Raw genomic sequence first — 71,612 nt, forward strand, 5'->3', positions numbered from 1 at the left:
ATGATCTATTCGACCAGCTAGCAGGAGCGGGTTGTTTCTCCAAGATAGATCTGAGATCAGGGTACCATCAGCTGAGGATAAGGGAAGAAGACATACCAAAGACAGCTTTCAGGACCAGATATGGGCACTATGAGTTCCTTGTAATGCCGTTTGGGTTAACTAACGCCCCTGCAGCATTCATGGACCTCATGAACAGAGTATTCAGACCATACCTGGATCACTTCGTTATTGTCTTTATAGATGATATCCTAGTGTATTCCAGGAATGCAGAGGAGCATGCCCAGCATCTGAGGATTGTATTACAGACCTTGAGGGAACATGGCTTATATGCCAAGTTCTCCAAGTGTGAGTTCTGGTTAAGGAGCATATCATTCTTGGGGCATATAGTGTCAGAGAATGGGATAGAAGTGGACCCCAAGAAGGTTGAAGCTGTGACTAACTGGCCAAGACCCACCTCAGTGACAGAGATCAGAAGCTTCTTGGGTTTGGCTGGCTACTACAGGAGGTTCGTTCAGGACTTCTCTAAGATTGCAGCTCCTTTAACCAGATTAACCAGAAAGAATCAGAGATTCGAGTGGACCGATCAGTGTGAAGAAAGCTTTGAGGAGCTCAAGAAGAGGCTGACTTCAGCACCAGTGTTAGCTCTGCCAAACAGCAATGAGGATTTCACAGTGTTCTGTGATGCATCCAGAGTAGGCCTGGGTTGTGTGTTGATGCAGAATGGTAAGGTGATCGCTTATGCTTCTAGACAGCTGAAGAGGCATGAGTTGAATTACCCCACACACGACCTGGAAATGGCAGCAGTTATCTTTGCCCTCAAGATGTGGAGGCATTACCTCTATGGGGTAAAATGTGAGATCTTCACAGATCATAAGAGCCTGCAGCACATCTTGAACCAGAGAGAGCTGAACTTGAGGCAGAGGAGATGGGTAGAACTGTTGAGTGACTATGATTGCAAAATCCAGTACCATCCGGGTAAGGCTAATGTAGTAGCTGATGCCTTAAGCCGGAAATCACTTGGCAGTCTATCCCACATCACGGCAGAGAGGAGACCGGTGGTGAAGGAATTTTATAAACTCATCAATGAGGGTCTACTGATGGAGTTGTCTGGTACAGGTGCTTTGATTGCGCAGATGAAAGTAACACCCGTGTTTCTGGAGCAGGTGGCTCAGAAACAGCATGAGGACCCAGAGTTAGTGAAGATTGCCAGGACTGTTCAGTCAGGCAAGGACAGTGAGTTCAGATTTGACAATAAGGGGATCCTCCGCTATGGGAATAGACTATGTGTACCAGATGACATCGGGCTAAAAGGAGACATTATGAGAGAGGCTCATAATGCAAGGTACAGTGTTCACCCTGGAGCCACCAAGATGTACCAGGATCTGAAGAGAGTGTATTGGTGGCCAGCTATGAAGAGGGAAGTGGCACAGTTCGTGTCAGCCTGCGAAATATGTCAGAGGGTGAAGCTGGAACATCAGAAGCCGGCTGGAATGCTTAACCCACTGCCGATTCCAGAGTGGAAATGGGAGAATATCGCTATGGATTTTGTAGTGGGGTTACCGGCAACATCCAACAGACTAGACTCCATATGGGTGATTGTGGACAGACTCACCAAATCTGCTCACTTCATCCCTGTTAGGAGCAACTACTCTGTGGATAAGTTAGCGCAGGTTTATGTGATGAGATCGTCAGGCTGCACGGGGTTCCCAGTGTCTATAGTGTCTGATAGAGGGCCCCAGTTCACTTCCAGGTTTTGGCGGAGTCTGCAGAGTGCTATGGGTACCAGGTTGTTAATACTCCGGCTAGAATCCAGCATCGGGATTCCTGCCTTCCGGCGGAATCTAGGGTGTTGGATCTCTCTAGAAGGGGTAAAATGTGTTTTCTAAAATGTTTTTCACATGATTTCATGGTTTTAAAAGGAAATAAATTTAGTTTTGAAAGGAAAAAGACCAAGGAGGCAATTGCCAGGTTCGGCCGCCGAAAGTGAAGTTCGGCCGCCGAACATGGGAAGGCTTCGGGAGCGTCTTTGGCCTCCGAAAGTCTTGTTTAAACGAGCCAAGGTTCGGCCGCCGAAAGTCAAGTTCGGCCGCCGAACATGCATGAGTTTAGGGGGCACGTTAGGCTGCCGAAGGTCTTCGACCAGGCCACCTATAAAGGGCCCTCAAATCGGAAATGGGTGAGTTTCCTCCCCATTCTCGAGCTCAGGTGAGTTCTTGTGCTCTTTTGGTCGTTTTCGTGTTTTCTCTACCCATCTCTCAAGTTTTTCATGATTTCTACCCTTGTGTTTGAAGATTTAAAGCTTAAAAGGAGTTTTGGGAGCTTGGAGCTTTTGGAGTTTGGATTCTCCACACCTCCGAGTTAGGGGTCACACCACCCTCGATCTTCAAGAGGTAAGTGTAGATCCTTGTTTCCCTAGTGTTTTCATGAAGTTTTATAGAGTTTGATGTTTGAGTTTGGGTAGATATGCATGTTTAGGTTTATGTGGGTTTTATACCCAATGTATGTTATGTGATGTTTGTGTTGAGGAGTTTATGTTAGTTTATGCTCCTTTATGCTTGTGGGAGTGAGTATGCATGATTGGGAGAGAGTATGTGAGGATTTGGGTATATTTGAGTTTGGTTTTTGGCTTGGCAGAATCGGACCTGTCGTCCAGAGGGGACCAGGTTCGGCCGCCGAAAGGAGTTTCGGCCGCCGAACCTGCATGGGAGGCAGTCTTTAGGCTGCCGAATGTGCCCCCGAAGGAGGGACTTTCGTTTCTGTCCTAGGGTTTCGGCCGCCGAACCTGCCGCCGAACCTACCCGAGTTTCGTCTCTGGAAGGGACTTTCGGCCGCCGAAGGTGCCGCCGAAAGTGCCCTGTCCAGCCGTTTCTTGGGTGTTTTCCATGCATGTTTAAGTGATGTTTAGAGGGGTTTTTGGGGAGTTGTTTATGAGTTGTTAGAATGTGTTTAGCACCTCATTCGAGTCCACCTGTGTAGGATCGGACCCGAGAGACCGAGGAGGCCATCAGTGTTAGCAGTTGCAGAGTCAGTCAGCGTCTGCTAGGAGGTGAGTAGAACTAAACTTAATCTTTTATGCACAAAATCTAATGCCTAAAGCATGTTCATGCATCATGATTATATGTAGTAGGTTGATTGCACTAGTTTCACGAATATGACGCATTGCATTATTTGATGTTGATGGAGGAAGGGTGGACCGAGGTGACTTCAATAGCCCATATCTGTCACGAGTCTTGTCTTAGTCCTTTGAGAGCCGGACAAGTACATGTAGGAAAGTCCATGTGAAATCTCTGTGGACCAGACACCATGTCATGTATGTTACAGGCCTTTGTGAGCTCCTATGGGGGAGCCGGGCACCGACAGAGGGATTTTTGATGTCATGTCCATCCTCTGAGAGGAAAGATGCATGCAAAAAGACAGACTCTCAGAAACCAGGGTCCGTGGGGAATAAATATTGCATAAGCCCCGAGGCGGACGAGATTATGTGATTTCTCTGTGTTATGATGCATTTCATGAACGCATGTAATTAATGAACTGTTTTCTATGTTTCTACTCACTGGGCTTTTTAGCTCACCCCTTCCCCCTAACCCCAATGTTGCAGGTTTAAGTCAGAGCTCAGAAGTCAGCAGGGTAAAGATAAAGTGACGTGTGTTTGTAATAGTATTATATTAGTACTTTTAGTGTGGAAATGTATTGAAATTGATATATGGATTTGTAAGAGAAATGTAATGTAAAGTATAGTAGAGTTATGTTCATTGGATTAGTACTGTGCTTGGCCCTGAGACTTGGTTAGTCCCTGTTTAATACATGATGTATGTTATGCTAGATGTTGAGTTATGTTTGAACTAATCTTGTGGCATGTGTTGTTTACCACGTTATGTAATGGATGAGGACCCTAGAGGAGGTCTGATGTTTGTGGTTTGAGGCATGCACAGATTAGGTTCTAGTTCTTGGATGTAATACCAGTTTGATGTATGTTATGTTGACCCAGCTAGAGTTGTGATGAGGGCTCTAGTAGGGGGGTTCCTTTATGTTTTCAGTTATGTCGCATACAGGTCAGGCTCGGTATTTACATCATATGTTTTAGTTTTTATGTTAAAGTTTTGTTCATGTAAGGGATTTGACCAGGTGATAGGAGGTATGTTTGGCTTGCTACGGGTCCCGGCGGCCTTAAGCCGATCTGGATCCTAGTGCCGGTGGCGGTTCGGGCCGTTACAGAGGGGTATCGGTTTCCAGGTCGTTACAGAATGGTATCAGAGCTTTGGGCCTCGAGAGTACGGTGTGTTGCACATCGGAAAGAGGTTGGCTTAGAGGTCATAGAAGGGCAAGCACAATAGGAAGAATCATGTCCACTAGGATAGGATGTTGAGTCCTGTCTTGATGATGATGTGTAATGCCATGATTTTATGCATGTGCATTAATGTTATGTATGATATGCTATGTATGTATGTATGACATGTATGTAGGTTCATGTGTTTTCATATGAACCATATGATGCTAATGATTGATTGTATGCTTGTGTGTTGTTCTTCAGAGGAGCCAGAATGCGAGGTGCTCGTCGATCTGTGGAATCGACTGGAGTTCCATCTGAGAGGGAAGGTTTGGACACCTTTCCCCCTGCTCTGCCAAGAGCGCAGTCGTGGGGAGTCAGCAGATGGGGAACATCAAGGGACCCTGGAAGGTCTTTTGATGTAAGCAGAGAAGCAATGGCTCCAAGAAGGATGTCAGCTAGTATGAGAGAAGTAGAGTCGGATGTTCAGAGAAGGGATGTCAGTATGGGAGTCAGAGTACCTGAAGAAGGTATGGGAGATTCTCAGGAGGATGCTCAGACTCAGGATTCCAGGATCTCAGGTTCAGGAGGGATTGATCCCTCCACTCTGAGTACAGCCTCCACGAAAAGTAAGAAGTGGGGCAGAGGCCTCAGAAGGTCGAAGAAGAAGTTTTGGCAGAATCTGAAGGCTAGTTTGGGTTTTGGTGGTTCGAGCTCTAGCTCAGGCAGTTCAAGATGCTTGAGGTGCGGAAGGCCGCACAAGGGAGTCTGTCTCGCGGGGACGACAGCATGTTTCAGGTGCAGACAGGAGGGGCACATAGCACGTGAGTGTCCTACTGCGCCCTGGTTGGCTCAGCCCCAGCGGACCGATGCAGGTAGAGCAGCTCAGCCAGTAGCTCCAGCCGTGTGTCAGGTTAGTGGTCGAGGCAGAGGAAGAGGGTCAACCTTTTCTTCGGAAGGTTCCCGTGGAGAAGGTCCGTCAGCTTCAGCTCGGATCTTCACCCAAGCTCAGCAAGAGGCAGACACATCGAACATGGTGGTGCCAGGTATGCTCACTTTTGAATGTTTTGATGTGTATGTTTTGTGAACCCTAGTGTTTTTCTCTTTCTTTAATTGCTCTAGGAGCCGTCGAGAGGTTGAGTTGATAGCTTCTGGGCTAGAGTGTTCTCTTTGGTCAGTAGACTCTCGTGTGATTCATCTGTGGCTGAGTCAGTCTGCCGGTCCAGTTCTATGACAGTTGAGGGTAGATGCCTTCCACCCGACATTGAGGTCCTAGACTCGACTGTCTGGACGTCAGTTTAGGGTTGGACTGGTTTTTCTACTCGCGGTGCTATCTTGGTCTGCAGAGACAAGGTAGTCAGGTTCAGAGAACAGGATGGGTCAAAGATTTTCTTCTGAGGGGACACAGTAGGGATGCCTAGAGGTTTGATGTCAGCCTGTAAGGTTCGTAGGGTGCGTAGGAGGGGTTGTCAGAGGGTTCTAGCTCTTGTTTGAGAGTTCAGCAGTCAGGTCGGGGAACCAGCCTCAGTGCCAGTTGTTAGAGAGAATTCTTAGATGTCTTCCCAGGCGAGTTGTCAGGTTTACCATCTGTCAGGGAGTTAGAGTTTGGTATAGGAGTGGTGTCTGGACGCAGAACCATTTCTACCCTTCCCTATAGGATGGCGCCTGCATAGAGAGAGGTAGCAGTAGAGTAGAGGCGAGACTTGGTAGACAAGGGGTTTTGTCCGACCTAGTACCTCACTCTGGATTGCTCCAGTATGGTTGTGGGAAACGAAGGATGAATCCTTGAGACTTTGTAACGACTGTAAGCGGTTAAACAAGGTCACTACCAAGGGCAGGTATTCCCATGTAGGATGGATGATCTATTGGGACAGCTAGTAGGAGCTGTTTGTTTTTCCAAGATAGATCTGAAATTCGGGTACTACCTGTGAGAGTTAGAGTTAGTTTTGGGTTAGTAGTGAGAAGAAGCCAGTTAGTAAAGATGAGAAGAGAAGAGTAAGAGCAGAGAAGGAGGAAGATAGAGAAGGATCAGAGTAGCGCAGCAGAAGCTTGTGGAGTTTAGGAACCTGGGAGTTCTTACTCCAGCGTTTGGTGTCTCTCTTTGGAGAGAAGCTTTAGGATTCGCTTGCTTGCTTGCATGCTTGTGTTTGTTGTTTTAACATTCAGGGACGAATGTTTTTGTAAGGGGGGTAGAATGTAATACCCGGCTAGAATCCGGCATCGGGATTCCTGCCTTCCGGCGGAATCTAGGGTGTTGGATCTCTCTAGAAGGGGTAAAATGTGTTTTCTAAAATGTTTTTCACATGATTTCATGGTTTTAAAAGGAAATAAATTTAGTTTTTGAAAGGAAAAAGACCAAGGAGGCAATTGCCAGGTTCGGCCGCCGAAAGTGAAGTTCGGCCGCCGAACATGGGAAGGCTTCGGGAGCGCCTTTGGCCTCCGAAAGTCTTGTTTAAACGAGCCAAGGTTCGGCCGCCGAAAGTCAAGTTCGGCCGCCGAACATGCATGAGTTTAGGGGGCACGTTAGGCTGCCGAAGGTCTTCGACCAGGCCACCTATAAAGGGCCCTCAAATCGGAAATGGGTGAGTTTCCTCCCCATTCTCGAGCTCAGGTGAGTTCTTGTGCTCTTTTGGTCGTTTTCGTGTTTTCTCTACCCATCTCTCAAGTTTTTCATGATTTCTACCCTTGTGTTTGAAGATTTAAAGCTTAAAAGGAGTTTTGGGAGCTTTGAGCTTTTGGAGCTTGGATTCTCCACACCTCCGAGTTAGGGGTCACACCACCCTCGATCTTCAAGAGGTAAGTGTAGATCCTTGTTTCCCTAGTGTTTTCATGAAGTTTTATAGAGTTTGATGTTTGAGTTTGGGTAGATATGCATGTTTAGGTTTATGTGGGTTTTATACCCAATGTATGTTATGTGATGTTTGTGTTGAGGAGTTTATGTTAGTTTATGCTCCTTTATGCTTGTGGGAGTGAGTATGCATGATTGGGAGAGAGTATGTGAGGATTTGGGTATATTTGAGTTTGGTTTTTGGCTTGGCAGAATCGGACCTGTCGTCCAGAGGGGACCAGGTTCGGCCGCCGAAAGGAGTTTCGGCCGCCGAACCTGCATGGGAGGCAGTCTTTAGGCTGCCGAATGTGCCCCCGAAGGAGGGACTTTCGTTTCTGTCCTAGGGTTTCGGCCGCCAAACCTGCCGCCGAACCTACCCGAGTTTCGTCTCTGGAAGGGACTTTCGGCCGCCGAAGGTGCCGCCGAAAGTGCCCTGTCCAGCCGTTTCTTGGGTGTTTTCCATGCATGTTTAAGTGATGTTTAGAGGGGTTTTTGGGGAGTTGTTTATGAGTTGTTAGAATGTGTTTGGCACCTCATTCGAGTCCACCTGTGTAGGATTGGACCCGAGAGACCGAGGAGGCCATCAGTGTTAGCAGTTGCAGAGTCAATCAGCGTCTGCTAGGAGGTGAGTAGAACTAAACTTAATCTTTTATGCACAAAATCTAATGCCTAAAGCATGTTCATGCATCATGATTATATGTAGTAGGTTGATTGCACTAGTTTCACGAATATGACGCATTGCATTATTTGATGTTGATGGAGGAAGGGTGGACCGAGGTGACTTCAATAGCCCATATCTGTCACGAGTCTTGTCTTAGTCCTTTGAGAGCCGGACAAGTACATGTAGGAAAGTCCATGTGAACTCTCTGTGGACCAGACACCATGTCATGTATGTTACAGGCCTTTGTGAGCTCCTATGGGGGAGCCGGGCACCGACAGAGGGATTTTTGATGTCATGTCCATCCTCTGAGAGGAAAGATGCATGCAAAAAGACAGACTCTCAGAAACCAGGGTCCGTGGGGAATAAATATTGCATAAGCCCCGAGGCGGACGAGATTATGTGATTTCTCTGTGTTATGATGCATTTCATGAACGCATGTAATTAATGAACTGTTTTCTATGTTTCTACTCACTGGGCTTTTTAGCTCACCCCTTCCCCCTAACCCCAATGTTGCAGGTTTAAGTCAGAGCTCAGAAGTCAGCAGGGTAAAGATAAAGTGACGTGTGTTTGTAATAGTATTATATTAGTACTTTTAGTGTGGAAATGTATTGAAATTGATATATGGATTTGTAAGAGAAATGTAATGTAAAGTATAGTAGAGTTATGTTCATTGGATTAGTACTGTGCTTGGCCCTGAGACTTGGTTAGTCCCTGTTTAATACATGATGTATGTTATGCTAGATGTTGAGTTATGTTTGAACTAATCTTGTGGCATGTGTTGTTTACCACGTTATGTAATGGATGAGGACCCTAGAGGAGGTCTGATGTTTGTGGTTTGAGGCATGCACAGGTTAGGTTCTAGTTCTTGGATGTAATACCAGTTTGATGTATGTTATGTTGACCCAGCTAGAGTTGTGATGAGGGCTCTAGTAGGGGGGTTCCTTTATGTTTTCAGTTATGTCGCATACAAGTCAGGCTCGGTATTTACATCATATGTTTTAGTTTTTATGTTAAAGTTTTGTTCATGTAAGGGATTTGACCAGGTGATAGGGGGTATGTTTGGCTTGCTACGGGTCCCGGCGGCCTTAAGCCGATCTGGATCCTAGCGCCGGTGGCGGTTCGGGCCGTTACAGAGGGGTATCGGTTTCCGGGTCGTATCCACAGTACCCTATGTACCCACCTCCATCCTTCCATCCAGGCACAACAAACCCTATCCCAGGGGATGCCGCACCTCCACCACCAGCAGAAACCGCAGCTACAGAAACCCAAAGACCTCAACCTACCTCATCTGGAGGGAGCAAGGCCAAGATGACCGACTATATGAAGTTGGGTGCTCCCCAGTTTGATACCGGTGATGATCCGTTTGTGTACCTGGAGAAGGTCAAAACAATTACAGATGAGATAGGGGCTGATGACAGTAGAGCCATTCAGATGGCTGGTTTCACTCTGAAATGCAAGAAGGCACGAGAGTGGTTCAAGAACTATGTGAAACCAAGGGTGGACAGTCTGTCATGGGAGGAGTTTGCGAATGAGTTCGCAGGATGGGCTTTCCCTGATAGTTCAAGGGAATTGAAGATGATAGAATTCGAGCAGTTGAGGCAAACTGATGACATGAGTGTAGATGAATATACTGACAGGTTTATGGAGTTGCTGCCATTTACTGGGCAGAACCTTGATACAGATCAGAAGAAGTCAAGGAGGTATATCATGAAGCTCCATCCCAGGTATTCCTCCTTGGTACAGTCAGCAGATAGAGAGAGTTTTCATGCCATAGTGGATATGGCTAGGAGGATGGAGGCTAGTGCTATCATCGAGGGAAATGTCAGACAGACAACAGCACAGCCTTCCGGTTCCAAGACCCCAGGTGGGGGAAGGATAGACCCTTCATCCTTGAGTTCAGCTAGTAAGAAGTGGAGCAGTACCACTAAGAAACCAAAGAAGAATAAGTTCTGGAGCAAGATCAAGTCAGGTCTGGGATTAGGAAGTGGCTCAAGCTCTGGTGCTGATAATGCAGTGTGTGCAAGGTGTGGTAAGCCACACAGGGGGGTATGCCGGTTTGGAACGACAGCCTGCTACAGGTGTGGGCAAGAGGGACCCATGTCTTGGGAATGTCCGAGAGCAGTTCCTACGGCACAGCCCCAGCAGACAACTTCGGGCAGCGTAGCACAGCCAGCAGCTTCAGCCGCAACACAGGCTAGTGGCAGAGGCCGAGGGAGAGGGTCAGCCTCTTCTTCATCAGTTTACAGAGGGGAAGGTCCGTCAGCTCCAGCACGGATCTTCACCATGACGCAACAGGAGGCAAACACATCCAACACCGTGGTGTCAGGTAATCTCATCATTGGTTGTTCAGATGTTTATGCCTTAATGGACCCGGGTGCATCCCATTCTTTTGTTTCTCTGAAAGCGGTCGAGAGGTTGGGTTTGATGGTCTCTGGGTTAGAGTGTCCCCTATGGGTCAGCGGACCCAAATGTGACCCGTCAGTGGCAGAGTCAGTCTGCCAGTACAGTCCAGTTTTCATAGAGGGAAGATGCCTATCCGCCGACCTAGTGGTTCTAGACTTGACAGATTTTGACGTCATTCTAGGGATGGATTGGCTATCTACCCATGGTGCTACCTTGGATTGCAGAGACAAGGTAGTTAAGTTCAGATGTCAGGATGGGTCAGAGGTTGTCTTTAGAGGAGACAGGGGGAGTATACCTAGAGGTTTGATATCAGCCCTACAGGCTCGTAGGCTGCTCAGGAGGGGTTGTCAGGGTTATCTAGCTCATGTGAGAGAGTTAGACAGAGATGTCAGAGAGCCCGCCTCGGTGCCTGTGGTTAGAGAGTTCTTAGATGTTTTCCCAGACGAGCTGCCAGGTTTACCGCCTCCTAGGGAGATAGAGTTCGAAATAGAATTGATGCCAGGAACCAGACCAATCTCTATCCCTCCCTACAGGATGGCGCCAGCAGAGCTGAAAGAGCTTAAAGAACAGTTGCAAGAGCTGGTAGACAAGGGTTTCATCCGACCGAGTGCCTCACCTTGGGGTGCTCCAGTGTTGTTCGTGAAAAAGAAGGATGGATCCCTCAGACTTTGTATCGACTATAGACAGTTGAACAAGGTTACTACCAAGAACAAGTACCCGTTGCCTAGGATCGACGATCTATTCGACCAGCTAGCAGGAGCAGGTTGTTTCTCCAAAATAGATCTGAGATCTGGGTATCATCAGCTGAGGATCAGGGATGAAGATGTGCCAAAGACAGCATTTAGGACCAGATATGGGCATTTTGAGTTCCTAGTGATGCCGTTCGGGTTAACAAACGCCCCTGCAGCATTCATGGATCTCATGAACAGAGTATTTAGCCAATACCTGGATCACTTCGTTATTGTCTTCATAGATGATATCTTAGTGTATTTCAGGAATGCAGAAGAGCATGCCCATCATCTGCGGTTGGTCTTGCAGACTTTGAGGGAACATGGCTTGTATGCCAAGTTCACTAAATGTGAATTCTGGCTAAGGAGCATTTCGTTCTTGGGGCATGTAGTGTTAGAAAATGGTATTGAGGTGGACCCCAAGAAGACAGAAACTGTGGCTAACTGGCCTAGACCCACTTCAGTGACAGAGATTAGAAGTTTCTTGGGTTTGGCAGGTTACTACAGGAGGTTCGTTCAGGACTTCTCAAAGATAGCAGCTCCTCTGACCAGGTTAACCAGGAAGAATCAGAAGTTTCTGTGGACCGACCAGTGCGAAGGGAGTTTCGAAGAGCTTAAGAAGAGGTTGATTTCAGCACCAGTTTTAGCTCTGCCGTCTAGTGGAGAGGACTTTACAGTCTTTTGTGATGCGTCCCGTGTGGGACTGGGTTGTGTGCTTATGCAGAATGAGAGGGTGATTGCTTATGCTTCTAGGCAGCTAAAGAAGCATGAGTTAAATTACCCCACACATGACCTTGAGATGGCAGCAGTAATCTTTGCACTCAAGATGTGGAGGCATTACCTCTATGGGGTGAAATGTGAGATCTTTACAGATCATAAGAGCCTGCAGTACATCTTGAGTCAGAGGGATCTGAATTTGAGACAGAGGAGATGGGTAGAGCTGCTGAGTGACTATGATTGCAAGATTCAGTACCATCCGGGTAAGGCGAATGTCGTGGCAGACGCCCTAAGCCGGAAGTCACTAGGCAGTCTATCCCACATCACAGCAGGACGAAGACCAGTAGTAAAGGAGTTCTACAAGCTCATCGAAGAAGGGCTACAGTTAGAGTTGTCGGGTACAGGTGCCTTGTTGGCTCAGATGAAAGTGACACCCGTGTTCCTTGAGCAAGTCGCTCAGAAACAGCATGAGGACCCCGAGTTAGTGAAGATTGCCAGGACTATTCAGTCAGGCAAGAATGATGAGTTCAGATTTGACAACAAGGGGACCCTCCGCTATGGGAGTCGATTATGTGTACCAGATGACATAGGGCTAAAAGGAGACATTATGAGAGAGGCTCATAATGCAAGATACAGCATTCACCCTGGAGCCACCAAGATGTATCAAGATTTGAAGAAAGTTTATTGGTGGCCAGCGATGAAGAAAGAAGTGGCACAGTTCGTGTCAGCCTGCGAAGTGTGTCAGAGGGTGAAGCTGGAACATCAGAAGCCAGCTGGAATGCTTAACCCGCTACCGATTCCAGAATGGAAATGGGAAAACATAGCTATGGACTTCGTAGTAGGGTTACCGGCGACGTCCAATAGAGTGGACTCCATATGGGTGATTGTGGACAGACTCACCAAATCTGCTCACTTCATCCCTGTCAGGAGTGGCTACTCTGTGGACAAGTTGGCGCAGGTGTATGTGGACGAGATTGTCAGGCTGCATGGGGTTCCTGTTTCGATAGTGTCAGATAGAGGGCCCCAGTTCACCTCCAGGTTTTGGCGGAGTCTGCAAAATGCCATGGGTACTAGGTTGGACTTCAGTACTGCCTTCCACCCCCAGACTGATGGACAGTCAGAAAGGACCATCCAGACTATCGAGGATATGCTTAGGATGTGTGTACTGGACTTTGGCGGTTCTTGGAGGCAGCATCTACCTTTGGTGGAGTTTGCCTACAACAACAGCCATCATGCTAGCATCGGGATGGCTCCATATGAAGCTTTGTACGGAAGGAAGTGCAGATCACCTGTTTGCTGGGAGGAAGTTGGAGAAAAGGCCTTGGCAGGGCCTGAGTTAGTAGAGATCACCAGCAGGGTGGTACCCATAATCAGAGAAAGAATCAAGACTGCTCAGAGCAGACAGAAGAGCTATGCAGACGTCCGCAGGAGACAGTTAGAGTTTCAGGAGGGGGATCTGGTATTGCTCAAGGTGTCTCCAATGAAGGGAGTGGTTCGCTTCGGGAAGAAAGGTAAACTAGCCCCACGATACATCGGACCCTTTGAAATCTTGCAAAAGATTGGGAATGTGTCGTACAAGCTGGATTTACCTGCTTCGATGGAAAGAATCCATCCGGTTTTCCATGTTTCAATGTTGAGGAAGTTTGTGTCAGATCCGAGCAAGGTTCTTAGTGAGCCTGATGTGGAGGTCCAAGAGGATCTCACCTATGTTGAACAGCCAGTGCGGATCATAGACACCCGGATCAGAAAGTTAAGAAACAAGGAAATCCCGATGGTGAAAGTCCTGTGGAACCACCACAACTTGGAAGAATGCACTTGGGAGGCACGGGAGTCTATGCTCCAGCAGTACCCTCATCTCTTTTAAGGTTAGATCCCTATGTGTTTATGTGCCTTGTATGTGTGTTATGTTATATGTTTGCCATGTTATGTGTTGTTTGGTGAACATTCGGGGACGAATGTTCTTAAGGGGGGGAGAATGTAATACCCGGCTAGACTCTGGTATCGGAATTCCTACCGTCTGGTGGAATCTCGGATGTCGGAGACCTCTAGAAGGGTAGAATCATGTTTTTGTAAAATGTTTTAATGTGTTTTAATGGTTTTAAAGTATGAAACTAAATGAGTTTTTGCATGAGAAGTCTTTGGAGGAAAACCCAGGTTCGGCCGCCGAAAGTCAAGTTCGGCCGCCGAACATGCATGCGTTTTGGAGGCACGTTAGGCCCCCGAAAGCATGAGGGAGGGACGTCCAGGTTCGGCCGCCGAAAGTCAAGTTCGGCCGCCGAACATTGCATGGATGCGGAGGCACATTCGGCCCCCGAACGTGGTCTGGCCAGCCACTATAAAAGGGTCCCTTAGCCGAAAATGGGCGAGTTTTTTCTCCCCATTTCGGCCAAGGTGAGCATTCCGCCATCCTCCCCCAATCTTGAGTTTTTCCTTCCTTTTTCCATGATTTTTTACAAAGTTTATAACTTTGGTTTTGAAGATCTTCGAACTTAGAACAAGTTTTAGAGCTTTGGAAACTCAGGAGCTCATTTTCGTGGATCTCCAAGTTTAAGTCGTCTCCCTCTCGATCTTCAAGAGGTAAGAGCCGATCTTAAGCCCCTTATATGTTTTAAGTAAGTTTTAAGTTGTTTTATGGGTAGAGATGCATGTTTAGGCTTGTTGATGTTTTGATGAACAATGTATGTTGTTTGTGTGTGTTGAAGTGTTGTAGTTGGGGTATTTTATAGTTTGAGACCCCTAGGTGTGATGTATGGTGTTTATGCATGTTTTAGAACAAGTTTATGCATGATTGATGAGTTTGAAGGCAAAAATGCTTAAGGGAGCCAAGTTTCTGCCCTTTTGGCAGAAACCAGGTTCGGCAGCCGAAGGGAGTTTCGGCCGCCGAACATGGCTTGAGAGGCAGCTTTAGGCTGCCGAAGCTTGCCCCCGAAAGTTGGAGTTTCGGCTCTGTCCGAGACTTTCGGCCGCCGAAGGTGCCGCTGAACATGCATGAGTTTCGCCTCTGTCTGGGAGTTTCGGCCGCCGAAGGTGCCGCCGAACCTACCTGACTTTCGGCTCTGGAGGGACTTCCGGCCGCCGAAGGTGCCGCCGAAAGTGCCCTGTCCAGCCTTTTCTTGCATGATTCCTAGGAGTGTTTTGAGGTGTTTTTAGGAGTTTTTTTGGGGGTATGTTTAGGGTTATGTTCTTGTTGTTTTGGTGCCTCATTTGAGTCCACCTGTGTAGGTTCGGACCCGAGGAACCGAGACCCCCGGTTGTGAGATAGTCGTTCAGAGTTCGTTGTTAAAGCTTCAGTCACCAGGTGAGTGGAACAACCCCTTAAGTTTTAAGGTAAAGTAAATGAATAAATGAATGAATCATAAAGCATTGCCCATGCATCATTATGCCATGCAATATTTCAGGATGTTTGCATTAGAATTCACGAATATGCTGCATTGCATAAATTGATGTTGATGTGGATGGTTGTTGGGTGATCCATAGTCCTCTGATGTTATGTTATGATGATATGTTATGGAAGACCAGCGAGGCCCATTCTACGCCCCTGGCACTATGTAAGAGAAAGACCAGTGAGGCCCATTCTACGCCCCTGGCATTTGGAGATGTTGAGGACTAATGGTGACAATACCATCCTTTTATGTGATTAGCTGTGATGTGTTGCATTTCATGAAAGCATGAATAAGAAAAAGAAAGAAAAAGTTAAATAATAATAATAATAATAATAATAAAATGAATAATAATATGCCTAAAAATGGAGGAATTAAAGCAAATATTTTTAGTTTCTGCTCATTGGGCTTTATAGCTCACCCCCTCTCCCCTAACCCCAGTCTTGCAGGTGCAAAGTAGATAGAGAAGTCAGCAGAGTAAGAGAAGTTTATGTAATAGCTTAGCTGTGGACATGGTTTGTTGGTAATGTAAAAGTATGAGATGTAATGTAATGTAAGTTGATAATGTGCTTGACTAGAGTCTGTTGAATTCCCTGTACACATGGTCTTGTATGAGATATTATGTTTTTATGATGCCTATGTAATCCAAGCCTATGTTATGTTATGTTACCTCATAAGAGTAGTTGATGAGACTCCATTGAGGGGTTTATGTTATGGTTGTGCATGCACAGGCTAGGCTTGGCAAAGAAATGTTTGAATGAAAGAAAAGTTTTTAATTTTTCTGTATGTTGTTGACCATGCATGGGATTAAACAGGTTCACAGGATGTATGTTTGGCTTGCTACGGGTTCTGGCGGCCTTAAGCCGACCTGAATCCTAGCGCCGGTAGCGGTCCGGTTTCCGGGTCGTTACAATATGTTTCCAAGTTCAACTCAAAATCCCTACAGATACCAGAGTTGGATGAAGGAAGGGCAGTGGAGGCCATGCAGAAAGTCCCGACGTCCCTAGAATTCTTTAGGTCGCTATGCCGGAAGTCCTCTACCACCTTGTCAGAGTTGATGAAAAGGGAAGAGAAGTATATAAGTCAGGATGACGCCTTAACCACTAGCCAGTTTGCCTGAGATGACAGGGAGAGGGGGAGAGCTGTGGATGACAGAAGGCAGGATAGGGGTCTGGAGGCACTGAACAAACACCGGTGGGAGAGAAAAGAACAACAACCTTACCAATCTCGAGTTCCAGCAGAAGTCACACCCCTAAATGTATCCAAAGCCGAGGTGCTCGTGGCAATCTAGGACAAAGACTATGTGCAATGGCCTAAGTCCTTGAAAACTGATGGAAATAGAAGGAACCTAGACAAATACTGCCAGTATCATAGAATGCATGGCCATGACACGAATGACTACCATCAGCTAATAAATTGGATAGAGAGGCTAATCAAGAGGAGCCACCTTAAAAATTTTGTGAAGAAACAGGAGGGGCAAAGGATACAGCAGGGAGCAACTGGTGAAAAGCCCAGAAGGAAAATTGGAGCGCCAGTCAATGACGGCTCCAGTTGTAATACTCGGCTAGACCCCGGCATCAAAATTCCTACCTTTCGGCGGAATCTCCATTCGAATTCGGAATTTCTCGGATGTCGGAGCCTTCTAGAAGGATAAAATGAAGGTTTTCTAAAATGTTTTAATGTTTTCATGGTTTTGATCTAGAAAGAAAGCTGAGTTTTGAAAGAAAGTATTTTGGAGGAGAAACCCAGGTTCGGCCGCCGAACATGGTGGAGTTGCGGAGGCACTTTTGGCCCTCGAAAATGGTCTGGCCAGCCACCTATAAAGGGCCCCCTGTCCGAAAATGGGCGAGTTTTCTCTCCCCATTTCCGGGCAAGGTGAGTCTTCGCCACCCCATTGTTGATCTTGTGTTTCCTCCTCAAATCCTTCAAGATTTTTATGAGTTTTTACCATGTTTTGAAGATTTTTGAGCTAAGATCAAGGTTTTGAAGCTTGGAGACCCCGGAGCTAGATTTCTCCCCATCTCCAAGTTTGGATCACATCTCCTCTCGATCTTCAAGAGGTAAGCGTAGATCCTCACCTTCTTTATGTTTTAAGTAAGTTTTGAGGGGTTTTAAGGTTGTTTGATGTATGTTTGGGCTAGATGTAAAATGTTAGGGTTTATGTTAGTTAAATGATAAATGTAGGTTATGTAATACCCGGCTAGACTCCGGTATCGGAATTCCTACCATCCGGTGGAATCTCGGATGTCGGAGACCTCTAGAAGGGTAAAACCATGTTTTCATGAAATGTTTTAATGTTTTTGATGATTTTAAGTAAAGAGGAAATGAGTTTTTGAATAAAAACAACATTGGAGGAAAACTCAGGTTCGACCGCCGAACCTCAAGTTCGGCCGCCGAACATGTAGGCATTTCGGGTGTGCCTTAGGCCCCCGAAGGCATAGGTTGAGGAAAGTCCAGGCATGCATGCGGAGGCACGTTCGGCCCCCGAACGTGGCCTGGCCAGCCACTATAAAAGGGTCCCTTAGCCGAAAACGGGCGAGTTTTTCTCCCCATTGTCGGCCAAGGTGAGCTCTCCGCCGTTCCTCACCAATCCTTGAGTTTTTCCTTCAAATCTTTCAAGATTTTCACAAGTTTTTGCTTTGTTTTGAAGATTTTCGAGTTTAAAGCAAGTTTTGGAGCTTTGAGGTTCAAGAACTCAAAATCTCCCACCTCCGAGTTTAGGACGTCTCTCTCTCGATCTTCAAGAGGTAAGAGCCGATCTTAAGCTCATTTCATGTTTAAAGTAAGTTTTATGCAAGATCTATGGGGTAGAATGCATGTTTAGCTCATAGTTAGGTTTTTGAGTTAATGTTATGTTTTGAGCAATGTATGTTGGATTTGTGTTGTTGTTGTGTGTTGTAGTTGGGGTTTAAGTTAGTTTGAAGCCCCTAGGAGCCAATATATGTATATTTGCATGATTTGGATGAGTTATATGCATGTTGGAATGGAAAGGAGAGGTTTTTGTGCAAAGGGAGCCAAGTTTCTGCCCTTTGGCAGAAACCAGGTTCGGCAGCCGAAGGAACTTTCGGCCGCCGAACATGGCTGGGGAGGCAGGCCTTTCGGCTGCCGAAGTTTCCCCCGAAAAGAGACTTTCGTCTCTGTCTGGGACTTTCGGCCGCCGAAGGTGCCGCCGAACCTGCTTGGGTTTCGGCTCTGGAGGGACTTTCGGCCGCCGAAGGTGCCGCCGAACCTGCCCTGTTCTGCCTTCCTTTGCATGTTTTTGCATGATTGTTTTGAGGTGTTTTAGGGGGGTTTTTGGGGGATGTTTTTAGAGTTATGTTCTAGTTGTTTGGTCCCTCATTTGAGTCCACCTGTGTAGGTTCGGACCCGAGGAACCGAGGACCCCAGCAGTGAGTTAGCTGCATCAGTCTTTGTCAGAGCTAGCCAGAGGTGAGTAGAATAAACCTTATGTTTTAAAGAAAATGAATTATACAGTTGAGCATGTTCATGCATCATGAATGCCATGTGATGAAATAGGTTGTTTGCATTAGAATCCACGAATATGTTGCATTGCATTTATGATGTTGATGTGGATCGGTTATTGAATGATCCTTTAGTCCTCATATGGTATGATGATGCTACGGCATGATATGGTATGGAAGTCCAGGTTGTACCCATTCTACGTCCCTGGCACTATGTAAGAGAAGTCCAGGTTGTATCCATTCTACGTCCCTGGCACATTGGTATGTTATGATATGTTATGTTAAGAGAAAGACCGGTTGTACCCATTCTACGTCCCGGTACTTTGGAATGTAGAGGACTATTGGTGACAATACCATCCGAGATGTGATTTGTTGTGATGTGTTGCATTATATGATGGCATGAGATTTTAAATGTTGTTTTCTATTATTCTGCTCACTGGGCTCTAGTAGCTCACCCCTTTTCCCTAATCCCCCAGGATTGCAGGTACGGGCTAGACAGAGAAGTCAAGAAGAGTAAAGTCTTATGTTTGTAATAGTTAGAAAGTGGACATGATAAATTGTATAATGATGTAAAGTTGAATAGTCATGTTATGTATATTGATATTGAGGATTAGAGGTTGTGCTTGACCCTATGGATGTTGTTATCCCTTTTTAAATACATGATCTTAGATGTTTTATGATATAGATGTTAACCAACTCAACTTAAGATGTATATCGCCCATTGGGGCATTGATGAGATCCCACAGAGGGGTCAAGTTTATGATTATGATTATGTTTAGTGCATGCACAGGTTGAGTTTGGTGTATGAGGAATGAATGAAAGAAAAGTTTTTAATTTTTATGTATGTTGTTGATCATTTATGGGATTAAACAGGTTTACAGGTTACATGTCAGGCTTGCTACGGGTCCCGGCTGCCTTAAGCCGATCTGGATCCTAGCACCGGTAGCGGTCCGAATTTCGGGTCGTTACAGGTTAAATGTGATGTTTGTTGGGGTAAAGGTTAGTTTTATGCCCCTATATGCTTGAATATGTGTTTATGCATGTTTTAGTATAGTTTGATGCATGTTGGATTTTTGTGGGTGGCTGGATATGCAAGGCAGAATCGGGTTCTGCCCTTTGGGAGAGCCCAGGTTCGGCCGCCGAAGCCAGTTTCGGCCGCCGAACCTGCCTGTGGAGGCAGTTTGGCCTCCTAAACTCGCCCCTGAAAGTTTGGACTTTCGGCTCTGGAGTGGAGTTTTGGCCGCCGAACCTGCCCCCGAAAGTGGGTGACTTTCGGCTCTGGAAAGACTTTCGGCCGCCGAACCCTGCCCCCGAAAGTGCCTGACTTTAGGCTCTTGAGGGACCTTCGGCCGCCGAACCTGCCGCCGAAAGTCCTCTGTTCAGCCTTTCTTTGCCTGCTTTTCCATGCATGTTTATGAGGTTTTAGGAGGTTTTTGGAGAGTTGTTTAAAGTCATGTTAGAGTTTGTTTGGTCCCTCATTTGAGTCCACCTGTGTAGGATCGGACCTGAGGAACCGAGGTGATCAGCAGTGAGTTAGCTGCTCCAGAGTCAGTTGAGTATCAGCCAGAGGTGACTAGAACACAACTCTTTTATTTCAAAGCAATTAAACTTTTAAGCATGTTCATGCATCATAAATGCCATGTATGTAATAGGTTGTATTGCATTAGAATTCATGAATATGACACATTGCATAATATGATGTTGATGTGGATGGATGTTGGATGATCCATTGGCCCTTGATATGATATGATATGATATGGTATGGAAGTCCAAGTCGAGGCCCATTCTACGCCCCTGGCACAGAGTAAGAGAAAGTTCAGGTCGAGACCCATTCTATGCCCCTGGCACATTGGATATGTTATGTTATGATGTGTTAAGCGAAAGTCCTGAGGAGCTCCCGTTGTGGGCCGGGCACATTGGATTATATAGAGAGCCATTGGTGACAAGTCCATCCTTGATATGATTTGTTTGTGATGTGATGTATTTCATGAAAGCATGTGTTTAATAAACTGTTTTTACTATTCTGCTCACTGGGCTTTTGTAGCTCACCCCTCTCCCCTAACCCCCAGGTTTGCAGGTTCAGGATAGACCGGAAAGTCGTCAAGGTCAAAGGTTGAGTTAAGTGTAATAGATTAGTAGTGGACATGTAATGTAAAATGGTATAATGTAATGTAATGTAGAAATATGTTTCATGGATTAGTATTGTGCTTGGCCCTAATGTATGGTTGATCCCTTTTCGTACATGATCTTATGTTAATGTTTTAATAATGTAATGTTGAACCAAACTTGATGTAACGACCCGGAAATCGGACCGCTACCGGCGCTAGGATCCAGGTCGGATTAAGGCCGCCGGGACCCGTAGCAAGCCTGACATACAACCTGTAAACCGGTTTAATCCCATACATGATCAAGAACATACATAAAAATTTGAACTTTTCTTTTACCAAGCTCAACCTGTGCATGCCCATAAACATATACATAGACATAAACATAAACCCCACACTGGAGCTCTCATCAAATGCTCCAATGGGGCATCTCATCATACACAAGTTTAGAGGAACAAAAACATTTTTAAACATAGATCATGCTTACAAGAGGGGTTATCATGCAAACTCGGTCAAGCACCACTTCTAAACCTCAATCTCATAATCGATATTTACATAACGTAACTGTTCATAACTTTACATCATTTTACAATTTATCATGTCCACATTCTATCTATTACAACTCAAGACTTCATTCACCTTGACTTCTCTGTCTAGCCTGAACCTGCAACCCTGGGGGGATTAGGGAAAAGGGGTGAGCTACTAGAGCCCAGTGAGCAGAATAATAAAACATTTAAAATACATGCTATAATGGAATGCATCACATCACAGGTAAATCACATCACGGATGGTATTGTCACCAAGAGTCCTCTACATTCCAAAGTGCCGGGACGTAGAATGGGTCAACCGGTCTTTTTCTTAACATAACATAACATAACATTCCAATGTGCCAGGGACGTAGAATGGGTACAACCTGGACTTTCTCTTGCATAGTTCCAGGGACGTAGAATGGGTACAACCTGGACTTCCGTACCATACCGTATCATATCACATCGTATCATATCGAGGACTAAGGATCATCCAATAACCATCCACATCATCATCAAATTACGCAATGCAACATATTCGTGAATTCTAATGCAAACAACCTAAATCATCACATGGCATTCATGATGCATGAACATGCTCAAAACTTTATAATTGATTTGCTTTAAAACGTAAAGGTTTATTCTACTCACCTCAACTAGCTCTGACAATGACTGAAGCAGCTGACTCACTGCTGGGGTCCTCGGTTCCTCGGGTCCGAACCTACACAGGTGGACTCAAATGAGGGACCAAACAACTAGGACATAACTCTAAAAACATCCCCCAAAAACCCCCTAAAACACCTCAAAACAATCATGCAAAACATGCAAAGGAAGGCTGAATAGGGCACTTTCGGCGGCCGAAAGTCCCTCCAGAGCCGAAAGTCAGGCAGGTTCGGCGGCACCTTCGGCGGCCGAAACTCCCAGACAGAGATGAAACTCATGCATGTTCGGCGGCACTTTTGGCGGCCAAAACTACCCTCCAGAGACGAAAGTCCTCTTTCGGGGGCAGGCTTCGGCAGCCGAAAGGCTTGCCTCCCAGGCAGGTTCGGCGGCCGAAAGTCCTTCGGCTGCCGAACCTGGTTTCTGCCAAAGGGCAAAAACTTGGTTCCTCATGCACATTTGCCTTCCAACCTTTTAGATCAAGCATATAACTCACTCAAAACTTACATAGATACATACATCAGCTCCTAGGGGTTTCAAACTATCCTAAACCCCATCTACAACACATCAAACAACCACAAGCATCATACATTGCTCAAAAACTCAACATAACCCTTAAACCAACCAAAAACCTAAACATGCATTTCTACTCCAAAGATCAATGACTCGCGGTTGTCGAAGCTGGTCAAAAATAACCTTTCTGGTTATCAACAATTTTACAACTGCAAATAGTGGTGAAAGGATCGAATCCACAGAAAATTGATTACCTATTTATTTTTCTCAACAAGACCAATAAAATGAACTGAAACAATAATAAATTAAAGATGAGATAAAAGACTGAAAGTGGGATCAAATGAGATAAACTGGAAGCAGAATAAAAATAAATTGCAATAAAAGTAAAATGGGGGTTTGAGATTGATTGTAGTAACTAATAATGAGAGTAATAATAGAAAGCAAATAATTAAAATAAAAGAGTAAATCAATATGAGAAAAGCCCAGTTGAAGATATGGATCCACTTTGGTTGTTTGGGTTGATCATTGAAACTTAAATTATCTTGATTGGTTCAATAGATTAGTTATGGGGGTGGAAGATGCTTCTCACCACCATGTCTCTCCTTATTATTAAATTAATTATGAAACGTCTTCTAATCAATTACTAATTAACAAATTGCCAAGGAACGTCCTTGGGCCATAGGCATCAAAACAATTGTCAATTGCATAAAGAAATAGAGAGATCCAATCCTAGCTACCCAAACATATGGAGATAACGCTAGATCATGCAATTCCTTGATTTTTACACCAAGTGTTCTAAAGTCAGAATATTTCCAGCAATTACGGACTAAAAATAATCCCAACTAACAATCAGTTAACTTTGCAATTAAAATCAAGTGGCCAATTTGATCAAAACAACAAAGTAATCATATAATTAAAGCATCAATTGCATAAATATTGAACAAAACCAAAGATAATAATTTATGTTCAGATCTCACAGCCCATTAAACAACCTTAGTTTCAACCAATCCTCAACTAGAATTAAAAAATTAGGCTAATTTAAAAACAGAAAATTAAAAGGAAAAGAAAAGAACCGAAATTGAAATCTTGAATTCTGTCTCCCTGCGGAATTTGCCGATTTGAGGAATTCTGGAATTGTGAATTTGTCCGTCCACTGAAGAGCTCTTTAAATAGAGCTGGAGAGATGCCCTAAACGCTGTCCACGCGTGCACATGCCCATGTGCGAGAGTTGTGCGTGTTTGGTGTGCGCGCTGGTCCATGGTGCGGTGATGAAGCGCGGGTCCGTGTGCGTGAGTGGGCTGTGACGTGCGTGAATTGAGCTTGGTCATGTGCAAGACGGAGTGGGCCCAAATGCGGGAGAATTAGAGAAGGCGCGGTCCACGGGCTGTCCGTGTGCATGGCCTTGATTGCGCGGTCCACGCGTAAGAATGGGCGTCCACAAGCGGAAATGGGCTTCGTGAGTGATGATGAGGCGGGGCCCATGTGCGTGCTTTGGGGTGGTCCACGGTGCGCTGAGGATGGACGTGAGTGTTGCTCTGGCGGGGCCCATGTGCAGGTGAAGGTTGAAGACTTGTGCTTGGTCCATTCGCTGGAGATGAACGTGCGGGAATTGCGAGTGGCGGTGCGAGCTTGATCACGTGAGGAGAGTTTGTTTCATTTGCTGGAATTGATTGCAGCGCGGGCCATGAGTGCAAGGTGGTGCGGGAATGGGCTGATCCATAAGTGGGCCCAGAAACTTGAATATTTAAGCTTCAAAATCCTTTCCTCATTCTTTGCTCCAATAAGGCAGTTTTAGGGAAATTTTCTCCAAATTGTCCTTTTACACTATTTTCTGTAAAATAATATTAAAAACACTAAATTAGACAGAAATCATGTAAATATTTATTAATAATATTAATATAAAATGGACTAAATTATGCTCTATCAAATCCCCCCACACTTAGCCTTTTGCTTGTCCTCAAGCAAATAAGCATAGTTAAACAAGCTTTCTCACTCTAGATCCTTATTTCCACTTAAACTCTTACTCTAGACCTCTATTTTGAATCATTGCAGTGAAGAATATATGCATGAAGATTACTCACCTTCTTTCCTTATTTCCCTTTACTTACTATGACTAGGATTTGTTTTCCTCAAGAGAGACCATACATGCACATTTTTGTTAAGACTTTTTCTAGCTTTTGGATTGACTTGCCCTTACCTTGAAGTACTTTATTCAGGCTTTTGCACTTTAGATCTCGCTTGGAAAGGTCACCAACCTATTTTTGATTTGAAGGTTTATATTTTTCAGTTGGTCACCTATCCAAGTGGCTACTTGCCTTGTTCATAGTCTTTTGACCATTGGAACAATTTTCAATTTGTGCTTTTGAGGTCTTTGCCTTTGCTGAATTTTCTTTCTCTCAATAATTTGGGCAAATCAACACCAATTGCTAAATTAAGTCACATTAAGTTCATTCACACAACTTTAATTTATTCTCAATCAATTGAGGGTCATCAATATATTTTTCACCATGGCAAACTCAAAGATTCAATTCAAAAGGCAATTCTCAAACATGAATATAACCCACTGCAAGTGATTCAATATAAGTTTAAAGAGTTTTCACATCAATGGGGTCATGGAAAGAAAGACTCATTCAACATAGTTCATCAGTTTTGAGTAGAGCAAAACAAAAAGAAGAAGATGGTTGTGGTTGTGTGTGTATTATTGAAAGCAAAAATATACTAAAAGAAAACTGAAAGCATAAATCGCATAACTGAAAAATATATTTTTTTTTTTTGAAAAATCTGAAAGGAGAAATTGCAAAAGAGGGAAGAAGAAGATAGAAAGAAAGAGAAAGAGAAGAGGAAGAAGAGATATGCACCCCCACACTTAAATCATGCATTGTCCTCAATGTAAAGAAGAGAGAAAAAGAGAACAAAGGAAACTGAGTACTCCCCTGGGGTGTGGTGTGCATGGCATGATCTTCTTAGGCAGAGTGAGTGACGAACAGATGTTCGTCTGGGAATGCTTCCTCAACTAGGCAAGGCGTAGAACTGGATGGAAGCCGACTGAGGTGATCAGCCACAAGATTTTCCTTGCCTTTTTTGTCTCTTATCTCCAGATCAAATTCTTGTAGGAGAAGAATCCACCTAATTAGTCTTGGCTTGGCTTCCTTTTTCTTGATCAGATATCGCAGAGCCGCATGGTCAGAATAGACAATGACTTTGGTACCCAAGAGGTAGGGTCTGAATTTTTCCAAAGCAAACACAACTGCCAAGAGTTCTTTTTCAGTTGTTGTATAATTGCTTTGTGCAGCATCCAGGGTGCGAGAGGCATAGTGAATGACGTGGGGTGAGTTTCCCACACGTTGCCCTAAGACTGCTCCCACTGCATAATTGCTTGCATCACACATGATTTCAAAAGGCAAGTTCCAGTCAGGTCCTTGAATAATTGGGGCAGTCACAAGCAATTCTTTAATCAAGTCAAATGCCTTTTTGCAGTCTGCATCAAAATCAAAGGTTACATCCTGTTGGAGCAATCTGCATAATGGCAAAGTGATTTTTGAGAAATCTTTGATGAATCTTCTATAGAATCCTGCATGGCCAAGGAATGATCGGATGTCTTTAACAGTTGTGGGATAAGGCAGATTTTTTATGGTATCCACTTTTGCTTTGTTCACTTCAATGCCTTTAGCTGAAACAACATGACCTAAGACCATACCTTGATTAACCATAAAATGGCATTTTTCATAATTAAGCACAAGGTTAGTCTCAATGCATCTTTGCAAGATCTTTTCTAAATTGGTAAGGCATTCATCAAAAGAATTTCCATGAACTGTGAAGTCATCCATAAATACCTCAATTGTCTTACCCACATAGTCAGAAAATATGCTCATCATGCACCGTTGAAAAGTGGCAGGTGCATTGCATAGTCCAAATGGCATTCTTCTAAAGGCAAAAGTGCCAAAGGGACAAGTGAAGGTGGTTTTCTCTTGGTCCACTGGGGCAACTGGAATTTGATAGAAACCTGAATAACCATCAAGACAACAATAGTGAGTTTTACCTGCAAGCCTTTCTAGCATCTGATCAATGAAAGGCAATGGGAAGTGGTCCTTCCTTGTTGCAGCATTGAGCTTCCTATAGTCCATGCATACTCTCCATCCATTTTGAACTCTAGTGGGAACAAGTTCTCCTTCAGCATTTGGAACAAAGGTGATCCCAGTTTTCTTTAGGACTACATGCACAGGACTCACCCATTTGCTATCAGAGATAGGGTAGATAATACCTGCATCAAGGAGCTTGACTATTTCTTTCTTCACCACTTCCATCATAGGTGGATTCAGTCTTCTTTGAGCATCTCTGACTGGCTTGCATTCATCCTCCATATGAATTCTATGCATGCATGTGGAAGGTGAAATACCTTTTATGTCATCTATGGTCCATCCTATGGCTCCTTTGTGTTTCTGCAGTACTTTTAGGAGGCTTGTTTCTTCATGTTGGTTTAATTCATTGGACACTATTACTGGTAATGTCTTGTCAGTCCCCAAGTACATGTATTTCAGATGGCCTGGAAGGGGCTTCAGATCTGAAGAGTGTTGCAAGGGTGTCTGCGCAGAGGTGGTTTCAGAAATCTCCTTTTGCGCAAAGCTCGACTGCAGAGGAGATGGCGCAGAACTGGATCCAAAAGTTTCCTTTTGCGCAGGAAGGGTCTGCACACCATTCTGAAGTGGTGCAACTGAGTTTTCTCCAATCTGTGCTTGACTGCAAACTATCTGTTGGATGCTACAGACTGTTTCCTTAAGTTTCGGCTCTTTCTGGCTCTCAATCTGTACCTGATCAATATCTCTGCAGAAATCACTGTTAAGAATATCATCTTGATTTTTGTCAAAAATTTCCTGGCTCAAGCAGTCAACAATATCAAGACCATAAACAGGGGACATATCATGTGGATATTTCATAGAATCATAGACATTATATTTAATGACTTCCCCTTCAAATTCCATAGTGAGAGTACCATTATGCACATCAATCGTAGTTCTAGCAGTACTTAAGAAAGGACGTCCAAGAAGGATATCAGAACTAGTATTATAACTATCTTCCTTAGTATCAATCACATAAAAATCAGCAGGAAAGACAAGCTCATTTACTTGGACTAACACATCTTCTAGAACACCTATGGGATATACCACAGATCTATCAGTTAGTTGAATCACAACTCTTGTTTCTTTGAGTGCACATGCATTGAGAGATTTATAGATGGAGAGAGGCATGACATTTATGGATGCACCAAGATCACACATGGCTTTCCTTATACCAACATTCCCAATTTTACAAGAGATAGCGAACATACCTTTGTCCTTGCATTTGGTAGGGAGTTCTCTTTTAATAACAGCAGTCACAACCTCACCTACACTTACTTTTTCTCTCTCTGCAAGCTTTCTCCTATTAGTGCAAAGTTCTTTCAGAAATTTAGCGTACCTGGGAATCTGCTTAACAGCATCTAGCAGAGGTATATTGATTTGTACTTTTCTGAAAGTGTCAAGGATCTCCTTTTCTTCCTTTTCTTTTTGTGTTCTTTCAAATCTCTTGGGAAAAGGAGGTGGAATGTGAAAGCTTACCTTTGGGTCAGTCTTTTGTGTAGGAGGAGCTGCGGATTGCGATGGAGAGGCTTCAGGTGGCTTTGGTTCTTTTTCTTGCTCATGATTAGTGTCTCGAAACTCTTTGCCACTTCTCAAAGTAATAGCACTAACATTCTGTCTGGGGTTGGTTTCAGTTTGAGAAGGGAGCTTACCTTGGGATTGCAGTTGGCCTATAGAGGTGGCCATTTGGCTTAGGTCTTGTCGCACGCCTTGCATAGATGTGGTCATTTGGCCTAGGTCTTGTCGCACGCCTTGCATGGTGCTCACCATTGTTTCCATCATTGTTTGCATGATCTTCTCAAGGTTCTGATTTGGAGTTGAAGGTACTGGTTGGGCTTGATTTCTTTGGTAACTTTGGTAGTTCTGATCACTGTTGCTCTTTCCATAGCTAAAATTGGGGTGATCTTTCCAACCTGGATTGTATGTAGTGGAGTATGGATCATATCTAGGCTGGTTGTTGTACCTCCCAATGGCGTTGGCCTGCTGATGGTCTTCTTGGAGTGTGGGACATTGATCAGTTGGGTGTCCCACACATAAACAAATCCCACATGGCCTAGGTGGCTGGGGTGCTTGAATCTGTTGTACCACATCTACCACAGCATTTTTTATAACAGATATTAGTTCAGACATAGAAGGAAAATTTACCTCATTGGCCCTTTGTAGTTGCCTCTCTTCTCCATACTGCCTAGATGAGGCTGCAAGAGTGGAGATTAATTCTCTCATTTGTCTAGGTGTTTTGTCTTCAATGGAGCCTCCACAGGTTACATAAATGAATTTTCTTTCTGAGGAAGATAATCCTCCATAGAAGAATTGTATAAGGGCCTTGTCTTACATGTCATGTTGAGGGCATTTTGTGCAAAGTCTTTCAAATCTTTCCCAATAATCATAAAGGTCCTCAGATGGTTTTTGCTTTATGCTTGTGATTTCCCTTATTATGCCAATTGATTTATGGGTTGGGAAGTATTTATTCAAAAAGGCTTTGACCATATCATCCCAAGAAGTAATAGATCCATGTGGCAAGTAAAATAACCAATCTTTAGCAAAGTCTTCTAATGAAAAGGGGAAGGCTCTTAACTTAATTTGGTCTTCAAAGATACCTTGAGGTTTCATAGATGAACAGATCATATTGAATGCTTTTAAGTGCTTGTGTGGATTTTCATTTTCTTTACCTCTAAACTTAGGGAGAATGTGTATCAAACCTGTCTTCAGTTCAAAGGGAACTGTCAGAGGTGGGTAGGTGATGCAAAGTGGTGCATAGTCACCTACAGGGGTTGCCAATTCTCCCATAGTTCTTTCTCTTTGTTCTTGAGGCCTATTTGCTGGATTTTCTTGGACTATTTGGTTCTGGATAGCAAGTCCATTTGGGGCAGCATCTTGTGGAATAGGTTCAGCCATTGGTGCAGCTTGTTGGTAAAATTCGGTTGCTTCAGATGAAGCTTCTGCGGCTTGCTTTCTAAGTCTTCTGAGAGTGAGTTCAATTTCTGGATCAAAGGGCAGTGTGTCCCTGTGTTCAGATCTGGTCATGAAAAAAAACAAACAAACAAGTGAAATCAATTCCCCGGCAACGGCGCCAATTTTTGACTCGCGGTTGTCGAAGCCGGTCAAAAATAACCTTCCTGGTTATCAACAATTTTACAACTGCAGATAGTGGTGAAAGGATCGAATCCACAGAGAATTGATTATCTATTTATTTTTCTCAACAAGACCAATAAAATGAACTGAAACAATAATAAATTAAAGATGAGATAAAAGACTGAAAGTGGGATCAAATGAGATAAACTGGAAACAGAATAAAAATAAATTGCAATAAAAGTAAAATGGGGGGGTTTGAGATTGATTGTAGTAACTAATAATAAGAGTAATAATAGAAAGCAAATAATTAAAATAAAAGAGTAAATCAATATGAGAAAAGCCTAGTTGAAGATATGGATCTACTTTGATTGTTTGGGTTGATCATTGAAACTTAAATTATCTTGATTGGTTCAATAGATTAGTTATGGGGGTGGAAGACGCTTCTCACCACCATGTCTCTCCTTATGATTAAATTAATTAGGGAATATCCTCTAATCAATTACTAATTAACAAATTGTCAAGGAACGTCATTGGGCCATAGGCATCAAATCAATTGTCAATTGCATAAAGAAATAGAGAGATCAAATCCTAACTACCCAAACGTATGGGGAGATAACGCTAGATCATGCAATTCCTTGATTTTTACACCAAGTGTTCTAAAGTCAGAATATTTCCAGCAATTACGGACTAAAAATAATCCCAACTAACAATCAATTAACTTTGCAATTAAAATCAAATGGCCAATTTGATCAAAACAACAAAGTAATCATATAATTAAAGCATCAATTGCATAAATATTGAACAAAACCAAAGACAATAATTTATGTTCAGATCTCACAGCCCATTAAACAACCTTAATTTCAATTAATCCTCAACTAGAATTAAGAAATTAGCCACTCATTGGCTAATTTAAAAACAGAAAATTAAAAGAAAAAGAAAAGAACCGAAATTGAAATCTTGAATTCTGTCTCCCTGCGGAATTTGCCGATTTGAGGAATTCTGGAATTGTGAATTTGTCCGTCCACTGAAGAGCTCTTTAAATAGAGCTGGAGAGATGCCCTAAACGCTGTCCACGCGTGCACATGCCCATGTGCGAGAGTTGTGCGTGTTTGGTGTGCGCGCTGGTCCATGGTGCGGTGATGAAGCGCGGGTCCGTGTGCGTGAGTGGGCTGTGACGTGCGTGAATTGAGCTTGGTCATGTGCAAGACGGAGTGGGCCCAAATGCGGGAGAATTGGAGAAGGCGCGGTCCACGGGCTGTCCGTGTGCATGGCCTTGATTGCGCGGTCCACGCGTAAGAATGGGCGTCCACAAGCGGAAATGGGCTTCGTGAGTGATGATGAGGCGGGGCCCATGTGCGTGCTTTGGGGTGGTCCACGGTGCGCTGAGGATGGACGTGAGTGTTGCTCTGGCGGGGCCCATGTGCAGGTGAAGGTTGAAGACTTGTGCTTGGTCCATTCGCTGGAGATGAACGTGCGGGAATTGCGAGTGGCGGTGCGAGCTTGATCACGTGAGGAGAGTTTGTTTCATTTGCTGGAATTGATTGCAGCGCGGGCCATGAGTGCAAGGTGGTGGGGAATGGGCTGATCCATAAGTGGGCCCAGAAACTTGAATATTTAAGCTTCAAAATCCTTTCCTCATTCTTTGCTCCAATAAGGCAGTTTTAGGGGGATTTTCTCCAAATTGTCCTTTTACACTATTTTCTGCAAAATAATATTAAAAACACTAAATTAGATAGAAATCATATAAATATTTATTAATAATATTAATATAAAATAGACTAAATTATGCTGTATCAATCAACTTAAAACTTGTTTAAAACATAAAATGAGCTCAAGATCGACCCTTACCTCTTGAATATCGAGAGAAAGATGACCCTAGCTCGGAGATGAGAGAGATTGAGTTCCTTGAACCTCAAAGCTTCAAAACTTGCTTTATACTCAAAAATTTTCAAAACAAAGTTGCAAACTCATAAAAATCATGAAGAATGGAAGGAAGAAACTCAAGATTGGCGAGGGACGGCGGAGAGCTCACCTTGGCCGAAAATGGGGAGAAAAGCTCACCCGTTTCGGCTAAGGGACCCTTTTATAGGTGGCTGGCCAGGCCACATTCGGGGGTCGAACGTGCCTCCGCAATGCATGCAAGTTCGGCGGCCAAACATGAGGTTCGGCGGCCGAACCTGGACTTCCCTCACTTATAACTTTGGGAGCCTATGGCTCTCCCGAAATGCATGCATGTTAGGTGGCCGAACTTGAGGTTCGGCGGCCGAACCTGGGTCTTCCTCCAAGATTATTTTCATGCAAAAACTCATTTCCTTTTTACTTAAAACTATGAAATACATTAAAACATTTTATGAAAACATGTTTCTACCCTACTAGAGGCTTCCGACATCCTAGATTCCACCGGACGGTAGGAATTCCGATACCGGAGTCTAGCTGGGTATTACATTCTCTCCCCCTTAAGAACATTCATCCCCGAATGTTCCTCAACTAGCACAAGCAAAGCATACAACATAACATATATATAAAACACATGAACTCACAAGGAACTAACCTTAGAAAAGATAAGGGTATTGCTGGAGCATGGACTCCCGTGTCTCCCAAGTGCATTCTTCCATATTGTGGTGGTTCCAAAGGACCTTCACCATCGGGATTTCCTTGTTTCTCAGCTTCCTGATCTGGGTGTCTATGATCCGTACTGGCTGCTCAACATAGATGAGATCTTCTTGGATCTCCACATTAGGCTCAATAAGAACCTTGCCCGGATCTGACACAAATTTCCTCAACATGGAAACATGGAAAATCGGATGGATTCTTTCCATTGAAGTAGGTAAATCCAGCTTGTACGACACGTTCCCAATCTTTTGCAAGATTTCGAAGGGTCCGATGTATCGTGGGGCTAGTTTACCTTTCTTTCCAAAGCGAACCACTCCCTTCATAGGAGACACCTTGAGCAATACCAGATCCCCCTCCTGAAACTCTACTTGTCTTCTGCGGATATCTGCATAACTCTTCTGTCTACTTGCAGCAGTCTTGATCCTTTCTCTGATTATGGGTACCACCCTGCTGGTGATCTCTACTAGCTCAGGCCCTGCCAAGGCCTTTTCTCCAACCTCTTCCCAGCAAACAGGTGATCTGCACTTCCTCCCATACAAAGCCTCATATGGAGCCATCCCGATGCTGGCATGATGGCTGTTATTGTAGGCAAACTCCACCAAGGGTAGATGCTGCCTCCAAGAACCGCCAAAATCCAGCACACACATTCTAAGCATATCCTCTATCGTCTGGATGGTCCTTTCTGATTGTCCGTCCGTCTGTGGATGGAAAGCAGTGCTAAAATCCAACCTGGTACCCATGGCATTCTGCAGACTCCGCCAAAACCTGGAGGTGAACTGGGGCCCTCTATCTGATACTATCGAAACATGAACCCCATGCAGTCTGACGATCTCATCAACATACACCTGCGCCAACTTGTCCACAGAATAGCCACTCCTGACAGGGATGAAGTGAGCAGATTTGGTGAGTCTGTCCACAATCACCCATATGGAGTCCAATCTGTTGGACGCCGCCGGTAACCCCACTACGAAGTCCATAGCTATGTTCTCCCATTTCCACTCTGGAATAGGTAGCGGGTTAAGCATTCCAGCCGGCTTCTGATGTTCCAGCTTCACCCTCTGACACACTTCGCAGGCTGACACAAACTGTGCCACTTCTCTCTTCATAGCTAGCCACCAATAAACCTTCTTCAGATCTTGATACATCTTGGTGGCTCCGGGGTGAACACTGTATCTTGCATTATGAGCCTCTCTCATAATGTCTCCTTTTAGCCCTATGTCATCTGGTACACACAGTCGGCTCCCATAGCGGAGGATCCCCTTGCTGTCAAATCTGAACTCACTATCCTTGCCTGACTGAACAGTCCTGGCAATCTTCACTAACTCTGGGTCCTCATGCTGTTTCTGAGCCACCTGCTCCAGAAACACGGGTGCCACTCTCATCTGGGCAACTAAAGCACCTGTACCAGACAACTCCAACTGTAGACCTTTATCAACGAGCTTGTAAAACTCCTTCACCACTGGTCTCCTCTCTACCGATATGTGGGACAAACTGCCGAGTGATTTCCGACTTAAGGCGTCTGCCACAACATTCGCCTTACCCGGATGGTACTGAATCTTGCAATCATAGTCACTCAGCAGCTCCACCCATCTTCTCTGTCTCAAGTTCAAATCTCTTTGACTCAGGATGTACTGCAGGCTCTTATGATCTGTAAAGATCTCACATTTAACCCCATAGAGGTAGTGCCTCCACATCTTGAGTGCAAAGATTACTGCTGCCATCTCCAGGTCATGTGTGGGGTAATTCAACTCATGCTTCTTCAGCTGCCTAGAAGCATAGGCAATCACCCTTTCATTCTGCATTAACACACAACCCAATCCCACTCGGGATGCATCACAGAAAACTGTGAAATCCTCACTGCTAGCTGGCAAAGCTAACACTGGTGCTGACGTTAACCTCTTCTTAAGCTCCTCAAAACTCTCTTCGCACTGGTCAGTCCACACAAACTTCTGATTCTTCCTAGTCAATCTGGTCAGAGGAGCTGCAATCTTTGAGAAGTCCTGAACGAACCTCCTGTAGTAACCTGCCAAACCCAAGAAACTCCTGATTTCTGTCACTGAAGTGGGTCTAGGCCAGTTAGCCACAGTTTCTGTCTTCTTGGGGTCCACCTCTATTCCATTTTCTGACACTACATGCCCCAAGAATGAAATGCTCCTCAGCCAGAACTCACACTTAGAGAACTTGGCATACAAGCCATGTTCCCTCAAGGTCTGCAGAACCAACCTCAGATGATGGGCATGCTCCTCTGCATTCCTGGAATACACTAAGATATCATCTATGAAGACAATAATGAAGTGATCCAGGTACTAGCTAAACACTCTGTTCATGAGATCCATGAATGCTGCAGGGGCATTGGTTAACCCGAACGGCATTACAAGGAACTCAAAATGCCCATATCTGGTCCTGAAAGCCGTCTTTGGCACATCTTCATCTCTGATCCTCAGCTGATGGTACCCAGATCTCAGATCTATTTTGGAGAAACAACCCGCTCCTGCTAGCTGGTCGAATAGATCGTCGATCATTGGCAAATGGTACTTGTTCTTGGTAGTGACTTTGTTCAACTGCCTGTAGTCGATACAAAGTCTAAGGGACCCATCCTTCTTCTTCACAAACAGCACTGGAGCACCCCAAGGTGAGGTACTTGGTCGGATGAAACCCTTGTCTACCAGCTCTTGCAATTGCTCTTTCAATTCCTTCAATTCGGCTGGAGCCATCCTGTAGGGAGGGATAGAGATCGGTCGGGTTCCAGGCATCAATTCTATCTCGAACTCTATCTCCCTAGCAGGTGGTAAACCTGGCAGCTCGTCTGGGAAAACATCTAAGAATTCTCTGACCACTGGCACCGAGGTGGGCTCTCTAACCTGACTGCTAAGCTCTCTCACATGAGCCAAATACCCCTGACATCCCTTCCTAAGCAACCTACGAGCCTGAAGAGCTGATATCAGACCTCTAGGTGTACCCCTCCTGTCTCCCCTGAAGACAACCTCTGACCCATCCTGACCTCTGAACCTGACTACCTTGTCCCTGCAGTCCAAGGTAGCACCATGGGTAGATAACCAGTCCATCCCTAGAATGACATCAAAATCTGTCAAGTCTAGAACTACAAGGTTGGCGGAAAGGCACCTCCCCTCAACAAAAACTGGACTACACTGGCAGACTGACTCTGCCACTGATGGATCACACTTGGGTCCACTGACCCAGAGAGGACACTCTAACCCAAAGATCATCAGACCCAACCTCTCTACGGCTCTCGGAGCAATAAAAGAATGAGATGCACCAAGGTCCATCAAGGCATACACATCTGAACAACCAATGACTAAGTTACCTGCCACCACGGTGTTAGATGCATCTGCCTCCTGCTGAGTCATCGTGAAGATCTGTGCTGGAGCTGATGGACCTTCACCTCTGTAACCCGCTGAAGAAGAGGCTGCCCCTCTCCCTCTGCCTCTGCCACTGGCCTGAGTCGTGGCTGGAGCTGCTGGCTGCGCTACACTACCTGAAGCTGTCTGCTGGGACTGAGCCATAGGTATCGTCCTAGGACACTTCCGAGCCATGTGTCCCTCTTGCCCGCATCTGAAGCAGGCTGTTGTCCCAGCCCGACAAACTCCCTTGTGTGGCTTACCACACTTTGCACAAACTGCATTATCCGCACCAGAGCTTGAGCCACTCCCTAGTCCCAGATTGGACTTGATCTTGTTCCAGAACTTGTTCTTCTTCGGCTTCCTAGTGGTGTTACTCCACCTTTTGCTACCTGAAGCTGCTGCACTCAGAGAAGAAGAGCCTGGGGTCTTAGAACCAGAGGGCTGTGCCACTGACTGTTTAACTGTCCCCTGAATGATGGCACTAGCCTCCATTTTCCGGGCCATATCTACTATGGCATGGAAGCTCTCCCTATCTGCTGACTGGATCAAGGAGGAATATCTGGAGTGGAGTTTCATGATATACCTCCTTGACCTTTTCTGGTCTGAGTCAAGATTTTGCCCTGCAAATGGCAACAGCTCCAAGAATCTATCTGTGAACTCATCCACACTCATATCATCAGTCTGCCTCAACTGTTCAAACTCTATCATCTTCAATTCCCTTGAGCTATCAGGGAAAGCCCATCCTGCAAACTCGTTTGCAAACTCTTCCCAAGACATGTTGTCCACCCTCGGGTTCATATAATTCTTGAACCACTCCCGTTCCTTCTTGCACTTAAGCGTTAACCCAGCTATCTGAATGGCTCTACTATCATCAGCCCCAATCTCATCTGTGATCACCTTGACCCTCTCAAGATACACAAACGGGTCATCCCCTTTTTCATACTGAGGAGCACCCAGCTTCATGTAGTCGGTCATCTTGACCTTACTCCCACCAGATGAGCTAGGCTTAGGTACTAGGATTTCTGGAACTGTGGGTTCTGCTGGTGGAGGAGGAGGAGCAGCATCTCCTGGGATAGGGTTTGCTAGATTTGGATAGTAGGGTGGAGGTGGATACATTGGGTACTGTGGGTATGGTGGATAGTAAGATGGGTATGGCATGTGAGAAGGGTAAGGATTAAAGCTGGGGTAATCCGATGTACCTCCCATCGAATACCCGGGATTTTGAGAAAAGGGTGGGTAGTGAGGCGGCTGAACAAATCCCGAGGCCTGGGTGCCTCCTTGGGACTCTCCCATTCCCTCTTCCGACATGCTCACTCCTAAACTGCCATCCCTCCTCTGGTCCACATCCATCTCATCCCCCATATCCTCTGACATTCCTCCCTGAACTGTTCCCCTCACTGATATGCTCCTTCCCAGATCCAAAGACCTTCTAGGGTCTCTAACTGCTCTTTCTCTGCTGGACCTACTAGACATTGCCCTAGGCAATGCTGGAGGACGGGCGCTCGTGCCCTCATCCTCAGGTGGTACTCCAGTCAATCGTGCAGATCGACGAGTTCCTCTCATCCTGTTTTCTGAAAAACAGTACACATCACATAAACATTAGCATCATATGGTTCATGTGGGCACATATGAACCCGCATCACATACATATTATTCATATCATAGCATTAATGCACATGTATATAATCATGGCATTTCACATTATCATACAAGACAGGACTCCACATCCTATCCTAGTGGACATGACCTTTCCTATTGTGCTTGACCTTCTACAACATCTATGAGCCCGACACTCTAGGTCCGACCATATGAACCTAGGGCTTTGATACCATTCTGTAACGACCCGGAAATTGGACCGCTACCGGCGCTAGGATCCAGGTCGGCTTAAGGCCGCCGGGACCCGTAGCAAGCCTGATATACAACCTGTAAACCTGTTTAATCCCATATATGATCAAGAACATACATAAAAATTTGAACTTTTCTTTTACCAAGCTCAACCTGTGCATGCCCATAAACATATACATAGACATAAATATAAACCCCACACTGGAGCTCTCATCAAATGCTCCAATGGGGCATCTCATCATACACAAGCTTGGAGGAACAAAAACATTTTTAAACATAGATCATGCTTACAAGAGGGGTTATCATGCAAACTCGGTCAAGCACCACTTCTAAACCTCAATCTCATAATCGATATTTACATAACGTAACTGTTCATAACTTTACATCATTTTACAATTTATCATGTCCACATTCTATCTATTACAACTCAATACTTCATTCACCTTGACTTCTCTGTCTAGCCTGAACCTGCAACCTTGGGGGGATTAGGGAAAAAGGGTGAGCTACTAGAGCCCAGTGAGTAAAATAATAAAACATTTAAAATACATGCTATAATGGAATGCATCACATCACAGGTAAATCACATCACGGATGGTATTGTCACCAAGAGTCCTCTACATTCCAAAGTGCCGGGACGTAGAATGGGTCAACCGGTCTTTCTCTTAACATAACATAACATAACATTCCAATGTGCCAGGGACGTAGAATGGGTACAACCTGGACTTTCTCTTACATAGTGCCAGGGACGTAGAATGGGTACAACCTGGACTTCCGTACCATACCGTATCATATCACATCGTATCATATCGAGGACTAAGGATCATCCAATAACCATCCACATCATCATCAAATTATGTAATGCAACATATTCGTGAATTCTAATGCAAACAACCTAAATCATCACATGGCATTCATGATGCATGAACATGCTCAAAACTTTATAATTGATTTGCTTTAAAACGTAAAGGTTTATTCTACTCACCTCAACTAGCTCTGACAATGACTGAAGCAGCTGACTCACTGCTGGGGTCCTCGGTTCCTCGGGTCCGAACCTACACAGGTGGATTCAAATGAGGGACCAAACAACTAGGACATAACTCTAAAAACATCCCCCAAAAACCCCCTAAAACACCTCAAAACAATCATGCAAAACATGCAAAGGAAGGCTGAACAGGGCACTTTCGGCGGCAGGTTCGGCGGCCGAAAGTCCCTCCAGAGCCGAAAGTCGGGCAGGTTCGGCAGCACCTTCGGCGGCCGAAACTCCCAAACAGAGACGAAACTCATGCATGTTCGGCGGCACTTTCGGCGGCCGAAACTACCCTCCAGAGACGAAAGTCCTCTTTCGGGGGCAGGCTTCGGCAGCCGAAAGGCTTGCCTCCCAGGCAGGTTCGGCGGCCGAAAGTCCTTCGGCTGCCGAACCTAGTTTCTGCCAAAGGGCAGAAACTTGGTTCCTCATGCACAGTTGCCTTCCAACCTTTTAGATCAAGCATATAACTCACTCAAAACATACATAGATACATACATCAGCTCCTAAGGGCTTCAAACTATCCTAAACCCCATCTACAACACATCAAACAACCACAAGCATCATACATTGCTCAAAAACTCAATATAACCCTTAAACCAACCAAAAACCTAAACATGCATTTCTACTCCAAAGATCAACTTAAAACTTGTTTAAAACATAAAATGAGCTCAAGATCGGCCGTTACCTCTTGAAGATCGAGACGAAGATGACCCTAGCTCGGAGATGGGAGAGATTGAGTTCCTTGAACCTCAAAGCTTCAAAACTTGCTTTGTACTCGAAAATCTTCAAAACAAAGTTGCAAACTCATAAAAATCATGAAGAATGGAAGGAAGAAACTCAAGATTGGCGAGGGACGGCGGAGAGCTCACCTTGGCCGAAAATGGGGAGAAAAGCTCACCCGTTTCGGCTAAGAGACCCTTTTATAGGTGGCTGGCCAGGCCACATTCGGGGGCCGAACGTGCCTCCGCAATGCATGCAAGTTCGGTGGCCGAACCTGGACTTCCCTCACTTATAACTTCGGGGGCCTAAGGCTCTCCTGAAATGCATGCATGTTCGGCGGCCGAACCTGGGTCTTCCTCCAAGATTATTTCATGCAAAAACTCATTTCCTTTTTACTTAAAACCATGAAATACATTAAAACATTTTATGAAAACATGTTTCTACCCTACTAGAGGCTTCCGACATCCGAGATTCCACCGGACGGTAGGAATTCCGATATCAGAGTCTAGCCGGGTATTACACTTGATGTATGTAATGTTGACCCAACTAGAGCATTTGATGAGGGCTCTAGTATGGGGTTTGTATGTATAAAGTTATGGTGCATGCACAGGTCAAGCTTGGTATATGAAAAGTTTAAAGTTTTTATGAAAATGTATGATCATGTATGGGATTTTATCAGGTATACATGATGCATAGTAGGCTTGCTATGGGTTTCAGCGACCTTAAGTCTATCTGAATCCTAGCGCCGGTAGCGGTCCGGTTCCCAGGTCGTTACGGAGTGGTATCAGAGCCCTAGGTTCATATGGTCGAACCTAGAGAGTGTCGGGCTCATAGATGTCATAGAAGGGCAAGCACAATAGGAAAAATCATATCCACTAGGATAGGATCTAGAGTCCTATCTTGATGATGATGTGAAATGCCATGATTTTATGCATGTGCATTAATGATATGCTATGTATGATGTGGGTTCATATGTTTCCAAATGAACCATATGATGTTAATGTTTATGTGTATGTTGTGTTTCAGAAATCAGAATGCGAGGCACTCGTTGATCTGCACGATTGACTGGAGTCCCACCAGAGAATGAGGGCATGGATGCCCGTCCCTCTGCTTTTCCAAGGGCAATGTCATGTAGATCAAGTAAAGAGGGAACGTTAAGGGACCCTAGAAGGTCTTTTGATATAAGCAGGAGGGGAACAGTTCAAGGTGGTATGTCAGATGATGTGAGGGGATCAGAGGAGGATGAACAGAGAAGAGATGGTAGCTTGGGCATGAGTATGTCTGAAGAGGGTATGGGAGAGTCTCAAGGAGGCGCTCAAGCCTCGGGGTTTGGTTACCCACCCCAATATCAACCCTTTCCGCAGGGCCCAGGGTATCCGATGGGGGGTACATCGGATTACTCCAGCTCTAACCCATATCCCTCCTACATGCCTTACCCTCCTTTTTACCCACCATATCCCCAGTACCCCATGTATCCACCCTCACCCTTCTACCCAAATACAACAAACCCTAACCCAGGGAATGCTGCACCTCCTCCATAACCAGCAGAACTTGTAGCCCCTGAAATTCAAACACCTCAACCTAGCTCATCTGTGGAGAGCAAGGTAAAAATGACAGATTACCTGAAGCTGGATGCTCCCAAGTTCAAAACATGTGATGATCCGTTTGAGTACCTCAAAACGGTAAAGATGATAACATATGAGTTGAGGGCAAATGATAGTAGAGCCATTCAGATAGCGGGGTTCACGTTGAAATGCAAGAAAGCACGGGAGTGGTTTACAAATTATATGGACCTAAGGTTGGATAGCCTATCCTGGGAAGAGTTTGCCAATGAGTTTGCTGGATGGGCTTTTCCTGACAGTTCAAGGGAGCTGAAAGTAATTGAGTTTGAGCAGCTGAGGCAAACAGAGGACATGAGTGTCGATGAGTACACGGATAAGTTTCTGGAGTTGCTGCAGTACGTGGGACAGGCATATGACACGGATCAGAAGAAAGCTAAGAGGTATACCATGAGGCTCCACTCTAGGTATTCCTCCCTGATCCTAGCAACAGAGAGGAAGAGCTTCCACACCATTGTGGATGCAGCCAGAAAGATGGAGGCTAGTGCCATCATCCAAGGGACATGAAACAGCCGGTGGCACAACCTTCAGGTTCCACGACCCCAAGCAGAGGAAAGTTTGATCTCCCATCTCTGAGTACAGCAGCCTCAGGAAGCAAAAAGTGGGGTAAAGCCAAGCCCAAGAAGAATAAGTTCTGGAACAGGTTAAAGTCTGGTCTGGGTTTAGGTGGTGGCTTGAGCTTAGGTTCAGATGGTTCTGAATGCATGAGGTGTGGGAAGCTGCACAAGGGGGTCTGTCGGTTGGGGTCTACAGCCTGCTTCAGGTGTGGGCAGGAGGGACACATATCTCGGGAGTGTCCTAGGGCACCTTTTATGGCACCATCCCAGCAGACGACTTCTGGTAGTGTGGCTCAGCCAATAGCTCCAGCCATGACACAGGGCAGTGGCAGAGGCAGAGGGAGAGGAACAACCTCTTCTTCGGCAGGTTCCCGAGGTGAAGGTCCATCAGCTCCAGCTCGGATCTTCACTATGACACAGTAGGAGGCAAACACATCCAACACCGTGGTGTCAGGTAATCTCATCATTGGTTGTTCAGATGTGTATGCTTTAATGGACCCTGGTGCATCTCATTTTTTTGTTGTTCCGAGAGCTATAGGGAGGTTGGGTTTGATAGTCTCTGGGTTAGAGTGTCCCCTCTGGGTCAGTGGACCCAAGTGTGATCCATCAGTAGCAGAGTCAATCTGCCGATTCAGTCCAGTGTTTGTTGAGAGTAGATGCCTTCCAGCTGACCTAGTGGTTCTAGATTTGACTGATTTTGATGTCATTTTAGGGATGGATTGGCTATCTACTCATGGTGCTACCTTGGACTGCAGAGACAAGGTAGTCAGGTTCAGAGGTCAGGATGGGTCAGAGGTTGTCTTCAGGGGAGACAGGAGGGGTACACCTAGAGGTCTGATATCAGCCCTACAGGCTCCTAGGTTGCTCAGGAGGGGATGTCAGGGGTTTCAAGCTCAGGTGAGAGAGCTTGATAGTCAGGGAGCCCGCCTCAGTACCTGTAGTTAGAGAGTTCCAAGATGTTTTCCCAGACGAGCTTCCAGGTCTACCATCTATTAAGGAGATAGAGTTTGAAATAGAAGTGATGCCTGGAACCAGACCAATCTCTATCCCTCCCTACAGGATGGCACCAGCAGAGTTGAAGGAGCTAAAGGAGCAATTGCAGGAGTTGGTAGATAAGGGCTTCATCCGACCGAGTACCTCACCTTGGGGTGCTCCAGTTCTGTTTGTAAAGAAGAAGGATGGATCCTTGAGACCTTGTATCGACTATAGGCAGTTGAACAAAGTCACTACCAAGAACAAGTATCCTCTACCCAGGATTGACGATCTATTTGTTCAGCTAGCAGGAGCAGGTTGTTTCTCTAAGATAGATCTAAGATCTGGGTACCACCAGCTGAGAATCAGAGAGGAAGATGTGCCAAAGACGGCGTTCAGGACCAGATATGGGCACTATGAGTTCCTAGTAATGCCGTTTGGGCTAACCAATGCCCCTGCAGTATTCATGGACCTCATGAACAGAGTTTTTTGTCAGTATCTGGATCACTTTGTTATTATCTTCATTGATGATATCTTAGTGTATTCCAGAAACGTAGAGGAGCATGCCCATCATCTGAGGATAGTTTTGCAGACCCTGAGGGAGCACGGCTTGTATGCCAAGTTCTCCAAGTGTGAATTCTGGTTGAGGAGCATTTCTTTCTTAGGACATGTTGTGTCGGAAAAAGGAATTGAGATAGATCCCAAGAAAGTTGAAGCTGTAGCTAACTGGCCTAGACCCACTACAGTGACAGAGATTAAGAGCTTTTTGGGTTTGGTAGATTACTACAAGAGGTTCGTTCAGGACTTCTCCAAAATTGCCGCTGTAATACCCGGCTAGACTCCAGTATGGGAATTTCTACCGTCCGGTGGAATCTCGGATGTCGGAGACCTCTAGAAGGGTAAAACCATGCTTTCATAAAATGTTTTAATGTATCTTATGGTTTTAATCAAGAAGGAAATTGAGTTTTAAATGAAAAAGACCAAGGAGACATTTCCAGGTTCGGCCGCCGAACATTGGATGGTTTAGGGGGGCAAGTTAGACTTTCGAAAATCTCAAAGGTTCGGCCGCCGAACCTCATGTTCGGCCGCCGAACTTGCATGAGATGTGGGGGCACGTTCGGCTGCCGAAAGGTGGTCTGCCAGCCCTATATAAGAGCTCCATGGCCGAAACGGGCGAGTTTTCTCCCCATTTTCGGCCACGGTGAGTTCATCCTCTTCTGTGGTTTGTTTTAGATGTTTTTCCTCCAATCTTTCATGTTTTAACTACTTTTATGTTGATTTGAAAAGATTTGAGCAAAAAGAGCAAGCTTTGGAAACTTGGAGACCAAAGAGCGGATCTCTCCCATCTCCGAGTTGGATCGTCTCTCCTCTCGTTCTACAAGAGGTAAGAGTAGATCCATGGTTCCTTGCATGTTTTAAGTAAGTTTTATGAGGTTTTAAGGGGTAGAAATGCATGTGTAGGTTTATGTGAAGTTTATGGGTTATGTTAAGTTTTTGAGCATTGTATGATGTTTGATGTGTTGTAGTTGGGGTTTAAGATAGTTTGAAGCCCCTAGGAGCTTGTATGCTTGAGTATGCATGTTGTAGATCAGGTTTATGCATGTTTGAAAGGTTTGGGAGGCGTTTGTGCATGTTGGATTTGAGTTTCTGCCACTTTGGAGAAACTCAGGTTCGGCCGCCGAACCCGCTTGTGGAGGCAGCCTTCGGCTGCCGAAGCCTGCCCCCGAAAGAGGACTTTCATCTCTGGAGGGCAGTTTCGGCCGCCGAAAGTGCCGCCGAACATGCATGAGTTTCGTCTCTGTCTGGGAGTTTCGGCCGCCGAAGGTGTCGCCGAACCTGCCTAACTTTCGGCTCTGGAGGGACTTTCGGCCGCCGAACCTGCCGCCAAAAGTGCCCTGTCCAGCCCTCCTTTGCATGATTTTTGTGATTGTTTTAAGGTGTTTTAGGGGATTTTTGGGGAGTATTTTTGGAGTTATGTTTATGTATGTTAGGTCCCTCATTTGAGTCCACCTGTGTAGGTTCGGACCCGAGGAACCGAGGACCCCAGCAGTGAGTTTAGCTGCTTCAGAGTCAGTAGAGCTTCAGCCAGAGGTGAGTGGAATAACTCTTTATGTTTTAATGTAAATAAATCAATTCTTAGCATGATTCACGCATCATGAATGCCATGAGATGTATTAGGTTGTTTGCATTAGAATTCACGAATATGCTGCATTGCATAATTTGTTGATGATGTGGATGAATGTTGAATGACCCTTTAGCCCTCCCATGATATGATATGGTATGATATGATACAGTACGGAAGACCAGTGAGGCCCATTCTACGCCCCTGGCACTATGTAAGAGAAAGACCAGCGAGGCCCATTCTACGCCCCTGGCACAGTTGGAATGTTATGTTATGATATGTTATGTAAGAGAAAGACCAGTGAGGCCCATTCTACGCCCCTGGCACAGTTGGACCACTTAGAGGGCTATGGGTGACAAATTCATCCTTGATGTGATTAGTTGTGATGTGATGCATTCCACGATATCAAATGTTTAAATAAATTGTTTTATCATTCTGCTCACTAGGCTCTAGTAGCTCACCCCACTCCCTTAACCCCAGGTTTGCAGGTACAGGGTAGACCAGGAGGTCAACAAGAGTAATGAAGTTATGGTCATGTAATAGCTAGTGTGGACATGAGAAATGTTGATGTATAATGTTTAGTACAGTTATGTAATGTAAGATATCTATTGAGGTTTATAGTTGTGCTTGACCCTAGTTGTATGTTAATCCCCTTTGTTTACATGATTTTAATAAATGACTATGTTTAACCAAACTCAATGTATGTCACCCCATTGGAGCATTGATGAGGACTCCAAAGAGGGGTTAATGTTTATGATTATGTATAGTGCATGCACAGGTTGAGTTTGGTGAATGAATGAAAGAAAAGTTCAAAATTTTTATGTATGTTGTTGATCATGTATGGGATTAAACAGGTTTACAGGATGAATGTTTGGCTTGCTACGGGTTCCAGCGGCCTTAAGCCGATCTGGATCCTAGCGCCGGTAGCGGTCCGATTTTCGGGTCGTTACAGATTGGTATCAGAGCCCTAGGTTCATATGGTCGGACCTAGAGTGTCGGGCTCATAGATGTTCTAGAAGGTCAAGCACAGTAGGAAAATCATGTCCACTAGGATAGGATGTAGAGTCCTGCCTTGAAATGATGAAGTGAAATGCCATGATTATATGCATGTGCATTATTGTTATACTATGTGTGTGATGTGGGTTAATGTGTTTGCACATGAACCATTTGATGCTAATGTTTATGTGATGTGTGCTGTTTTTCAGTAAACAGGATGAGAGGAACTCGTCGATCTGCACGATTGACTGGAGTACCGCCCCAGGACGAGGGCACTGATGCCCGTCCTCCTGCATTGCCAAGGGCAATGTCTAGCAGGTCTAGCAGGGAAAGAGCAGTGAGAGACCCTAGAAGGTCTTTGGATCTGGGTAGAAGCAGATCAGTAAGGGAAACAGTTCAAGGAGGAATGTCAGAGGATGTGGGAGATCAGATGGATGTGGATCAGAGGAGGGATGGCAGTCTCGGAGTAAGCATGTCGGAAGAGGGAATGGGAGAGTCCCAAGGAGGCACCCAGGTCTCGGGATTTATTCAGCCACCTTACTACCCACCCTTTTCCCAGCATCCCGGGTATTCGATGGGAGGTACATCGGATTACCCCAGTTTTAATCCTTACCCTTCTCACATGCCATACCCACCTTTTTACCCACCATACTCACAGTACCCTATGTACCCACCCCCATCCTTCTACCCAGGTACAGCAAACCCTACCCCAGGGGATGCTGCACTTCCTCCACCATCAGCAGCACCTACTGTCCCAGAAACCCAAATACCTAAACCTACCTCATCTGGAGGAAGCAAGGTCAAGATGACCGATTACATGAAGTTGGATGCTCCCCAGTTTGAAACCGGTGATGACCCGTTTGTGTACCTTGAGAGGGTCAAGACAATTACAGATGAGATAGGAGCTGATGACAGTAGAGCCATTCAGATGGCTGGGTTCACACTAAAATGCAAGAAGGCCCGAGAGTGGTTTAAGAACTATGTGAACCCGAGGTTGGACAGCCTATCATGGGAGGAGTTTGCAAATGACCCAGAGACCATCAATCCCAACCTCTCGACGGCCCTCGGAGCAATGAAAGAATGAGATGCACCAGGGTCCATTAATGCATACACATCAGAACAACCAATGATGAGATTACCTGACACCACGGTGTTGGATGTGTTTGCCTCCTGCTGAGTCATGGTGAAGATCCGTGCTGGAGCTGATGGACCCTCACCCCTGAAACCCGCTGAAGAAGAGGCTGCCCCTCTCCCCCTGCCTCTGCCACTAGCCTGAGTCGCGGCTGGAGCTGCTGGCTGAGCCACACTACCAGAAGCCGTCTGCTGAGACTGTGTCCCAAAAGCTGTTCTAGGACACTCCCGTGCCATGTGTCCCTCCTGCCCACATCTGAAGCAAGCTGTCGTCCCAACCAGACATACTCCTTTGTGCGGCCTTCCACACTTCTTGCATACTGCATTATCTGCACCTGAGCTCGAACCACTTCCTAATCCCAGACCAGACTTGATCTTATTCCAGAACTTGTTCTTCTTTGGCTTCTTGGAGGTGCTACTCCACCTTTTACTGCCTGAACTTAGAGAAGAAGGGTCTATCTTTCCCCCACCTGGGATCTTGGAACCAGAAGGCTGTGCCACTGATTGTTTGACTTTTCTTTCGATGATAGCACTAGCCTCCATCCTCCGAGCCATATCCACTATGGCATGGAAACTCTCCCTCTCTGCTGACTGAATCAAGGAGGAATACCTGGAATGGAGCTTCATGATATACCTCCTTGACTTTTTCTGATCTGTGTCCAGATTCTGCCCAGCGAACGGCAACAGCTCCAAGAATCTGTCTGTATACTCATCCACACTCATCTCATCTAACTGCCTCAACTGCTCGAACTCAATCATCTTCAATTCTCTTGAACTGTCAGGGAAAGCCCGACCCGTCAATGGCAGGGTCAGTCTGCCAGTATAGTCCAGTTTTTGTGGAGGGAAGATGCCTTTCTGCCGACCTTGTGGTTATAGATTTGACAGATTTTGACGTCATTCTAGGGATAGATTAGCTACCTACCCATGGTGCTACCTTGGATTGCAGAGACAAGGTAGTCAGGTTCAGATGTCAGGATGGGTCAGAGGTTGTCTTCAGAGGAGACAGGGGGACTACACCTATGTAACGACCCGAAAATCGGACCGCTACCGGCGCTAGGATCCAGATCGGCTTAAGGCCGCCGGGACCCGTAGCAAGCCTGACATATAACCTGTAAACCTGTATAATCCCATACATGATCAACAACATGCATAAAAATTTAAACTTTTCTTTCATTCATTTCTCATATACCAAACTCAACCGGTGCATGCACTAAAACATAATCATAAACTTGACCCCTCTGTGGGATCTCATCAATGCCCCAATGGGCGATATACATGCGTTGAGTTGGCTAACATCTGTATCATCAAATATCTAAGATCATGCATCAACAAGGGATTACAATACTCATAGGGTCAAGCACATCTATAACCTCAAAATACCTCATTACATAACATACTGTAATCTCTTACATTACATCATGGTACAATTGTCATGTCCACAATCTAACTATTACATAAACATACTTCAAAACTCTGGCTAACCTCCTGGTCTACCCTGTACCTGCACATCTGGGGTTAGGGGAGAGGGGTGAGCTACAAAGCCCAGTGAGCAGAATAGTAAAATCATATATTAAAATTTCATGCTTTTATGAAATGCAACACATCACAACAAATCACATCTCGGATGGTATTGTCACCATTAGTCCTCTACATAGTCCAACTGTGCCGGGACGTAGAATGGGTACAACCGGTCTTTCCCTTAACATAACATATCATACAGTCCAACTGTGCCAGGGACGTAGAATGGGTACAACCTGGACTTCCATACCATATCATTCCGTAACATCATCATAACATATGAGGACTAAAGGATCATCCAATAACCAATCCACATCAACATCATAAATGCAATGCAACATATTCGTGAATACTAATGCAAACAACCTACTATATCTCATGGCATTCATGATGCATGGATCATGCTCAAAATTCATATTTCATTTAATTTAAAACTTAAGGTTTATTCCACTCACATCTGGCTAGCTCTGACAAACTCTGTAGCAGCTGGCTCACTGCTGGGGTCCTCGGTTCCTCGGGTCCGAACCTACACAGGTGGACTCCAATGAGGGACCAAACATACATAAACATAACTCTAATATACTCCCCAAAAACCCCCTAAAACATCATAAAACAACTACATAAAAACATGCAAGAAATGGCTGGACAGGGCACTTTCGGCGGCAGGTTCGGCGGCCAAAAGTCCCTCCAGAGCCGAAAGTCAGGCAGGTTCGGCGGCACCTTCGGCGGCCGAAACTCCCAGACAGAGGCGAAACTCATGCATGTTCGGCGGCACCTTCGGCGGCCGAAAGTCCCAGACAGAGACGAAAGTTTCCTTTCGGGGGCAACTTCGGCAGCCGAAAGGCCTGCCTCACCAGCCATGTTCGGCGGCCGAAAGTGCCTTCGGCTGCCGAACCTGGTTTCTGCCAAAGGGCAGAAACTTGGCTCCCTTATGCATTTGTGCCTCCAAAACTAACCAATCATGCATAAACCTATTCTACAACATTCCCAAGCATTCACAAGTAAACATACAAGCTCCTAGGGGCATCAAACCAACAAAAACCCCAACTACAACACACAAGCAACTCACATTGTTCAAAAACATAACATTTGCTTAAAAACTCATACAACCCTATACGTGCCATTCTACCCCATAAAGCAACTTAAAACTTACTTAAAACATGCAATGAGCTTAAGATCGGCTCTTACCTCTTGAAGATCGAGAGAGAGACGACCTAAACTCGGAGATCCAAGCAAATGAGCTCCTGAGTTCCCAAAGCTCCAAAACTTGACTTAAATGCTCAAAACTTGCAATGAGAGGTGAAAACTCAAGAAAAATGGAGGAGATTTGGAGAAGGAACACAAGATCTGGGGAGAGGGAGGTCGGAAGCTAGCTGTGGCCGAAAATGGGAGAAAGCTCGCCCATTTCGGCTAAGTGACCCTTTTATAGGTGGCTGGCCAAGCCACGTTCGGGGGCCGAAAGTGCTTCCGCATGCATGCCATGTTCGGCGGCCGAACCTGGGTTTTCCTCCAAAGACTTTTCATGCAAAAACTCATTTAATTTTCATACTTAAAACCATGAAATACCTTAAAACATTTTATGAAAACATGTTTCTACCCTACTAGAGACTTCCGACATCCGAGATTCCACCGGGCGGTAGGAATTCCGATACCGGAGTCTAGCCGGGTATTACAACCTAGAGGTTTGATATCAGCCCTCCAGGCTCGTAGGCTACTCAGGAGAGGTTGTCAGGGTTTTCTAGCTCATGTGAGAGAGCTGGATAGTCATGTCAGAGAGCCCGCCTCAGTGCCAGTGGTCAGAGAGTTCTTAGATGTCTTCCCAGACGAGCTGCCAGGTTTACCACCTGCTAGGGAGATAGAGTTTGAAATTGAATTGATACCTGGAACTAGACCGATCTCTATCCCTCCCTACAGGATGGCACCAGCAGAATTAAAGGAGCTTAAGGAGCAGTTGCAAGAGTTGGTAGATAGAGGATTCATCCGACCGAGTACCTCACCCTGGGGTGCTCCAGTGTTATTAGTGAAAAAGAAGGATGGATCTCTTAGACTTTGTATCGACTACAGGCAGTTCAACAAGGTCACTACCAAGAATAAGTACCCATTGCCAAGGATCGACGATCTATTCGACCAGCTAGCAGGAGCAGGTTGTTTCTCTAAAATAGATCTGAGATCGGGGTATCACCAGCTGAGGATAAGGGAAGAGGATGTACCGAAGACAGCATTCAGGACCAGATATGGGCATTATGAGTTCCTTGTGATGCCGTTCGGGTTGACCAATGCCCCTGCAGCATTCATGGATCTCATGAACAGAGTGTTTAGCCAGTACCTGGATCACTTTATTATTGTCTTCATAGATGATATCTTAGTGTATTCCAGGAATGCAGAGGAGCATGCCCATCATCTGAGGTTGGTTTTGCAAACCTTGAGGGAACATGGCTTGTATGCCAAGTTCTCCAAGTGTGAGTTCTGGCTGAGGAGCATTTCATTCTTGGGGCACGTTGTGTCAGAAAATGGAATTGAGGTAGACCCCAAGAAAGTGGAAGTTGTAGCTAACTGGCCTAGACCCACTACAGTGACAGAGATCAAGAGCTTCTTGGGTTTAGCAGGTTACTACAGGAGGTTCGTTTAGGACTTCTCTAAGGTTGCAGCTCCCATGACCCGACTGACCAAGAAGAACCAGAGGTTTGTGTGGACTGACCAGTGTGAAGAGAGCTTTGAGGAGCTCAAGAAGAGGTTGACTTCAGCACCAGTGTTAGCTCTGCCATCTAGTAATGAAGACTTCTCAGTCTATTGTGATGCGTCTCGTGTGGGACTGGGTTGTGTGCTAATGCAGAATGAAAGGGTGATTGCTTATGCTTCTAGGCAGCTGAAGAAGCACGAGTTGAATTACCCTACACATGACCTAGAGATGGCAGCGGTAATCTTTGCACTCAAGATGTTGAGGCATTACCTTTATGGGGTAAAATGTGAGATCTTCACCGATCATAAGAGCCTGTAGTACATCTTGAGTCAGAGGGATCTGAATCTGAGGCAGAAGAGGTGGGTAGAACTGCTTAGTGACTATGATTGCAAGATCCATTACCATCCGGGTAAGGCGAATGTTGTGGCGGATGCCTTAAGCCGGAAATCACTTGGCAGTTTGTCCCATATTGCAGTAGAGAGGAGGCCTGTAGTGAGGGAGTTCTTCGAGCTCATGAATGAAGGTCTACAGTTGGAGTTGTCTGGTACAGGTGCCTTGATTGCCCAGATAAGAGTGGCACCCGTGTTTCTGGAGCAGGTAGCTCAGAAACAGCATGAGGACCTAGAGTTAGTGAAGATTGCCAGGACTATTCAGTCAGGCAAGGATAGTGAGTTCAGATTTGACAGCAAGGGGATCCTCCGCTATGGGAGCAGACTTTGTGTACTAGATGACATAGGGCTAAAGGGAGACATTATGAGAGAGGCTCATAATGCCAGATACAGCGTTCACCCCGGAGCCACCAAGATATATCAAGATCTAAAGAAGGTCTATTGGTGGCCAGCTATGAAGAAAGAAGTGGCACAGTTTGTGTCAGCCTGCGAGGTGTGTTAGAGGGTGAAGCTGGAACATCAGAAGCCCGCTGGAATGCTTAACCCACTACCTATTCCAGAGTGGAAATGGGAGAATATAGCTATGGACTTCGTGGTGGGGTTACCGGCAGCGTCCAACAGATTGGACTCCATATGGGTGATTGTGGACAGACTCACCAAATCTGCTCACTTCATTCCTGTCAGGAGTGGCTATTCTGTGGACAAGTTGGCGCAGGTATGTGTAGATGAGATCGTCAGGCTGCATGGGGTTCCTGTTTCAATAGTGTCGGATAGAGGGCCCCAGTTCACCTCCAGGTTTTGGCGGAGTTTGCAGAATGCTATGGGTACCAGGTTGGATTTTAGCACTGCCTTCCATCCACAGACGGACGGACAATCAGAGAGGACCATTCAGACAATAGAGGATATGCTCAGAATGTGTGTGCTGGATTTTGGCGATTCTTGGAGGCAGCATCTACCCTTAGTGGAGTTTGCCTACAATAACAATCATCATGCTAGCATAGGGATGGCCCCATATGAAGCTTTGTATGGAAGGAAGTGCAGATCGCCTGTTTGTTGGGAAGAAGTTGGAGAAAAGGCCTTGGCAGGGCCTGAGCTAGTAGAGATCACCAGTAGGGTGGTGCCCATAATCAGAGAGAGGATCAAGACTGCTGCAAGCAGACAGAAGAGTTATGCAGATATCCGCAGAAGGCAAGTAGAGTTTCAGGAGGGGGATTTGTTATTGCTCAAGGTGTCTCCAATGAAAGGGGTGATTCGGTTCGGGAAAAAGGGTAAGCTAGCTCCGCGGTACATCGGACCCTTTGAGATCTTGCAAAAGATTGGGAATGTATCGTATAAGCTAGATTTACCTGCTTCAATGGAGAGAATCCATCCGGTTTTCCTCGTTTCTATGTTAAGGAAGTTCGTGTCAGATCCGGGCAAGGTTCTTAGTGAGCCTGATGTGGAGATCCAAGAGGATCTCACATACGTTGAGCAGCCGGTACGGATCCTAGACACCCAGATCAGAAAGCTAAGAAACAAGGAAATCCTGATGGTGAAAGTCCTTTGGAATCACCACAACATCGAAGAGTGTACCTGGGAGACACGGGAGTCCATGCTCCGGCAATATCCTCATCTCTTCTAAGGTGAGTTTTATGTGTTTTATGCTTTGTATGATCATGTTTGATGCCATGCTATGTTTGTTTGGTGAACATTCGGGGACGAATGTTCTTAAGGGGGGGAGAATGTAATACCCGGCTAGACTCCTGTAATACCCGGCTAGATTCCGACATCGAAATCCCTGCCTTCCGGCGGAATCTCCGTTGGAATCGGGAATTCTGAAGATGCCAGAGGCTTCTAGAGGGGTAAAATGTGTTTTTAAAATGTTTTCACTTGATTTTATGGTTTTAAATGGAAAAGAATTGAGTTTTGAAAAGAAAAGACCTAGGAGGCATTTGCCAGGTTCGGCCGCCGAAAGTGAAATTCGGCCGCCGAACATGGGTAAGTTTTGGGAGCGCTTTTGGCCTCCGAAAGCTTTGTTTGAACGAACCAAGGTTCGGCCGCCGAACCTCAAGTTCGGCCGCCGAACATGCATGAGTTTAGGGGGCACGTTAGGCTGTCGAAGGTCTTTGACCAGGCCACCTATAAAGAGCCCTCAGATCGGAAATGGGCGAGTTTTCTCCCCATTCTCGAGCTCCGGTGAGTTTTTGTCCTCCCTTGGCCGTTCTCATGTTTTTTCTTCATCTCCTTCATGTTTTTATGAGTTTCATGGTTGTTTTGAAGAGTTTTCAAGCTTAGATCTAAGTTTTGGGAGCTTGGAGACCCAAGGAGTAGTTTTCTCCCATCTCCAAGTTAGGGATCACACCAACCCTCGATCTCCAAGAGGTAAGTGTAGATCTTTACTTTCCTTTATGTTTTAATGAAGTTTTAAGAGGTTTTAATGATTGAGTATGGGTAGGTATGCATGTTAAGGTTTATATACGTTTTGATGTAAATGTATGTTTATGAGTGTTTATGTGATGATATGTTGGAAGTTTAAACTAGTCTATGCATATGGGAGTGAGTACGCATGATGGGGAGAGAGTATATGAGGATTTGGGTTGTTTTAGATCAAATGCATAAGGTTGAGGGTTTATGTTACCCTTTATGCAAATGTGTGTTTATGTATAATGAATGTATTATTGTTGGGGTTTAGGATAGTTTGAGAACCCTATGTGCTTGGTTACATGTTGTAGAATAGTTAATGCATGTTTTGGTAAGGATGGGTGCTTGTTTTGGGGTGTTTGGAAGGCTTGGGAGGCTATTATGCATAAGAGGCTGAGTTCTAGATGAACTCAGGTTCGGCCGCCGAAGGTGGTTTCGGCCGCTGAACTTGCCTGTGGATGCATGGATTGGCCGCCTAACCTTGCCCCCGAAAGTTTAGTTTTGGCTTGAAAGCAGACTTTCGGCCGCCGAAAGTGCCTGACTTTTGTCTCTGGAGAGGGACTTTCGGCCGCCGAAGGTGCCGCCGAAAGTGCCCGAGTTTTGTCTCTGGAGAGAGGGTTCGGCCGCCGAAGGTGCCGCCGAAAGTGCCCTGTCCAGGCTTTTCATGGTTGTTTTCTATGCATGTTTTAGTGATGTTTTAGGGGGTTTTTGGGTAGTTGTTTATGAGTTGCTTAGAGTGTGTTTGGCACCTCATTCGAGTCCACTTGTGTAGGATCGGACCCGAGGGACCGAGGAGGCTAGCAGTGCTAGCTATTGCAGAGTCAGTCCATCGTCTGCCAGAGGTGAGTAGAACTAACTCAAATGTTTTAAGCATGTTTCACGCATCATGAATGCCATGTATATGTAATAGGTTGCTTGCATTAGAAATCACGAATATGAGACATTGCATTATTTACTGTTGATGTGGATGGACCAAGGCGACCCCAATAGCCCTATTTATGTTACGTTAATGAAGTCCTGAGGAGCCCGAAGGGCCGGGCATAATGAAGTCCTTAGGAGCCCGAAGGGCCGGGCACCATGTTATGTTTCAGACAGAGGGAGTTTTGGTGGTCATGTCCATCCGTTATGTGAAATGTTTGTGCTGTGACGCATTCCATGATAGCATATGATTATGATTGTGCATTGTTTCTACTCACTGGGCTTTTTAGCTCACCCCTCTCCCCTAACCCCAGTGTTGCAGGTCTGAGGAAGATTGGGAAGTCTTAAGAGTTAAGGTTATGCTTATGTAATAGGTTGTGGCTTTGCTTTTGTAATAGATTAGTGCTAGTGTGGACATGTATTGTAAACTGAGATAATGTAATGTAATGTAATGTTAGTAGAGTTATGTTTATGGATTAGTACTGTGCTTGGCCCTAAGGCTTGGTTAGTCCCTTGTTAGTACATAATGTATGTATGGTTTAATGTTGAGTTGTGTTTGAACTAAACTTGTGGCATGTGTTGTCTACCACACTATGGTAGTTGATGAGGACCCTAGTGGAGGTCTTATGTTTATGGTTTGATGCATGCACAGGTTAGGTTCTAGTTCTTTGGATGTAATCCCAGCTTGATGTATGTTATGTTGACCCAGCTAGAGTTTTGTTGAGGGCTCTAGTAGGGGGTTCCTTATGTTTTCAGTTATGTCGCATACAGGTCAGGCTCGGGATGTACATCAAATCTTTAAGTTTTTATGTTAAAGTTTTGATCATGTATGGGATTTGACCAGGTGATAGGAGGTATGTTTGGCTTGCTACGGGTCCCGGCGGCCTTAAGCCGATCTGGATCCTAGCGCCGGTGGCGGTTCGAGCCGTTACAGAGGGGTATCGGTTTTCGGGTCGTTACAACTCCGGTATGGGAATTTCTACCGTCCGGTGGAATCTCAGATGTCGGAGACCTCTAGAAGGGTAAAACCATGCTTTCATAAAATGTTTTAATGTATCTTATGGTTTTAAGCAAGAAGGAAATTGCGTTTTAAATGAAAAAGACCAAGGAGACATTTCCAGGTTCGGCCGCCGAACCTCAAGTTCGGCCGCCGAACATTGGATGATTTAGGGGGGCAAGTTAGGCTTCCGAAAATCTCAAAGGTTCGGCCGCCGAACCTCATGTTCGGCCGCCGAACCTCATGTTCGGCCGCCGAACTTGCATGAGATGTGGGGGCACGTTCGGCTGCCAAAAGGTGGTCTGCTAGCCCTATATAAGAGCTCCATGGCCGAAACAGGCGAGTTTTCTCCCCATTTTCGGCCACGGTGAGTTCATGCTCTCCTGTGGTTTGTTTTAGATGTTTTTCCTCCAATCTTTCATGTTTTAACTAGTTTTATGTTGATTTGAAAAGATTTGAGCAAAAAGAGCAAGTTTTGGAAACTTGGAGACCAAAGAGCGGATCTCTCCCATCTCCGAGTTGGATCGTCTCTCCTCTCGTTCTACAAGAGGTAAGAGTAGATCCATGGTTCCTTGCATGTTTTAAGTAAGTTTTATGAGGTTTTATGGGATAGAAATGCATGTGTAGGTTTATGTGAAGTTTATGGGTTATGTTAAGTTTTTGAGCATTGTATGATGTTTGATGTGTTGTAGTTGGGGATTAAGATAGTTTGAAGCCCCTAGGAGCTTGTATGCTTGAGTATGCATGTTTGAAAGGTTTGGAAGGCGTTTGTGCATATTGGAGTTGAGTTTCTACCACATTGGAGAAACTCAGGTTCGGCCGCCGAATGGACTTTCGGCTACCGAACCCGCTTGTGGAGGCAGCCTTCGGCTGCCGAAGTCTGCCCCCGAAAGAGGACTTTCGTCTTTGGAGGGCAGTTTCGGCCGCCGAAAGTGCCACCGAACATGCATGAGTTTCGTCTCTGTCTGGGAGTTTCGGCCGCCGAAGGTGCCGCCGAACCTGCCTGACTTTCGGCTCTGGAGGGACTTTCGGCCGCCGAACCTGCCGCCGAAAGTGCCCTGTTCAGCCCTCCTTTGCATGATTTTTGTGATTGTTTTAAGGTGTTTTAGGGGGTTTTTGGGAAGTATTTTTGGAGTTATGTTTATGTATGTTAGGTCCCTCATTTGAGTCCACCTGTGTAGGTTCGGACCCAAGGAACCGAGGACCCCAGCAGTGAGTTTAGCTGCTTCAGAGTCAGTAGAACTTCAGCCAGAGGTGAGTGGAATAACTCTTTATGTTTTAATGTAAATAAATCAATTCTTAGCATGATTCACGCATCATGAATGCCATGAGATGTATTAGGTTGTTTGCATTAGAATTCACGAATATGCTGCATTGCATAATTTGTTGATGATGTGGATGAATGTTGAATGATCCTTTAGCCCTCCCATGATATGATATGGTATGATATGATACGGTACGGAAGACCAATGAGGCCCATTCTACGCCCCTGGCACTATGTAAGAGAAAGACCAGCGAGGCCCATTCTACGCCCCTGGCACAGTTGGAATGTTATCTTATGATATGTTATGTAAGAGAAAGACCAGTGAGGCCCATTCTACGCCCCTGGCACAGTTGGACCACTTAGAGGGCTATGGGTGACAAATTCATCCTTGATGTGATTAGTTGTGATGTGATGCATTCCACGATATCAAATGTTTAAATAAATTGTTTTATCATTCTGCTCACTGGGCTCTAGTAGCTCACCCCACTCCCTTAACCCCAGGTTTGCAGGTACAGGGTAGACCAGGAGGTCAACAAGAGTAATGAAGTTATGGTCATGTAATAGCTAGTGTGGACATGAGAAATGTTGATGTATAATGTTTAGTACAGTTATGTAATGTAATGATGTCTATTGAGGTTTATAGTTGTGCTTGACCCTAGTTGTATGTTAATCCCCTTTGTTTACATGATTTTAATAAATGACTATGTTTAACCAAACTCAATGTATGTTACCCCATTGGAGCATTGATGAGGACTCCAAAGAGGGGTTAATGTTTATGATTATGTATAGTGCATGCACAGGTTGAGTTTGGTGAATGAATGAAAGAAAAGTTCAAAATTTTTATGTATGTTGTTGATCATGTATGGGATTAAACAGGTTTACAGGATGAATGTTTGGCTTGCTACGGGTTTCGGCGGCCTTAAGCCGATCTAGATCCTAGCACCGGTAGCAGTCCGATTTTCGGGTCGTTACAGCCGCTCCCATGACTAGATTGACCAAGAAAAGCCAGAGGTTTGTGTGGTCTGAGCAGTGCGAGGAAAGCTTTGAAGAGCTGAAGAAAAGGTTGACGTCAGTACCGGTATTAGCTCTGCCTACCAGTAATGAAGACTTCACAGTGTTTTGTGATGCGTCCCGTGTGGGATTAGGTTGTGTGTTAATGCAAAATGAGAGGGTAATTGCTTATGCTTCTAGGCAGTTGAAGAAGCATGAGTTGAATTATCTTACACATGATCTAGAGATGGCAGCTGTGATCTTTGCACTCAAGATGTGGAGGCATTACCTTTATAGGGTAAGATGTGAGATCTACATAGATCATAAAAGTCTGCAGTACATCTTGAGTCAGAAGGAGTTGAACCTAAGGCAGAGAAGATGGGTAGAATGCTTAGTGACTATGACTGCAAGATCCAGTATCATCCGGGTAAGGCAAATGTTGTGGCAGATGCCCTAAGCCGGAAATCACTTGGCAGTCTATCCCATGTTTCAGCAGAGAGAAGACCGGTGGTGAGGGAATTTTATAAGCTCATCAATGAAGGGCTGCAGTTGGAGTTATCTGGTACAGGTGCTTTGATAGCCCAGATGAGAGTGACACCCATGTTTCTGGAGCAGGTGGCTTAGAAACAGCATGAGGACCTCGAGTTGATGAAGATAGCAAGAGCAGTCCAGGCAGGTAAGAATGAAGAGTTCATATTTGACAACAAGGGGATCCTCCGCTATGGGAGCAGGTTATGTGTACCAGATGACGTGAGTTTGAAGGGAGACATTATGATGGAAGCTCATAATGCTAGATACAGTGTTCACCCTGGAGCCACCAAGATGTATCAAGACCTGAAGAGAGTTTACTAGTGGCCAGCTATGAAAAGAGAAGTGGCACAGTTTGTGTCTGCCTGCGAAGTATGTCAAAGGGTGAAGCTAGAACATCAGAAGTCGACTGAAATGCTTAACCCACTGCCGATTCCAGAGTGGAAATGGGAGAATATAGCTATGGATTTCATGGTGGGGCTACCAGCAACGACCAACAGGTTGGACTCCATATGGGTGGTTGTGGACAGACTGACCAAATCTGCTCACTTCATCCCTGTCATGAGTGGCTATTCTGTGGACAAGTTGGCACAGGTGTATGTGGAAGAAGTTGTCAGGTTGCATGGGGCTCCCGTTTCAATAGTATCATATAGGGGACCCCAGTTCACCTCCAGGTTTTGGCGGAGTCTGCAGAACGCTATGGGTACCAAGCTAGACTTTAGCACGGCTTTCCATCCACAGACTGACGGATAGTCAGAGAGAACCATCCAAACCATAGAAGATATGCTCATAATGTGTGTGCTAGATTTTGGCAGTTCTTGGAGGCAGCATCTACCCTTGGTGGAGTTTGCCTACAATAACAGCTATCATGCTAGCATAGAGATGGCTCCTTATGAAGCTCTTTATGGGAGGAAGTGCAGGTCACCTGTTTGCTGGGAAGAAGTGGGAGAAAGGGCCTTAGCAGGGCCTGAGTTAGTAGAGATCACCAGCAGGGTAGTGCCCATTATCAGAGAAATGATCAAGACTGCTGTGAGTCGGCAGAAAAGCTATGCAGATGTCCGCAGGAAGCTTGTAGAGTTTCAGGAGGGAGATATGGTGTTGCTCAAGGTGTCTCCTATGAAAGGGGTGATTCGTTTTGGGAAAAAGGGTAAGCTAGCTCCACGGTACATCAGACCCTTTGAAATCTTACAGAATATTGGAAATGTATCGTATAATTTAGACTTACCTGCTTCTATGGAGAGAATCCATCTGGTTTTCCATGTTTCCATGTTACGAAAGTTTGTGTCAGATTTGGGCAAGGTTCTTAATGTGCCAGATGTGGAGATCCTAGGAGATCTCACCTATGTTGAGCAGCCAGCGCAGATCATGGACACGCAGATCAGAAAGCTGAGGAACAAGGAAATCCCGATGGTGAAAGTCCTTTAGAATCACCACAACATGGAAGAATGTACATGGGAGACACGGGAGTCCATGCTCCAGCAATACCCTTATCTCTTCTAAGGTTAGTGTTTTATATTTTATGTGTGCCTCCTTGTTGCTATACTTGTTTGTTGAACATTCGAGGATGAATGTTCTTAGAGGGGAAGAATGTAATACCCGGCTAGACCCCGGCATCGGAATTCCTACCTTCCGACGGAATCTCCATTGGAATCCGAAATTTCTAGGATGTCGGAGCCTTCTGGAAGGGTAAAATGAAGGTTTTCTAAAATGTTTTAATATTTTCATGGTTTTGATCTAGAAAGAAAGCTGAGTTTTGAAAGAAAATATTTTGGAGGAGAAATCCAGGTTCGACCGCCGAACCTCATGTTCAGCCGCCGAACATGGTGGAGTTGCGGAGGCACTTTTGGCCCTCGAAAGTGGTCTGGCCAGCCACCTATAAAGGGCCCCCTGTCCAAAAATGGGCGAGTTTTCTCTCCCCATTTCCGGGCAAGGTGAGTCTCCGCCACCCCTTTGTTGATCTTGTGTTTCCTCCTCAAATCCTTCAAGATTTTTATGAGTTTTTACCATGTTTTGAAGATTTTTGAGCTAAGATCAAGGTTTTGAAGCTTGGAGACCCCGGAGCTACATTTCTCCCCATCTCCAAGTTTGGATCACCTCTCCTCTCGATCTTCAAGAGGTAAGCGTAGATCCTCACCTTCTTTATGTTTTAAGTAAGTTTTGAGGGGTTTTAAGGGTGTTTGATGCATGTTTGGGCTAGATGTAAAATGTTAGGGTTTATGTTAGTTAAATGATAAATGTAGGTTAAATGTGATGTTTGTTGGGGTAAAGGTTAGTTTTATGCCCCTATATGCTTGAATATGTGTTTATGCATGTTTTAGTATAGTTTGATGCATGTTGGGTTATTATGGGTGGCTGGATATGCAAGGCAGAATCGGGTTCTGCCCTTTGGGAGAGCCCAGGTTCGGCCGTCGAAGCCAGTTTTGGCCACCGAACCTGCCTGTGGAGGCAGTTTGGCCGTCTAAACTCGCCTCGAAAGTTTGGAATTTTGGCTCTGGAGGGGAGTTTTGGCCGCCGAACCTGCCCCCGAAAGTGGGTGACTTTCGACTCTGGAAGGACTTTCGGCCGCCGAACCCTGCCCCCGAAAGTGCTTGACTTTCGGCTCTAGAGGGACCTTCGGCCGTCGAACCTGCCGCCGAAAGTCCCCTGTTCAGCCTTCCTTTACCTATTTTTCCATGCATGTTTATGAGGTTTTAGGGGGGTTTTTGGAGAGTTGTTTAAAGTCATGTTAGAGTTTGTTTGGTCCCTCATTTGAGTCCACCTGTGTAGGATCGGACCTGAGGAACTGAGGTGATCAGTAGTGAGTTAGCTGCTCCAGAGTCAGTTGAGTATCAGCCAAAGGTGAGTAGAACACAACTCTTTTATTTCAAAGCAATTAAACTTTTAAGCATGTTCATGCATCATGAATGCCATGTATGTAATAGGTTGTATTGCATTAGAATTCACGAATATGACGCATTGCATAATATGATGTTGATGTGGATAGATGTTGGATGACCCATTCGCCCTTGATATGATATGATATGATATAGTGTGGAAGTCCAGGTCGAGGCCCATTCTACGCCCCTGGCACATTGGATATGTTATGTTTTGATATGTTAAGCGAAAGTCCTGAGGAGCTCCCGTTGTGGGCCAGGCACATTGGATTATGTAGAGGGCCATTGGTGACAAGGCCATCCTTGATGTGATGCATTTCATGAAAGCATGTATTTAATAAACTGTTTTTACTGTTCTGCTCACTGGGCTTTTGTAGCTCACCCCTCTCCCCTAACCCCCAGGTTTGCAGGTTCAGGATAGACCGAGAAGTCGTCAAGGTCGAAGGTTGAGTTAAGTGTAATAGATTAGTAGTGGACATATAATGTAAAATGGTATAATGTAATGTAATGTAGAAATATGTTTCATGGATTAGTATTGTGCTTGGCCCTAATGTATGGTTGATCCCTTTTCGTACATGATCTTATGTTAATGTTTTAATGATGTAATGTTGAACTAAGCTTGATGTATATAATGTTGATCCAACTAGAGCATTTGATAAGGGCTCTAGTACGGGGTTTGTATGTATAAAGTTATGGTGCATGCACAAGTCAAGCTTGGTATATGAAAAGTTTAAAGTTTTTATGAAAATATACGATCATGTATGGGATTTTATCAGGTATACAGGATGCATAGTAGGCTTGCTACGGGTTTCGGCGACCTTAAGTCGATCTGAATCCTAGCGCCGGTAGCGGTTCGGTTCCCGGGTCGTTACACCAGTGGTACAATCAACATGATTGTGGGAGGAATAGGGGGTCGTATGAGCCGTAGGGGGAGGAAGAGAGGAAGGACTGAAAATGAAAGCGGTGTAAAGGTAATGCAAGTCGCCAAGCACACTCCAATGACTATCTCTTTCTCCTTGAAAGATGCACAGGGGTACAAATGTCCCACGATGATGCCTTGGTCATCGAGGCTGTTATCCACAACTTTAGGATTCGCAAGGTATTAGTTGATGAAGGCATAAAAGTGAACCTATTACCCTAGCGAGTCTTCCAGTAAATGAGAATACTGGAGGAACAACTCATTAGAGATCAAGCCTCAGTTAAAGGAATAGGGGACACCTTGATAGTAGTGCAAGGCAAGGTGAAAGTAGTTCTCACCTTAGGAGAGCCTCCCCTGTCGTGGACTCACTAGCTATATTCTTGGTGGTGAAGCTATCCTTGAGCTACAATGCTATTCTAGGAAGGCCAATGTTGTACGATTTTGAAGCCGTAACAAGCATTCGGTACCTAACCATGAAATTTCCAACCGATGGAGTAGTCGAAATTGTTTGGGGAAGGCAAAAAGAGGCCAAAACTATATAATTAGCCACGGTAGAGGAACTATTTTCGTAGCCAGAGGAAGTAAACCCTAAAGTCATGGAAGTTCGAGACAAGAAAAAGGAGGCCAGGACTATACCAGTTGATAAGCTGGAGACCTTCCCACTGTCGAAACAGGAAAGTGATTGTGCGATTGTTGAAGCCGGTCAAAAATAACTTTTTTAGTTATCCACAATTTTACAACTGTAGATAGTAGTAAAAGGATCGAATCCACAGGAAATTGATACTTACCTATTTTCCTGTCAATGACCAAGTAAATAAACTGTAAATAAAATAAAGAGAGATTTTGAGATTGATGAACTAACTAGAAGTAAAAGCAATGAAGTAAAGCAAATAATTAAAGTAAAAAAATTCAATAATGAGAAAGGCCTAGTTAAAGAATTGGATCCACTTCAGTTGTTTGAGATTGATCATTGACACTTATAAAAAATGGATCCCATGAAATCGTTAACAAGTGAGGTAGAGTCGCAAAAATAATTAATGGAACCATAAAGGTATAAAAAATGAATCAAATGTAATAATTCTCACCTTAACTTTACCTTTTAATCTTCAGATTAAGGCAGTCCACTCTGGTGTAGACTTCAAACAGCATAAGATGACCATCTACTGGTAAGCAACATCCTGTAGGAAGAAAATAAATTGAATATGAGATATTTTGCATATTCCTCCCAAATCAATTATAAATGTATCTCCTCATTTTAATACGTGAAATCGTAGACTGCATAATGCCAAATTAATATCTTCTTTCAGTTAAAAATAAACAAGTTGCAAGCTGAATATTGGAGTTACCACTGTTAGTTGAAGTCATTATTCACAAGAAGCAAACGATGATTAAAATTAATATTTGAAGAATGGAAATGTAAAAGAGATTGAAATACATGAGAATTCACAGATAAAGCTTGTTCAGTGTCCACACCCAAAGAGGAGAAAAAAAAAAGTTAATAAATCTGTAAAGGTAGATACTTCAAATTCTTGCAATGAACAATATACAGGGATTGAAGAGAAGAGAGGTTACCCAACCACTATGGCAAAGCTTCCACTTGATAGAGATACACATATAGTGTGAGTTTCGGGCAGTGAAGCATTAGAGTTGATATGAAAGAGACTTTACTCTATACCACGATCCCCATGTATCTCTAGTATTTCAAAGGATGGGATGCCTTGGATTAAATTCAGATAATGAAAGAATCCAATTTCCATGAGAAATCTCCAATACCTAATCCCTCAATTGGGTGAGGCTACCAAATATCTTCTCTGGAAAAGAACTCAAACCTTGACACTGCTGCTTGTAAAGAATGAAGAGAATGCATGAGAATTCACATATAAAGCTAGTTCAGTGGTTTAGTTCTCAAAGCATATGGCGGATCAAATTCTTAGAAGACTTTGTCATTGATAATTTGATAAATATGAAAATGGAAATACAACTTTTCTCTATAGGAGAACAGAAATTATAGCCAAGATAACAGAATCATTTAATCTGGTGATCTCTCTTAGAAATAGTCATTAGGATTGGAACATGAAATAATAGCAGAATCAATTACTCTAACTAAGCTCATGGTTTTATAAAAAAAAAAAAAAAAAAAGTGGAAGTACAAGAAAGAAGACTAACCCTTTTTACAAGCTCAAGGTAAGATTTCGGTCTCAATTTGATGTTCTCAGCAGAGGTTAAGGGCAGCAATAATCATTGATAGCGATTGTCGAAGCCGTCAAAAATAAATCTATTATCAACCAACAAATTAATTTGCAGATAGTGGCAATAGCATCGAACCACAGCGATTTGACACTACGAATTTTTCTATTACTGACTTGGACAAATAACAAAGTAAATAAAAGAGGGGGGTTTGTTTTGAAGAGTTAAAACTAAATAAAAGAAAGTAGTAATTAAATGAGTAAATCAATGGGAGAATGATTCTAGTTGAAGCATGGATCTATTTCAGTTTGTTTAGAATTGATCATTGATTTTTATGATACTCTTATTTATTTCAATAAGTTAGTTTAGGATTGATAGCGGTTGTCGAAGCCGTAAAAAATAAACCTATTAAATAATCAACAATTAACTTGTAGATAGTGGCAATAGGGTCAAACCATAGGGATTTGATACTACGGATTTTTCTAATAATGACTTGGACAAGTAAATGACAAGTAAATAACAAGTAATTAAAAGAGGGGGGGTTTGATTTGATGAATTAATACTAAATAGCAAGAGAAAACAATAATTTAAAAAGATGAGAATTCTAATGGAAGAAGGATTCTAGTTGAAGCATGGATTTAATTCAGCTTGTTTAGAATTGATCATTGATATTTTTGATACTCTTATTTATTTCAATAAGTTAGTTTAGGACGTGGAAGACACTTCTCACAATCCAAATTCCTCCTTATTTTTAGTTTGATTAGAAAACGTTCGCTAATCAAACTCTAGTTAACAAGTTGCCAAGGAACGTCCTTGGGACTTTTAGCATCGAACAACTGTTAACTGTATTAGGACTTAGAGAAACCCAACTCTAACTTTGCCAACCGCGTGGTCAAGTTTAGATTATGCAACTGATTATACTTGTGTTTAAACAATCTAAGCAATTACGGACCTAAATTATTCAAACAATATATTACTCAAGCAATTAAAAACAACAGGCCTTAATTGATTCTAAAAGCAAAGCAATAATTATAGAAAGATCAAGTTGCATAAATATTGAAGGTAAATAAGAGTTTAATAATGGAGTTTTAAATCTCCCAATTCATCACAAATCTGAAATTCCAACTTCAACTAGAAAAGAGAATTGTTTAGCCACTCATAGTGGACAAAATCACAAAAGAAAAGAAGAAAAATAGGAGAAGAGGCTGCTGTGCTTCTGCGTAGTTTCTGCAGAATTTCTGAGGCTGCTAAGATGATCTTGCTGGTTTAGATGCTGTCCCCTTTTATAGCTGGAGAATCCTAATCCAATTAGGGTTTGGAAATCCCAATCTTGACTTGGTCTTCTTTATAGTCTTTGATTCCTCTTTTATTTTTGTATTTAATTGTGAATGGAATTCTTTAAGTAAAAGACTTTCTCGTGGCTCTTGGGACTGATCTTGCAGTGTTTAAAGTGGATTTGGACTTCCCCACTTTTGAATTTCAATTTTCTGCACTTTTTCCGCTTCTGCTGTCTCTCTGCGTCAATGTGATTTGGGCGGGTGATTTGGGCAGATCACTTGCCCAAATCATTTCTGCGAATTTACTTCCAGGTTTCTGCCTCAGCTTCCTTTGCTTGATTTGGCCAAATCACTCTGACCCAATCATTTTTCCAGCTTTTCTTGCACTTTTTCTCCAACTTTCCATTTTCTTCCTTTCCTGCAAAAACATAACAAAAACCATAAATTAAGCTGGAAAATATGTATTTAAGTAATAATAAAGATAATAGAATGTGGCTATATTATGTTTGATCAAGGATGTGGAAGACGCTTTTCACAATCCAAATTCCTCCTTAGTTTTAGTTTGATTAGGAAACGTTCACTAATCAAACTCTAGTTAATAAGTTGCCAAGGAACGTCCTTGGGAATTTTTACTTTTCAACTGCTAACTGCATTAAGACTTAGAGAAATCCAACTCTAACCTTGCCAACCGCGTGGTCAAGTTTAGATTATGCAATCGATTATACTTGTGTTCAAACAATCTAAGCAATTACGGACCTAAATTATTTAAACAATCTATCACTCATGCAATTAAAAGCAACAGGTCTTAATTGATTCTAAAAGCAAGATAATAATGATAGAAAGATCAAATTGCATAAATATTGAAAATAAATAAGAGTTTAATAATGGAGTTCTAAATCTCCCAATTCATTACAAATCTGAAATTTTCCAACTTCAACTAGAAAGGAAGGTGTTTAGCCACTCATGGTGGACAAAATCACAAAAGAAAAGAAGAAAGAAAAAAAAAAGAAGAAAGAAAAGAAAAGAAGCTGCTGCGGTAGTCCCTACTGTGTTTCTGCAGAATTACCGAAGATGAGAGAGATGATTTTTCTGGCTTAATTTCTGTCCTCTTTATAGGTGGAGAATCCTAATTCAATTAGGGCTTGAAAATCCCAATTTGATTTGTTCTTTGTAGTCTTTAATTCCTCTTTTGTCTTTGAATTTCGTTGTGAGTAGAATTTCTTGGGTGAAAGACTCTCTTGTGGCTCTTAGAATTGAGTTGGAACTGGTCTTGAAGAGTTTGAAGTATGGTAGGAATTCACTGCTTTTGAATCTGAAATTTTCCTCTCTTCCCGTGCTTCTGTCCTCTTGTCTGTGTCAGTTTGACGTGGGCAGTGATTTGGACAAATCGCTTGCCCAAATCGCTTCTGTGTGTTGCCTCTAGATTTCTGTCTCGGCTTTTTACTTTTGATTTCTGCGGGTGATTTGGCCAAATCACTTTGACCCAATCACTTTTCCAGCTTTTTCTGCACTTTTTCTATAACTTTTGATTTTCTTCCTTTTCTGTAAAAACATGACAAAATCCATAAATTAAGTTGAAAAATGTGTATTTAAGCAGTAATAAAGATAATAAAAATGTGGCTAAATTATGTTTGGTCAATCATCTATAACTCCCAAATTCTACTCTTCCTCATCCCAAACTCTCCTGAAGAATCAACAAAATAATAAGTAAACAATTAAAAAAAATAAAATCATCTTCAATCCTAATGCAAATAGCTATTTGGATTGGAAAACTTGGAGGATTAATGGCTCTTGATACCTCTTAAATGCTCAAGGTTTTATGAAAAGATGGAAAGCAAATGAAAGAAGGCTAAACCTTTTTACAAGCTCAAGAGGTTGAGGGTAGCAACAACCATCATCCATGGCCTAACTATTCCACTTCTCCTTCTTCCTTTGTCTTTTGATCAGCCTACACATTCTTCTCCTGCACCCACCTCGAAATAATAAACAAAATAAAATATATAAAAAATCCAAAATATAAAATCATCTTCAAGAGAAATAGTGAGGCCAACGATGGATCTTACGTATATAAATGTACGGTACATGAGAAATCTTGGACCATTCAGAGCCACTGCCCTTGGCGTAATTTTTCCCAGGGAATAGACAACCAAGAATGCGAAGTTCCCTTAAATTGGAGAGGCGTTGCATGGCTGTAGCTGAAGGAAAATACTTCAAATTCTCACAATTGGAAATGCTTAGGTTACGAAGAGATTGAAGGTTACCCAACCACTCTGGCAATGCTTCCGTCATTGATTTCCAGTAATACAAGCGATGAACTATCACTTAATGAACTTTTTTTCAACAGAGGACATTCTTCTATTGTCAATTCTTCAAGGCAAGAAAATACTGTTGTTTCGCTTCCTTCATTTACTTGTACTTTCTTCCATTCAGCTAAACTCTTCATCGAACTTAAATACAAAGTCTTTAATGCTGGAAACAGTCTCACTTCATTGCTCGTGCTTCCATCATCAATGCCATAGAATTCATTCCGTATGCTTTTGATCTTATCCATTCCATGGATGAAAAGTTCTTGAAGACGAGGAAGATGCCCAAGTTTTGGGAGTTCTTCACACCACTTACAGTTGGACAATCTAAATTGCTCTAAATTATCCAACATTGTGAAAGAATCAGCATGACTTGAAACTTTCTTCATTAACAGCCAAGACGGGATTTTTCTACCCAAATAATATTGTATGGATAATCTCTCTATGTTTGGGTGAGGCTCAAGACCTTCCAACACTTCCTCATCATTTCTGTTGATTTCTCTTCCATCACTCCATTTAAATCGCTGTTGTTTTATTTTTGGTTTCTTAAGCAGATTTGACTTCTTAGCTTCTTCTTTGAGTCTCACCTCCTCCAGACAATTTATTCTCAAACACCCACTTAAATGGTTTAAGAAAATAACGACAGTGTTTCAAGGCAAGTTAACCTCCCCAACATGGATAGCATATGATGATCTTCAGAAAAATTCAACATGCCTCTAGTTGATCAGATTGCACATTTTATTTCTAGGAACCTGCTTGAGTGACTTGCACAAAAAGAATTTCAATGTCTGCAAATTGTAGAGCTTAGTGATGCATTTAGGCAACACTTCGATTTTAGTCTTTGAGATGTCAAGATATCTTAAATGTTTCAACTTGCCAATTGAAGATGGCAACTCTTCAATATTAGCACCTTTCAAGTTTGAGCAATTTTTCAAATCATGCATAAAAGAAAAAATAATTATAAAATCATGCAGGATTCGAAAATATTTTCGGATCCTGTGTGTTGAACAATATGAAATTCGACACTATGGGTGTCGAACTATGGTCTACTCAGCTTGTTCGGCACTTATAGTGCCGAACAAGGTGAGTCAAGCCACGGGAGCAGTGTCATATGCTCCCGTGGCTGCTAGGGTGGCGTGTTCGGCACCTTGGGTGCCGAACACGCACAAGGTTCAAGGCTTCGTCAGAGATTCCTGACGAAGCCTTGACCACGAAAAGAGTTCGGCACTATCAGTGCCGAACTCTTTTCTTCCTTTATTTCACGTAGGTCCACTATCAGTGCCTAACATGTCCACGTGAAATTTTCTCTGGGTGCAGAGATTTCTGCACCCCCTGACATTTGCATTCATGTCATAAAGGGTGCAGAATTGTCTGCACGCCTTAATGGAGGACATGTTCGGCACTTTGCACTCAAAGTGCCGAACATGTCCACGTGAAATTTCCCCTCCGGATGCAAAGATTTATGCACGACATTTGCATTCATGTCACAAAGGGTGCAGAATTCTCTGCACCCCTTAACGTAGCAGCCGTGGTGACCAAGGGTGTCGAACAAGCGTGTTCGGCAATATGACTGCCAAACACGCTGAGCTGACACACATAATCCGAAAATATTTTCGGATCCCATATGAATTGATAAATATTTTTTCTTTTATGCATGATTTGAAAAATTGCTCTTCAAGTTTAGCGTTCTCAACTTTTTCAGCTTCGAGGATCCATCAAAGATAACATCCGTTATGAATAAACTACGCAGATTTTTAGCATCTTTTTTTGAAAATCTCATTACGGTTGCTGCATTTCGATGATCTACATAAAAATGATGGGCGGATGATATATCATCCATGGTTGAACAATTTTCTAAAGTCGGTATTTCAGACTTTAGAAAAGACAATGCAAGATCATGCATTTTGCACCATAAAGCATTCTGATGTCTATCCCTTACCACATCTTGAAAAAATGAATTCTGAATTAAAGCATTAAAATACTTGTCGCCCTCAACTTCATTAGATGGCCTAAGAAGACCTTCAGCCATCCAAAGCTGAATTAAGTTTTCTTTTCCAATCACAGAATCTTTTGGGAAAACTGAACAATATGCAAAACATGATTTCAAGTACGAAGGCAAGTGATCAAAACTTAATTTTAGAATAGACGCAATACGATCCTTGTCATATGATGCATTCAAAACTTCACTTCTTTCAATTAACAGCCATGCATTTTTATTCATATTGAAACTCATCGTCCCGCCTAAAACTTTTGCAGCTAATGGCACTCTACATTTTTTTGCAAGCTCCTTTCCTATGGCCTCTGTAATAAGATAAGGAATATTGTGGTGCTAGCAAGCGCTCAATTCCAATGACTACATGAATATACAGGTCCAGTCAACTCTGCAAGGTGGATAACTTGATGGTTGATTATATATTTTTCTGTTCTTTTTCTTAGTATATATTCATGGAGAGATAATATTTAAAAAATATTGAGGGATAAAAGTCATCCATGGGTTAGGTAGTGAGGTATGCAAATTGAAATTATGCACAGTTGAAAGTGAGGGAACCATTTTTAAGTATGAACTTGCAATTGGAAAATTACAACACTTTTTTTTTTTTTTTGGGTAAGAATGGGGAGCAAAAGCTCAGAAAGAACACCGGGTCTCAGTGACCAGGCTTATCAAACTCCATAATGTGAGTCACGCTGGTAGGAGGGATATTTAGCAGGTACACTCCGGGAGGTACCTCATGTGCCAATCTAGCCAACTCATCAGCGGCTTTGTTTGCCTCTCTGAAGACATGCCTGATCTCGAACTTTCGATTTGCAGCTATTTTCTGCTGAATCGTCTGGATCACAACTTGCAGCTCTTGGGAGTAGCTTCCTTTGTTCTGAATGAACATGATGGCTTTCAAACAGTCAGATTCGATCAGGAGTTTCCGTTGGGCAAAAAGGATTCCTTCATAGCTAGCTCAGACCTCAGCAGCAAGTGCAGTAGCTTTATCAAATAAGGGGAAATAATAATTTTCTGTAACTGGATTCCATTTTGTTAATAATGGGTTTGCAAATTTGGATTAAAAATGGTAGGTAAATGAAATTATTTAATTAGATTCCCTCAATTCACTAAAAAGTAGAAATTAAAGACAAAATTTTATATATCCCAACATCTTAATTTATCAGATTGTTATCTTTATTTTCATATGGAAAACAACATCCGGTCACAAAAGTAGAAAATATTCTTAGGTTAGTTGGAAGGTTAACATCAACTTTTCTAGTAGATAGCGATATAGGAAATTGATTTTCAATATAGACTTTCTAATGGGAAATTGGGGAATTAATTTCTAATATCAACTTCTTCTTACCCACTGTAATGTTTTAAAATATATTAAACATTTTTAAAAAATTAAAATTTGAGAACATATATTGTAAATATAGGTTTTATCATAATTATATGCTTTGTAGGTATTTTCTTTGAAATATTGAAATTCATATTCCAGCAAACATTTAAAAATGTCATTAGTTAGATAGTTTTTTCTAAATAAAAAAAATCCTATTATTTTTAAAAATTATTTTGTTATACAATATTCATATTCCATCAACCATTTAAAAAAGTTATTTTTGTCTGATTTTACTTTTTTAAAATGAACCTCTAATAATTCTCAATTTGAGCCCACTAATAACATAACTAGCCCAATTTGATTCAACCATGAGCCCACGCAAGGCTAAGGGCTCCGTGGTCACTAAAAATGGCGGGAACTAATAGATTTGGCGGGAATACTATCTGTACTTAATGCCCGTTCAAGCGTAAAGCCGTTATCGAAGTCCTCGCGAAAATGGTTGGACCACCGTACGATTGCCTGGCAAACCCTCTCGGAGCCGTCCGATTGACGTTCGAGAAGGCGATTGCGTCCGGCTCGCACCCTTCGTCCTTCGATGGAAAAGATTGGGGCGCCATCGACCTCTTTCGTCACTTTCTCTTCGACCAATCCC

The 71,612-nt window shown here is 44.0% G+C and overlaps 3 protein-coding genes and 1 long non-coding RNA gene across 5 annotated transcripts in view; 1 reads left to right on the top strand and 3 right to left on the bottom strand.

Annotated features, from left to right (window-relative positions):
• Nucleotides 1-23,218: 23,218 nt before the first annotated feature.
• On the bottom strand, nucleotides 23,219-29,462 carry LOC122724020. The gene is made up of 2 exons (XM_043958226.1): nucleotides 29,064-29,462; nucleotides 23,219-24,080 (listed from the first exon to the last, which is right to left on the bottom strand). The coding sequence occupies exons 1-2, from the start codon at nucleotides 29,386-29,388 to the stop codon at nucleotides 24,001-24,003; spliced, it is 405 nt and encodes a 134-aa protein (XP_043814161.1). The 5' UTR covers nucleotides 29,389-29,462; the 3' UTR covers nucleotides 23,219-24,000.
• Nucleotides 29,463-66,958: 37,496 nt separating this feature from the next.
• LOC110619116 lies at nucleotides 66,959-67,542 on the bottom strand. Its single transcript, XR_002488592.2, has 3 exons — nucleotides 67,404-67,542; nucleotides 67,196-67,303; nucleotides 66,959-67,024 (listed from the first exon to the last, which is right to left on the bottom strand). It is a non-coding gene; the product is annotated as an uncharacterized LOC110619116 (long non-coding RNA).
• Nucleotides 67,543-67,597: 55 nt separating this feature from the next.
• LOC110619093 (putative disease resistance RPP13-like protein 1) lies at nucleotides 67,598-69,876 on the bottom strand. The gene is made up of 2 exons (XM_021762348.1): nucleotides 69,427-69,876; nucleotides 67,598-68,230 (listed from the first exon to the last, which is right to left on the bottom strand). Exons 1-2 carry the CDS (start codon nucleotides 69,874-69,876, stop codon nucleotides 67,598-67,600), a joined length of 1,083 nt encoding a protein of 360 aa, XP_021618040.1.
• Nucleotides 69,877-71,421: 1,545 nt separating this feature from the next.
• Nucleotides 71,422-71,612, top strand: part of LOC110618728 (mini-chromosome maintenance complex-binding protein) — a 4,703-nt gene continuing 4,512 nt past the window's right edge. For both annotated transcript variants that reach the window (XM_021761962.2, XM_021761963.2), the window contains exon 1: nucleotides 71,422-71,612. This exon is cut by the window's right edge and continues 11 nt beyond it. In XM_021761962.2, coding sequence (XP_021617654.1) covers nucleotides 71,456-71,612 — 157 coding nt within the window. In that variant the 5' untranslated portion in view covers nucleotides 71,422-71,455.

Source organism: Manihot esculenta, chromosome 7, assembly GCF_001659605.2.
Source record: "Manihot esculenta cultivar AM560-2 chromosome 7, M.esculenta_v8, whole genome shotgun sequence".
In the NCBI taxonomy this organism is placed as follows: Eukaryota; Viridiplantae; Streptophyta; class Magnoliopsida; order Malpighiales; family Euphorbiaceae; genus Manihot; species Manihot esculenta.

Coding starts and splice junctions, on each gene's coding strand:
- LOC122724020 (XM_043958226.1), bottom strand. CDS start 29,388: ATGACCAGATCTGAACACAGGGACACACTGCCCTTTGATCCAGAAATT. Junction 24,081..29,063: donor TCCCTTTGAACTGAAGACAG/GTTTGATACACA, acceptor ATTATTTTACAG/AAAATAGTGTAAAAGGACAA.
- LOC110619093 (XM_021762348.1), bottom strand. CDS start 69,876: ATGAGTTTCAATATGAATAAAAATGCATGGCTGTTAATTGAAAGAAGT. Junction 68,231..69,426: donor ATCATCGAAATGCAGCAACC/GTAATGAGATTT, acceptor TGTCTGGAGGAG/GTGAGACTCAAAGAAGAAGC.